The sequence below is a fragment of the Solanum lycopersicum genome, chromosome 4, assembly GCF_036512215.1.
Source record: "Solanum lycopersicum chromosome 4, SLM_r2.1".
In the NCBI taxonomy this organism is placed as follows: Eukaryota; Viridiplantae; Streptophyta; class Magnoliopsida; order Solanales; family Solanaceae; genus Solanum; species Solanum lycopersicum.
In genome coordinates this window covers 22734919-22807007 of record NC_090803.1, presented here as the reverse complement: position 1 = coordinate 22807007, position 72089 = coordinate 22734919, and the positions used below count along the sequence as shown (strand labels likewise).

Sequence of the window (72089 nt, the reverse complement as noted above, 5' to 3'; positions counted from 1 at the left end):
GTGAGACCAAATGACATAAACAGGAAATCATAATGACCATAATGAATACACAAGTCTGTCTTTGGGATATTTTCATCCCTAATTCTAAGTTGATGATACCCGAAATGAAGATCACTCTTCAAGAAGACACTGGACCCTTAGAGCTGATCGAATAAGTCATCTATTCTGGGAAGTGGATACTTGTTCTTTATAGTGACTTTGTTGTGCTGCAGATAATCGATACACATCCTAAGGGTTCCATCTTTCGTTTACACAAAGAGTACTGGAGCGTCCCAAGGGGATATGCTTGGCTGGATGAAACACTTATCAATGAGATCTTCTAACTGCCTCTTCAACTCTTTGAGTTTAGCTGGAACCATTCTGTAAGGAGGAATTGACAACACTTCGCTATCGGGATCTAGGTTGATACAAAAATCAATATCTCGAGGGGGAGGGTCTCAAGGCAAATCATGGGGGAAAACATCTTGAAACTCACTCACTATAGGCACAGAGTCTATGGAAGGAATGTCATGATCTAGATCATTGAAACTCATAAGATGGCATAACAATCCCTTGGGCATCATTATATTAGATTTTAGGTTCAAAATCAAGGGACTTGAACGACTTAAATTGTACTCCTACGAGACCAGCTCTACTTTATTAGGGAAACGGAATCTTACAACCCTACTACGACAATCCATGAAGGCATGAAATTTATAGAGCCAGTCCATACCAAGTACAACATCAAATTCATTCATGGGTAACTCAACAAGGTCTGCACACAGTCTTACCACATACTACTATTGGGTAGTCTTTATGAACCTTATCAACTCTTACATTTTCTCCTAACGGAGTACTAACTACCATAAAATTATTAAAAACTTCAAGTAGTGTTTCAAAAGTAAGAGCAATCAAAGGAGTCACAAAAGAAAGCGTACACCTAGATCAAGTAAAGCATAAACAGAGGTTGAGAAGATTTGCAGCATACCTGTGACCAAATAAGTAGACTTCTCCTGCTCCTCCCTTCCCTTCAAGGCATAGAATATGCTCCTTTTAGGAGGCTCGGCTGCAGTAGCATTCTGGGGATTAGGCCTAGGATGAGCATTACCTCTAGCCTGACCCCTAATCTGTGGACAGTCCCTGACCATGTGTCTTCTCTTTCCGCAACCGAAGCAGTTATTTGTGCCTATCTTGCACTCTCCATTGTGAATACGGCCACACTTGCCACATTTCTTTCTGGGACGCTGCTCATCACCTCCATTGCCCTTCTTGGTCTCGGGTTTGCCTCCTGTAGGTGTTGCACTCCTCTGATAGTTACAATTCCCTGAACTCTTATGCCCCTTCTTAAATCTGGACTAATCACAAACTCCGAAAGTTCTCCTACCACCAACACTACTAGGATCTGCCTCGTCAGTAGGTTTAGGACTCCTGACCTCATAGACTCTCCTCTTCTTCCTATTGTTCTCAAACTGCTGGACATGCACCATCAGCCTAGACAAGTCCATGTTGTCATGGAGAAACGCAGCCCGACACTCCTCCAAGTCCTCTGAGATTCCTGTATGGAACCTCCTCATCTCGTCCCTGCTGTTTGACACAAGGGAAGTGGCATACCTGGACAATTTTAAAAATTTCAGAGAATACTCCCTGACAATCATCGAGCTTTGCTTAAGGTTGATGAATTCATCAACCTTAACCTCTTTTATCTCCCTGGGGAAGAACCTCTACAAAAATGATGTTATAAACAGCTTCCAAGTGATCGGACCTCTCCCCAATGCCCCTACTATCCTACCACATCAAGCACCAAGTTTGTGCAACATCCTTCAGCTGGTATGAGGCCAACTAAGCTTTCTCAATCTCCGTGGCCCCAATCGCCACCAAAATCTTTTGGACCTTCTCCACGAACTCCTGAGGATCGTCTGTAGTCTTAGATCTTCTAAAGATTGGAGGATTCATTCTCGTAAAATCCCATAACTTGTTCGCTATGTTGTGATCTGGTGGGTTCTCCCACTGAACCTCCTGTCTGTTGGCCTGGGCCTTCATAGCCTGGGCCTGCACATTGATGGCTTGACCAATCTGTGCCAAAGTGGTCCTCACCTCTGCATCAGTCAACCAGTTGAGTTAACTAGCATTACACTCCTGCATCTTGAGCCTAGGGTGGAACTTTGTTGCCCGCAGCAATTGATTCTCCTCTTCCCCAACCAGCGTTCCTCGTGTTCATTTTCTAAAAAATAAGAATTGATGTTAGATACGCTCATAAAATAAAATAATCATACATTCGACAAGGCACAATAATATCAGAAGAAGGGAATTTTCCTACGCATCATGCAGTCTCTAATTCATGATAGTGGTGCACTTCACTACCATAACTTAGAAACTACTTTATGTGGTTGATGTGAACTTATTATCCTTGGAATTTAACCTATGGATCTGATACCACATTTGTCACACCACGGTCTAGACCCTAGCCGAAACCATCATTGTTGACCTCTCAGATGTCGCATACAAGCCTATAGACATCATCATTACATCGTATAGGTCAATTTTAGCGTAAAATTTAAAACTTTTGTTTGCTTTGAAGTACACATAAACTTGCATTATATAACATCAGTTCACAACAACCATCTAATAATAAGATATTCAAATGAAGTAAATAGTTCATAACTGCATTAATATAGAGTTGTCAAAATAGCACCAACACAACGTCTAAAAATAAGAAAGAAAGAAACACTAGTGGAACATCCTTCACTAGCTTATGCCTACGACTAAGCTAGAATATAGAAGATAAGAATCCTCGAAAACATGAGGGCGTACCAAGTCCGGATGAATTCTCCACGTCTGTGTAGCTTCAACGTACCACCTGCACCTGCACCTAAAAGTAAAGGATTGTATGGAATTAGTACACACTTGTACTAAGTATGGTTATATGCAAGTAGAAACAAAGAACATGCCTGATTAAGAAGATATCTCTCCTAACTTTATGAGTTATTGAAAGTCAAGTCAGATGGACTTGCCAAATCAGTGTAGGAAAATCATGCTGTGAGAGTAACATGCATCATCATTCTTTTAATATTGCACACAGTACATAACACATTTCTTTAGCACATACATATATCATATATCTTTCTTTCATATGTCGTGAAACCTTAGAATCACGAACATGACATTAGGAATCTCCAAATGATGGTTCAACATATGGGAACTCAACTAGGGAGCCTTTTTTAGAGAATACAAAGTCTGCTTCATTCATTCATACGTACTTCCTTTTCATCCATTTATATACCTAGGATATTGTTTAGGACTCTGATCAGTTTCAGTCTGCAATGACCAAGAATGACCTAGTGTCATTACTTGAGTATAGTTCACCTCTTGATTATCCTATCCAAACACCTTTGGTATCATTTATTTCATTGCGCACATTACATGAGGCTGGCCTCATTCTTTTTTTGTAAGCTTTAACTTTAACCAACATAGATCATGTGAGAATCATGAAATCCAGTGTCTACCCCACACCATAAAGAGGTGGAATCATTGGCAAAAGTGAAACAAAAACATTCTACCATATATAGGGAAATGAAACCTGCTAAAACCCTATGTTGGCAGCATAGGTACAAAGACTAGGAGATATAAGAAGACCCATACACGCCTGAACGGACAGTCATATCTCATGAGATTTACACCAACCTCTTCCTTCTCGTAATAAGGAATCGTGACTCATAGCTAGCCTATCGGTGCTCATTATAAAATTACATTACATTTATCGCACACATCATAGAAGTTGGCTTCTAGAATGAGAGCATCATTGCTCATTACATGATTTCTCATCTCATCATTAGTATTTAATGTGCATTAATGTCAATACTTTCAGTAGAGTGTTTCTTAGACATTGGTCTCTTTATTAGTTTTACACTCTCATAGTACGGTTTTTGGTGACACTTATTAGGCTCATTAAAGATTGGTCTAATCTTTCATATTAGCCTATTATCATGTTGTCATCACATTCATTAACTTTAGCATATTAGCTATTCACAATTACTCAACCATTACGTGAATGTTCATTTCGTCATATGCCAATGCACTTGGCATTTTAGTTTGTTTCACACTCTTACTTAACCCTCTTGGGTCACATCATTTCATCATATACATCTTAGGTTCACTTTTAAACGTACGCTGGATTTATGAACCCATACGTACAAGCCATGAGTCTTCGTTCATAAATCGTCTAAGTGACTTATACTTACCCAAGATTATATGGTACAAGACTTATGCATGTCGTAAGTATTCCAAGGTCTCGAGTTCGATTCCTATAGGCAACATTCATAAAATATTTGCTCACGTAAGACTTATGTATCATTACGAAATTGGGCAAGGGAACCAAATTTCGAACCCCTTGAGCAACATTTAGTCTTATATTAAATTTTGATTTAAAATTTCAGCTTTGGGACCCGAAATCGAATTCCAACACCTACATTTCTTTTCTTTATTTTCTCTCCTTGACTTTTCTATTTTTGATCGACAGGATGTGAGATCAATCCCGCACAACCTCATTTAGTTTTTATTTAATTAGTTATCCTAGTTTACTCACGTATCCGAGAGGTTGTGGGTTCGATTCCCACACAACCCATTTTAATTATTTTTATTCTCGCATGGATCAGTCTTAATTTCAGCCAAGGACACACGATTTCGAATCCCATGTACTCATTTCTTTTAATTATTTTCTAGGTTCTCTTACTCGGCTAAGACCCGAGTTTGATTCCCCCTAACGTCACATTTATTATTAAATTTTCAGTAGCTTGTATATTGTGAGGTCTCGTGTTCAATCCATGATGACCTCATATATTTTAAAATGATTTTTGAAACTCCAATTTTTCAAGTTGCATAGTCGGAGCCAAATTTCCAGAAATCAGGAAATGTGATCACGATTTCCAGTCCATTTTCTCAACATTTTATATGTTATATTTTAGGAAAATTCGTGAAACATTTCGTACATTATTAGGTGCATTTTTGTAGTTACATTTTGCCAAAGGTTTTCACTTAATTCAGCGAAATCACACCTCATATGAACATCATGATTTTCACAAATATTTGCACATAAAATACCAGGATTTAGCATGCCTTTTTCACACATCAATCTATGACCAAGAGTCACGGCATACACAATGCACAAACATACTTAACACATAGTTTCAGAAAGACATAATTATCAGTCACATAAATCTAAACATACACATGAACATAATCATCACGAAAATATGTTACATCCCTAATTTCTACAAGCAAACATACCCAACCTACAACAATCGATGGGAGCTAGTAATAGGGACATGCAACGGGGAAGCCTTCGTAGTTCTGGATTAAAATAGACTGAATCTTAGGGTTCTCTTGGGAAAGGGACCATGAGGAAGAAAACCCATACCTTTTCGTCGTTCAACACCTTCTTCAAACCATTCCAACACACAGCCTATTCCCACGAACCAAAGCTTTACCACCGAAACCTCAAACACAATCCCATCAAGAACTTTGCTTTTGATTTTCGTTTTTAGACTATTTTTTCTTTTGAGCTTTAGCGTTCAAGTTCTTCAAGTGTGATGAACTTTTGAAATTAGTTTTTTTTGTTTGCATTTACTGATAATATAATTGAAAGTGATAGTGGGGTTTTAGACGTGAGAGTAGCTTAGGAGTAGGAGTTTTAGGTGAACTTAGTCAAACTAGGACTCCTTGTTATTTAATTAAAAATATAATTTTTCTAAGTCTAAATGAAATGACTGTTATGCCCTTATTTAAATCAAAAAATTAAATATAATTTAATTCGATTTAATATTGCTTCCACCAAGGATTGAACCCAGGTGAAGATTTTCACGAATGGGTCAATCGGGGTCGACCCAACCCGAATCGTCCACTAAAATCCTTAGGGTAATTATGATACTACCCTTATCCTTGAAAAAATAATTTTACATGTAGACCCTAAAAACCTAAGATTACCCCTTTCAAGTTCGGTTAAGACTCATCCGGGTGAATCTTAATATTCGGGTGTCCAACATGGTTGGACCCAACCTTGACTAGCTCAACTAAATCACCAAGTTGGTTGGCTTGGCTGGTGCATAGGTTCTGAGGTCTTGTTCGACGCGCATCAATCCGTGTGAACCCAATTTAATCTAGGCACTCTAAGTACATTTAGGCATTTATTCGTATAATCATTTTCGAGTTGTTACAATCTTAATCTTATCATAGGTCATATGAGGTTAAATCCCTATATAAACATGATCATGAGCTCTTTTAGTATTAGATGAGAATGTATTTTCATCGCAACCCTTCACATGTGCGATTAGCATAACATAGTCATCTTGTGCAAAGCATACAAGAGAATATCATAGCTTGCATTTTCGAGTAGTATCATGATCTCACATTTAACATATTCATAGACCAACATATACACCTAAAAACATTATACATACTTTCATAACATAACATCATGATACATAGGCTAAAATAAGCATTGTAGAGTAATAACAACTTTAGAAGACATACCTCTTGCTTCCAAGAACCTTATTCGCCTTACATTATTCATAATCATACTTAGTGAAATACTCAATAACATAATCAATAACAACACATCAAATCATGTACAAGATCAATGCATAGCGTAGGAGAAGAAAAACGGGTCATAAAAGAGTTAATTCAATCCTTAAATTCCAACCCTAACGTTTACACATTCTCAAATACTATAAACATCCCATCTGAAACCATCACTTAGAGAAGGATCATGTATCACACAACATTAAAACATTATATATCAAATATACAAAAGTTTGTGTGAAATTAACCTTAGAAAACATTTACTATTCGTTAAAAATCCGTTTTGTAGAGTAAAAACCCTACTATTTGAAATTCTTCAAAATTTATCATGAAAGTACCTCTTGGGGAAAGGAATCCCAATAGCGAAAAACCCATAGCTTATAGATGAAGAATCAACAAAAAATCTGATTGGAGACTTCAAAACCTTCGTCTTCTTCTTTGAGGTTTTCTTCTTTTTCAATGGAGTTTGGAAAAGAGAGTGTTCTTGGGAGATTGAGAGAATTTTCATTTGATATGATTGGGGACGTATAAAAGTGTTCTAAAACTGACGTAATATACATATATAGTCGTCCCTTGAATTACCCAAAAGACCCTCCACTTAAATTACCAAAATGCCTATCCTAAATTGACTAAGAGCTCGTTTGGCTCAGCTTAAAAGCTGGTCAAACTGACTTAAAAGCTGGTTTTTTACTTATTTAACTGTTTTGCAATACTCAAAATAACTTATTTTAAGTTTAAAAAAAACTTATTTTAAGCCAAAAGTTAAAAGTTGGGGTAGGGGTGCTTTTTTTTTAGCTTATAAGCTGTTTTAAGTTGACCACATTTTTATCTTTTTTCCGTTAATATTTTAATACAATCTCCAAATTACCCATATAACCCTAACATCTCTTTCTTCCATTTTTCCCTTTTCACGTTTGGCATAACAACTTCAGCACTTTTATCCAAACGCATAACTGCTTATTTTAAAAATAAGTTTCAACACTTTCAAAAGTACTTTTTTAAAGCTGCTTTTATTAAGCTCATCCAAACGGGCCCTAAAATAGGAGAGCATTTGACTTAGCCAAATCTGAATTTTGTTAAGGGTTTTAGCATTGACTAGGATTGTTAATTAATTAATTAAGTTGATAGTTTAATTAATTAAGAGACCTAGGGTAATTACTAAAGTACCCCTAAGAAACTAGGACCATAACCAACCCCTTTAGACCATCCTAGGTTAGGTAATAGGATGTTTCTTTAGTTAGCTACCCGGCTAGTGTCACCCGGCTAAATTTTAGGATTTTGGGTACACTAGTTAGTTTATTTTAATTAATTCCTATGTTAGTTAGTTAGTTAGGTAAGTTAGTTAGAGCATAGGACTGGTTAGGAAGCTAGGTCCCATGTGGCTTTACCCGCATGCGCGCCTGCCGCCTAACCGCCCTAACCGAATTTGGTTGGGCCTTGGTCACTTGGTCTCTTGCACATGTGCTTGTACATATGTTGCTGCACATTTCTTGTTCAAGAACCCTCACTATGTCGTTAGGCACTGCTTAATCTTTCATGATCATTTTAAATTAACATGTACACTAGTTAGTCTGTTTTAGTTAATCCTAGGTTAGTAAGTTAGTTAAGTAAGTTAGTTAGAGCCTAGGTTGGTTAGGAAGCTAGGTCCCATGTGGCTTTACCGACATGCGTGCTTGTCCCCTAACTGCCCTAACTGAATTTGATTAAGGCTTTCTCTCTTGCACATGTGTTGCTACACATTTCTTGTCCAAGGACTCTCACTATATCCTTGAAGCTGTTTAATATACATGATCATTTTTTTCTATGGTACCTAGGCTTGACACTTGGATGTCTCGTACTTAATGTGTACAACTCAGAAATTAATATTTTAGCTAAGGGTCTTCATTTGTAGGTACAATTCCTAAACAAACTTGTATTGAAGTACTTGAACATCAAAGTATATCTTAATACATAGAAATTGGCTAAACATCAAAGTGTATTTTAAGTTACATCATAATACATAGAAATTGTCTAACAATCTTAAGTCAATATTCTCTAACATGCACAATATTACTCAATATTGGGCATTGGGATGTCTATGTGCCCCAATACATATTCTAAAAACCTAATAGACTCTTCACTAGACAAGTACATTTTCTGGAATGTTACATTATCCCCCCCCCTTAGGATCATTCATCCCCGAATGACACTAAAATCATTTGAAGGGTAGGAAATAAACTCAATACTAGCAGCACAACATGCACATAGTGTATCATTACAATTAGAACTCAATTCATGACGCACAACCATATAAGAGCTACATATTCATAACACATAGTGAGGAACTTCCTTCTCAACCTTATCATAAGCTCAAAATGCATCAAAGAGATATCATGCGATCGTTTTTCTCAAGACAACAACAAAATTTCAAGAAAACATATGCATATGTGCTTCATATAAGTGCAAGAATACAGTATGAAGGCATTTTCTTAAAACTCTAAAGGCACGACATAGGAGTATCAAGAAAAGAGAAGTATCCTAGTCATCACATAGCCTCTCATCCACCTATTATGGCGCACTTCACAACCATGAACAAGACACTAGGTAATATGGTTTAGTGAGACATTGACCCTAAGGACATTTAACCTTATGCTCAGATACCAAGATTTCCACACCCGGAGAGCACACCCTGGATGAGACCGGCGTCGTTAACCTCTCAGAGGTCGCAGACAAGCCTCTTCTTAGCCTTCATCACAATCATATAGCTAAATTTATCGCAAAAATTAATACTTTTAACATACTATTGAACTTAGACTTCATACTTAACATTCATAAGTCATACGATATTCTAAGGAATTGTCTCATATATATATATATATAAAACCAACTAAGATTTCAAATTTTGACTTAGCAAATAAATAGTCAACATGCCATATAGGCCTTAATACAAAAGAATCAAAAGAGAACATGATAGAAATAGATAATCCTAATATCTTCTAAAGTCTTCATAAGTTGGAAAATAAATAATAGCGTCCCGAACATGAGGACCTACCAAGACTTGGACAAAGAGTTTCGAGCTTCTTCAAATTGGCCTTCTTAAACATCAATTGCCCGAACCAACAGTTGTAGTAATATAATGTAATGGGGTTAATACGTCCTATGTACTAAGTATGGGTATATGCACATAACATATAAGGACATGAATGAAAAAGGACCATTTATCGTTTCATTAAAAAATATGCTAAGTCATGTGAAAGTATTCAATGCACATACCATAGAACGTGTACAAACTAAGGATACCATCAATTTACAACATGATCATAATCAAATACATATTCTCATAGAGTCATATTAACATATTTAATAAATCATATAAACATAACATACAAAACTTACCAATGATGTCATCCCCAACCTACAAGTGCAATGGTCATTTGAAGCCCCATAACCCCACACAACGAAGTAGATAAGATAAGAGACCATAAGTAAAGCTTCGCTTCGTGTAACTTGTAACATAAGTAGTCATCACTTCATATAACAGTATAACCCAATAATGTATTCATTATAATGAACAACATTCATCTAAGAGTAACATATGTATCATAAACATATATCTCTCATGTCATCATATTACATAAGAACTATCTCCAAGGACTTCCCTTAGAGTTAACTTGTGCAATGTCTAGGTAGAGTCTCATACCCCTACCTATACTAAGTAGACTCCTCAAGTCACCCTAATCAACGTTCATTTACTTGAGGTCTATTTTACATGAGGGAACATTCTCCTTAACCGACATAGACCGTGGGAGCTAAACATGGAATCCGGTGACTTCCCCACATCAAGAATAGGTGGTCTACCAGCCAAAGTAGAACCTACAAGACATAGCTTTCTAGGTGGATCCACTAGCTAGTATCTTATTGTGGAAACATAGTTCAAGAACTAGGAGATGTATTAGAGACCCATAGTTTCACATTACATGGCAGACTCAATCTTATGAGAATCATTGTGAACCTACATTCCACTAGGGAAGGGACACTTCTCATATCTAGTTCATCGGTGCTAGCTTAACTCCCTTTTCTTTGAATAACCTTTAAGTTCTCTTTCATCATAAACTTATAATAGGTCATAGAAGGTTAAATTCCTGTATAAACATGATCATGAGCTCTTTTAGGATTAGATGAGAATTTTCTTTTATCGCAACCCTTCATATGTGAGATTAACATAACATAGTCATCTTGTGTAAAGCATACAAGAGAATATCATAGCCTACGTTTTCGTAGTGTTATCATGATCTCACATTTAACATGTTCATAGCCAAGCAAATACACATACAAAAATCATACATAATTTCGTAACATAACATTGTGATTCATAGGCAAACATAAACATTGTAGAGTAATAACAACTTTAAAAGACATACCTCTCGCTTCCAAGAACCTTATTCATCTTACATTATTAATAATTATACTTAGTGAAATACTGAATAACATAATAAATAAAAACTAAATACTCAATAACATAATCAATTACAACTCATAAAATCATGTACAAGATCAATGCATAGCGTTGGGGAAGGGAAACAGATCGTAAAAGGGTTCATTCAAACCTTAAATTCCAACCTTAACGTTTACATGTTATCAAATACTATAAACATCCCATCTGAAACTCACTTAGAGAAGGATCATGTATCACACGACATTCTAATATTATCAATAAAGTACTCAATTCATGTGAAATTAACCTTAGAAAATGTTTACTTTTCTTTAAAAATCATAAATCTTAGGTTAGGAAGAAAATCTGTTTTGTAAAGTAAAAACCCTAGTATTTGAAGTTCTTGAAAACTTATCTTGAAAGGACCTCTTGGGGAAAGGAATCCCAATAGTGAAAAACCCATACCTTAAAGAAGAAGAATATGCAAAAATCTGATAGGAAACTTCGACACCTTCCTCTTCTTCCTTAAGCTTTTCTTAATGTTCAATGGAGTTTGTAAAAGAGAGCGCTCTTGAGAAATTGAGAGAATTTTCGTTTGATTTGATTTGAGACGTGTAGAAGTGTTCTAAAGCTGAACAAATATACATATATAGTCATCCCTTGAATTACCCAAAAGACCCTCCACTTAAATTACCAAAACGTCCCTACTAAATTGACTAAAATTAGGAGAGCATTTGACTTAGACAAATTGAAAATTTGTTAAGGGTTTTGACTTTGACTAGGATTTCTAATTAATTAATTAAGTTGCTAATTTAATTAATTAAGTAATCTAGGTTAATTACAAAATTATCCCTAAGTCACTAGGACCATAACCAACTTCTTTGGATCATCCTAGGTTAGGTACTAGGATGTTTCTTTAGTTAGTTACACGGCTAGTGTCACCCGGTTAGCTTTTTGGATTTCGGGTACACTAGTTAGTGTGTTTTAGTTAATCGTAGGTTAGTTAGTTAGTTAAGTAAGTTAGTTAGAGCCTCGGACAGGTTAGAAAGCTAGGTCCCATGTAGTTATACCCACATGTATGTCTGCCCCCTAACAGCCCTAACCGAATTCGATTAAGGCTTGGTCGCTTGGTCTTTTGCACATGTGTTGCTGCATATTTCTTATCGAAGGACCCTCATTGTGTCCTTGAAACTGCTTAATATACATGATCATTTTAAATGATCATGTTCTATGGTACCTAAGCTTGACACTTGGATGCCTCATACCAAATGTGTACAACTAAGAAATTAATATTTTAGCTTAGGGTCTTCATTGCATACAAAATTCCTAAACAAGCTTAGATTGGAGCATTTGAACATCAAAATATATCTTAATGCATAGAAATTGGCTAAACATCAAAGTGTATTTTAAGTTACTTGTTAATACATGGAAATTGATTAACACCCTTAAGCTAATATTCTCTAACATGCCCAATTTTACTCAATATTGGGCATTGGGATGTCTATGTCCCCAATACATATTCTTAAAACCCAGTAGGCTGTTCACTAGACAAGTACATTTTTTGGGATGTTACAAAAACACCTTTGCAATATAGCCTAATAGGATTAAGCTTGTTGCCATGAACTTGGATGATAGAAGCCTTAGCTTGGCATCAGTCCTATCAAGAATGCAGAAACCCTCTTGTACCAATTCATTAGGATGAATATCTACTAGCTATATAAGAAACATTTGGGGATGATTTCTCTAATACCATGTTGGAGTTGAAACAACTAAGACATATAGGCACAGCTAGAGACTTACAGTTCTTCTTTGATAAAGTTTTTGACTCAATGTAACCTAACTAGAGCTCTGTTGTTTCCTCTTTTTTGGGTGCACTGAAGAAGGAGTTATTGGGTACTGTTATAATGCATGAACCTCAAACTTTACATAGGGCTTGTACATTGGCTAGATTGGCTGAGACAACTTTATTTGCAAATGCTAGAGGATGTAGGACAAATAATCTAAGTAGTCCCTCTTGTGAGGAAAGAAGGACCTACTGCTAGATCTTCCAGCTACAGTTACCAACAAAATTCTATAGGGTTCATGGCCAACACCCCTAATGGTGGTAATCCTAGATCTAGAAGGACCATTTCACCTGTTGAGATGAAAGCAAAAAGGGATCAGGGACTATGTTACTTTTGTGATGAAAAGTATAGCCCTGGACACAAATGTAACCTTCATAAGCATATGTTCGTGATGGATCTAGAGGAATGTATGGCGGAGGAGTTAACACATGTGATAGCTTCTTCTATTATTGAACCAGCAGAGAACACTAACATGAAAACAGTTGAAGGTGAGACACCTATGATTTCATATTGTGCACTTGCAGGTATTAACAGAGCTCAAACTATTCAGATGATGTGATACAGTGGTAACAAGCCTCTATAAATTCTACTTGATGGTGGGAGTACTCTTAATTTCATTGATATGGAGATTGAAAAGAGGTTGGCCCCACAGTTGTTCCTGCTCCAGTAATCTATGTTAACCTTAGATTCCAAGGAAATTACATCAAGAGTAGTAAAAAATGGATGGATATTGCACGATACAACTTTTGAATTATGACCTAATAGTTTTCGCTATTGGTAGGTATGACATAATCTTGAGGGCTTTGTGGATGAATACCTTAGGTCTATCATCTCTAGACTTTCATTAATATAGTATGTCTTCCACTAACCAAGGCAAACAACTTGCACTTATGGGTGTGCATAAAGAGTTGGCCAGTGCTATATTTCTAGTGAGGAAGGTACTCCTGAGATTGCTCAAAACACAATAAAGGATAAGTTTTGTATCCTTATTATAGATGAGCTAGCAGGAGCAAAATTGTTCTCCCACATGGACTGGAGGTCTGGTTACACTAGATCAGAATGGTTATGGAAGACATTTCCAAAACAACTTTTGAAACTCATATGAGACATTATGAGTTTTTGGTAATACCTTTTGGATTGATGAATGCACCTCCCACTTTCAAATGTATGGTGAACCATCTTTTTCAAAGATATATGAGTTACTTTGTTAAGTCTTTTTTGTTATGACATTTTGATTATGAGTTTGTTTGTTTTGGTCTTTTCTGTTATGACATTCTTATCTATCATAAGTCCTTACAAGAACATCTTACTCATCTACAAATTGTTTTTGATATCACGGTGGCAACAACATTTATGGCAAAACAATCCAAATATGTTTTTGGGATTCCTAAGGTGGAGAATTGCGGTTATTTCATATCTTGTGATAGTGTTTCTACTGATCCTAGGAAAATTCAAGTTGTGCAACACTTGCCTACTCTTGGCAACCTTAAACAACATAGAGGTTTCTTAGTCCTAGCATGGTATTATTGGAAAATAATTAGAGGATATGTTGTACTTAGTAGTTCACTTACTGAATTTTTAAAAAGGGACAGCTTCATATGGTCTGACAATGCCACTCAAACTTTCAATAACTTGAAGGTAGCACTGACATCTGCTCTTTTACTGCATTACATGATTACTCTATTCCCTTTGTTGTTGAGGTTAGGGGTAGCAAATGGTTGGATTGGATCGATTTGAGTGGGTTGAATATCGATTGAGAAAAAATGGTTTAGATTACAATCCATCCAAATAGAATATGGGCAAATATGGGTTTGGTCAAATATTATTTGGGCAAAATTGTTTCAACCCTTTTTTAAAAAGATCAAAAAAAAAGTTACCCCTCCCCCGGGCACCCCCCACCCCCACCTTCCACCAACCTACCCCTAAAGCTTTTTAGTTTTTCAAAAAAAAAATAACCACGACCCCGGGGGCACCCCCGACCCTCACCTTTCACCAACCTACCCCTAAAATTTTTTGTTTTTTGGAAAAAAAAATAATCTTGCAAATATGAAAATTAAAAAAATAGCCCCTATCTCCCCCCCCCCCCCCACACACACATACCTTCCACCAACCCCTACCCCTTTATATATATATATATATACATATATATATATATATATATATATATATATATATATATATATATATATATATATATATATATATTTCAAAAACAAAAAAAGGCAAAGGGTCAAATATAGCCATGTTCTATAGAAAGTAGTTCATATATACCCTTCGTTATACTTTGTGGCCAAATATATCCCTCCTGTCATACTTTGGGCCAAATATATTACTGATTAAATCAAATAACCTACCTCCAATTTTAAATACCCAATTCCCTTTAGAAACCCACCCATTTAAATATCCACAATTTCAGCCAAACCCATTGCATAATTATCTTCTCTAGCTAAAGCTTCCATTAAAATCAATACTCAACTAAGAAAGGTCCAGCACATAGTTTTGTCACTTATATAATTCTTGCTCATTGTGGTCATAAAATCCATCCACAATCATGCCTTAATATTTGTTGTCCTAATTTTCTAATGCTACTAAATTGTTTGTCAATTGAATACCCATGAAATAAAAAAACAATTCTAATAAAACATCATAACACATTTATGTTCAGTTTCTCGTGTTGTCCAATATGTCAATCAGTATTGACCCATTGCTTGAATGATATTAAGTACATGCTAAATCAAACTTAAAATTTTGAATTCTAACTTGCAATAATTATAAACTATTTAATCTTTTAAGAGATGAAATAACTTGAAAGGAAGGAGGTTTTGCAAGAAATATTTTTGGTGAAAAAATGACCCCCTACATTGTGGTCTTGAATTTTCCGTAGTGATTAAGGGTTTTGATTTTAATGAATATTTCAAGTGGAGAAGATGATTATGAAAATGGGTTGTGAATAGGTTAAATGGGTAGGTTTCTAAAGGGAATTGAGTATTTGAAATCGGGGGTGAGTTATTTGATTCCTATGCAAGCGATTGTCCTTTCGGTAAAATCAGGGATCTATTTGGCCCAAAGTATAACGGGAGGGGTATATTTGGCCCAAAAATATAACGAAGGGAATATATAAACTATTTCTTATAATACAAGGGTATTTTTGACCCTTTACCGAACAAAAAATTATGTTTTTGCAAAAAAAAAAATACCCTTCCCCTTCCACCAATTGACCACTAATTATTTCTTTTTTGCTTTTGGAAACAAAAAAGATTAAAAAAAATTACCCCCTCCACCAGTCTATTCCTAAATTATTTTGTTTTCCAACAACAAAATGGGCTGAAATTGTCACCCCTAGTACCCCTAGTTGAGGTAGATGCAGTGGCTTTGGCATTGGTGTTGTATTGATGCAAAATGACCACCGCATTGCTTTTATAAGCAAGGGTCGTTCTAGTTGCCATGTTGGGTTATTCGTGCATGAAAAGGAATTGCTAGCTTTGGTTTTTGCTGTAACTAAGTGGTCTCACTATTTGCTTGGACAACATTTTATTGTAAAAACAGATCAAAAAGCTTTGAAGTATTTGTTGGAACAAAAACTTTGCAGACTCACAAATTAGATGGTTAGATATGTTGTTTCATTTGATTTTTTAGATCCAATATAATAAAGGTAAGGAAATTTAGTTGATGATGCATTATCTCGAATTCAAGGTGTTGAGATTATGTCCCTAATGGTGTCCAAAGTTTAGGTCGACTTACTGGATGAAATCAAAGATAGCTGGTTGGCTAATCCAAAATTTAATGCTCTGATTCATTTTTGTAGGTTCAACCTCAACAACATATTACCTGATTTTCTGATCAACTAAGAAAAAAGGGTAAATTGGTTATTGGAAGGGATGGTACTCTTATGACTAAGATCTTATCTTTATGGAATTCTACTCCTAGAGGTGGTTACTCAGAGGTATTGATGCTACTACTAGAAATTTTTTAACATACTTTTATTGGTATCTAGATACGACATAGGCTCCTTTATGAAGAAGTGTGTTATGTGCCAGAGGAACAAGTATGATACATCATCTTCACGTGGTTTGCTCCAAGCTTTACCCGTTCCATCCCTTCCTTGGACTAACATTTGTATGGATTTTATTGAAGGCCTTCCTAAGTCCAAAGGTAAATAGTAATTTGGGTAATAGTTGATATGTTAACCATGTAAGGACGTTTCATTGCATTATCTTAACTTTATAGTGTTCAATCACTTGTTCCAATTTTCTTGCATAACATCTTCAAATAACATGGTTTCCTTACTACCATGGGATCCAATTTTCATTAGCACTTTCTGGAAAGCTTTCTTAAAGGTCCAAGGGGTTTCCTTTGCAAACTTCTACATCTTATCATCCTTGAACTGATGGTCAATCCGAGGTTTTAAATAGATGTCTTGAGACATATCTCAGATGTTTTTGCACTGATACTCAATCTAATTGGGTCTCCTACTTGTCCTTAGTTGAATGGCAGTTAAATTCCAAACCCCATTCTTCTATTGAAATCTCACCCTTTGAGACTCTCTACTTCTCATGTTATTGAGGATCTGAAGTTTCTCAAAGACTTCAAGCGTTCAAGCTTCATTTGACTAAATTCCACTTGCATAGGGCTCAAACAACATTACATACATATCCCACCCTTGTATTACAAAGCCTTCATTAAGTTCGAACAAGATGCAAAATGACTTTCAAGACAATGTTCATAACCACATTGACTTGGAAAAGAAACTAGATAAAAACCTGCCTGCATCCAGTATCAACCCGCAAGAACTCTTCCATTGCCTTAGGACTATAAAAAGAGGATTCAAAGACAAGAGAAACAACGAGTGCACAAAGTTTATCTGAACATCAAAGGAAAAGATCTAAGGCCAATTTAATCAATTAAAAGTGTACTCGTACTTTGTTAGCTATGTTGTTAGACAACCAATCAAGACCCTCATAAAGTCCCTCTCCTGATGTTGCGCAGGTGCTCTGAATGTACCTGAAAGTAGTCGTGACCAAATTTAGTGCATCCAGCAGGGAAGCTTTCACAACTGCTAGCCAGTGTGCCTACCAGTGACGCTGCCTAAGAGAGTGCAGTCCAAGCTTATCAGTTATTTCGGCAGCATTCATTGCATTGGGAAGATCTTGTTTGTTAGCAAAAACAAGAAGCACAACATCCCGAAGCTCGTCCTAGAACAGAGAGTAAAGACTATTAAACTCCACAGGTCAGTCGGCAAAGTTTAAGTCAAACTTAAGAACAAAATCCTTTCACTTTGTCATTTAACAATTAATGTAACTATGAGCATATTAAGCATGAGCTATGAGCAGAAAAAGCATTTGGGTACTGTGGTTCAGTGTAGAAGCTCCCTGCTCCTACTCACCGTTCACTATTTTTATGTGTTCTTTTCCTAAGAAACAATATATGGACACGTTGACCTGTGCAAACATAAAGTGAAGTATTGCCAGTTCTCTCTACTATTTTAATTAAATGACAAGCAGATGGTAAAATCTCCTCTTTGAGCTATTCTCCCTGAACTCCTACAGGTACTTCACCTACTAACGGTTAAACCATAAATAACCAACTGTCCCATTCAACAATGGATCAAAGTTGATGAATAGTTCCAATTATGACATTCATCTTACTAACAATAACATCCTAAATAGCATTTCAAAGACGGAGGGACAAAATGATTGGACGATATGACACACTCCATAAGTTCAAGGAAAAATGTTTGACAATTTTGAATCACTGAAACATCATCTTTGGCTCCACTTAAAGCTCCAAAAAATTGAATAAAATTAGTGCAGTCAGTACAGTCAAGAGTTATACAAGAGTTATACAGTTTTCTTTTACTTTGCAAGCACAGTTCTTTTATCTTTATTCAAGCTGCGATACCATTGACATTGTTGTTGACTGTAAATCTTCGCTATAGAAATTGATAACATAACATAGATTATTCGTGTATGGTATCAGACATTTGGCATACTCCTTAATGAGGATTACAGTAAGGTTTAAATCTAACTCATTAACTCCTCCTAATGGAAACTACTTTAGCTTATGGCTATGGCAAATGAGATAAGAAAATTACCAAACTAAGATTTTGAATTAGGGCTACTCAAAATAAAGGAAGTTAAAAATTAGCACACATTAGCCAAAATTCATTTCAAATAAGAATTTGCCAATATGCTCAAGGCTCCATTTAGGAACTCTGAATTACATAAAATTAAGTTATATCCAATTTGTTTTTATCTGAAAATGAAGTTATATCCAAGATTATTGGGAGGGATAAAAGTATTTTGTTTTTCTCATCCATGGTTTTGATTTATTATTAGTCCATGTTCAGGGATTTTCAGCAAATTAAGAGTCATCGCTTTGTAGTTTAAAAAAGAACAAAACAAAAATGGAAAAATAATTCATATTTTAGTTTTAATAATTTCTTCCAAGCATTATGTGACAAGATGGAGGGAAAAAAGTACTTCCTACATTTAAAATTATATGGATGGTTTAACTTAGTATGAGGAGTTTAAGAAAGAGAGACTTTTGGTAGACAGATATACAGTGTCATAACCACAAGTTGTAATCACTCTAGATGAAAACGACTATTGCAAATGCTTGTGATTAGTTCAATGGCTCGGGTATCAGCTTGAAGAGCTAATTAGTATACAATGCAGATTTCAGTACTGTTCACTTAAAATAGTCACAGACTTTTTTTTTGCCATGCAGCTTAAAGCTTTAAAAGTTGAATCTCATTTCGTGAAAACTAAAAACAATATAAAAAAGGTGTGAAAATTATTACCTCATTTAACATCCTATGCAACTCATCTCTTGCCTCCACAACGCGATCTCTGTCATTGCTATCAACCACGAAAATGAGACCCTGAGTGTTCTGGAAATAGTGCCTCCATAATGGACGAATCTGGAAAAAAATAAATGGTGGTTGTGCTTTAAACAGTTAAATCAAAGGCCTAATTCTATGAAGCACATAAGTCGAGGAAAGGGGAAAGTTAAGGTCAGCAAACATAGATAAAGACTTGCTCCCGGTTTATCATAAACAAATAACAAACTCAAAATTAACTTATATTCCTTACACTAAAAAAAATTATACCTTGTCCTGACCCCCGACATCCCAAACAGTGAAGCTGATGTTCTTGTACTCAACAGTCTCCACATTGAAACCTACAAATTATCAATTATTATTGACAGCATCCAAGCAGTAATATTATAAGTATACAATTACAGAGATTAGAGTAAGCTTCAGACAGAGCTGATTATCTATTCATCGCAACAGTTCCAACAAGGTTGTGAAAAAAAGCGCATAGAAAAAACATAACATACTTCCTTTCTTTAGTTCACTTTAAAGGCTCTCTTTTGGTGCATTCATAGAAATGTTTTCTTAAGAATTATGAAAAACTTACTCATCTTAAAACCAAAATATTGGTTTAGAAAAGCATAAACAATTTCCTACTGCCATGTAATCCCAAAAGAAAACGAAAAAATCAACCTAATTCTATTATAAAATGTTGATCGAGCAGAGAATAGAGATTAATTAGCATAATGTAATTTAATCTTTCATATCAAAGCCCCTTTCTTAGTTTTTAATATAGAAAGTCAAGCCGTAGAATAGCCCCCTATAGAATTTTAGATGATAAAAGGATTATATACATACCCCTACTCTATTGCATCAGACGTCCATGAATATCCTTTTTATGATATACAGCAACATATTATGATAAAAGATAATAGTATAATTTTAATTCAAAAGTAACTTCTGTAATGTCCTTTGTAACCAGTCAAACAATAAAAAAATGAATGCTAACATTCAATTAAGCTTCAAATCGATACATTATTTTATCTAAAATTCTAGCATTTTAGCAGACTCATAATTCACCCATAATGAATTCTCTTATGAGGAAGAAAATCCAACCATAGCTTACATTTATGGATTTCTAATGTTATCTTCCAATACTATATTCATCACAGGTACATTAGATGCATTTTTTGAAAGTTATAAACTATAGTTTGAACAGTTAATTTGTAAGTACAGATATGCATATAAGTGAAGTACGTACCAATGGTAGGAATAGTAGTAACGATCTCGCCCAGCTTGAGCTTGTACAATATGGTGGTCTTACCAGCTGCATCAAGTCCAACCATGAGAATTCGCATTTCTTTCTTGGCGAAAAGCCGACTGAAAAGCTTGGTGAATGACATCCCCATTTCTCCTTCTTGTTGGTGATCCCTATGTTAAAAGAGCACTAAATGATATAATAAAATATATTAACGAATCTATATATGAGTCAAAAAACAAGTAATGAAATAGTATGTACTCTCGACTCCACAATTTATATCACAACTGTCTATTTTCGAATGTTTAATATTCTCAGAACTAGTATGTGTTGCATAAAGGAAAACACTTTCATGACATTCATTATCTGATTTTTTGTGTTACAGAAAGTAGAAAGCTAACTTCAATTACACCGAAAATATTTTCCTTCACAAGTGTCTCAATCCTTACTCTATATTACTTATTTCAACAACAATTAGACATGATTGTCAATCTTAACACTGAAACAAAATCATCAAACTGTCAATGCAGAACACATTCAAATCCATTAAGCTATTGAAACTTTCAATCCTTATATGATGTTCTTCAATGAAACTAAATCTTCGACTATCACTATAATATTTCTCTTCCATTATATATAACTCAATTTAACATCTTTAACTCAATTCCCTTGGAAATATCCTCATATAAAACGGAATGGAAGTATTGATTTATTTCAAAATCCATCGTATCATGAAATGGATCTGAATGAGAAAGCAATTTGCCAGAAATCAAATTCAAAGATTCAAATTCAAAATTCGAAGTTAATACGATTTGATCTTTAGATCATAACAAAACAACAGAAATTCAGATCATAAATAAAACAAAAAATGCGATTGAATAACCTCAAAATCAAATGCAAATAGCAGAAAACGATAAATGTAGCCCAAAAAATTCAACCAAAACAAAAGAAAATTTTTTATTTTAACAATACAATTTCTATATATAAGAATAATAAAAAAGCTATCTCAAATTTAGAGAAAACTACTGATTATTTTTTTTAAAAAAAAACACAAAGTGTTATTACATAAGTTTTTATACAATTAATGAAATATAAATTTGAATTTTTGAATGATAAAACATAGCGATGTTTGTTACCTGAAAGAAGATTATGGAAGAGGGATCTAAAAAAGGAGAGTGTGAAGCCTGAGATTAACGCCAAATTCTGAGAGAGTAATAATAAGAAAAAGATGACAGGAAATAAATAAAGGGAATGTGATGCACTAAATTGCCATTTCATTTTGTTACAATAAAGGGAATGCCCTTACATTCGCCTTTAAGTTTTATTTACGTACTAGACTAAGGGGTCGTTTGGTAAAGGGTATTAGGAAAAATGATACATGCATTAGGTGTGTGTATTAGTAATACATTGTTTGTTACGTTTTTTTGGTCATGTATAACTAATGCAAGCATTAGTTATACACAATATTGTGTATTAAGTTGTGTATTACTAATACCAAGAAATTTTAGGTATTACTAATACATAGCATTTTTACACTTGCATTAGATTATGCAATTACAAAAATACCCTCAAAGCTCTTTAAAAAAAAATTCCATAGTACTTGTTTCATCTTCTCTTTACTTTGTCAATGAAAATTCAAGAGTAGATTTTTCTTACTTTTGCTCAATCAAACATTGTTTGCTCATCTTCATAAGGTTAGTACTCTTATCTTTCATTAAAATCTGTATTTTTCAACATCTCTTTCTTCATTTTTTTTCTCTCTCTTTGCTCATAGTTTTGAGCATTAGTAGGGGCGATCCAAACTTAAACATTCCAGAATAATCTGAATTATCATTTTTTTTTAAATCTATATCAGTTTTTTTGTTGATTTAATCATTTTTGTTGTTGGATTTTGAATAATTTAATTTAATTTTTGTTGATAAAGGTCAGCTGATGTTGGTGAATTTGTGTTGTTTTTCTGCGATCTCGATTGGTGAAGTTGAGAAAATTTGGAACATTGGTGAATGGGTGGGGAATTTGTGTGAAGTTTTGTAGAGGTTTTTGGGTGTGTGAAAAGTGAAAAATCTTTGAATTTTTAGTTTTTTTTTTGTTGGATTGGAGTATTTATTTGAATTATTTCTGGTTGGAGTAGAGATGGAAGGAAGGGGATAGGTTTAGGGTTTGATGGTGGAATAGAAATGATGGAGGAAACTGATCTTGAATAAGGAGAGGCTTACAGTTATGATAATTATAAGAAGAATGATTCAACCATTGACCTTGATGTTTCTCTATCTTACCTTGTGAGTTTTCTTATTTATTTATTTTTTGTTTAGTTGTGTTGATTATCACTGTTATGGATTTACAATTGAGATTGAACCACTTTTCTTTTAAGTTCAATTGCAATTGGTTCATTTTGTGTATTTTTTGATTTTCTAGTTTGCTAGCATGTAGCATATGTTGTTTGATCAATCTATGTACTGTTTGTTGTGTATGTCTCCGTTTGCTTGATATAATTGACTGTATAAAATCAAATCTTAATAAGAGGCCTTATCATGTCGAGAGAAACTTGATAACGAGAAACCCTGCGTTTTCTCATTCTATAAAACCAAATTTTAATAAGAGGCCTTATCAAGTATACTGTGATGTTAGAGAAACCCTGTGTTTTCTCATTCTATTTTTTGCTTATAACTTCTCTATCTAGAGTTTGTTTAGGGGCTAGTTAGTGAGTCCGTGTAAGTATTCTGGCAGGTGTTGTGTATTAGTGATAACAGCATTACGACCTCTGATAGCAACTCTCTTCCAGTTTCTCATATATCTATCTCTTACTCTGTCAAAGATGAGAAACTTTACAATGTTTTGGGACATTTTCAAAGCGATTTTAACAGTGACAAGGCTTATCCCATGAGTTGATGATTGTTGACTTTGCATATATTTACAGGGTCGTGATTTGGCGGGTATGGTTCGTTTTTACCTACTTATCAGATTTCTCCTTCTTGGTCTCATCTGAGGACTCCACAAGAGGCCAACAAAAATAGCAGACAAGTATCACCAAACAATCTGCTCCCTGAGGTACGCAAACTTTGAATGACTCCTTATGATTTCTTTTATGATAGTTTACTGCAACAAAGAAGTAATATGATTTTACATTGATATTCTACTTTTACCTAGAAATATGCATCTTCCAATTATACAGGGTGGTCGACAAACCACGTTAGGATCTTCAAGCACTTCTCTGTCAGGAAGGTTTGCAACATCTTCTGCCCGCTCAGCAGCAGTATCTGCACTTATCCCCCCCCCTCTCAGACGAGTTGATTAGATCGTATGTGTGTCTTAAGATTAGGTGTTCTGCGAAAATACAGCTTCTTGGATGAAAACTAAGGATCCCTACCTTTGCATATGAATAAGTTGAACTTTTGGACTTATGGTGGCAAAATTGTGAAGATGTTTGACATCTTCTTCTTCTTTTTCTTTTTTAATCTTATTTCAATGTAGTAACAACTTTTTAATTTTATATTTGAAAAAGAAGAAGAATAGGAAGGAATAATATTTTAGCAAAGAAATCTTTTTTTTAAGTTTTAACAAAGAACCTTGTTGCAAAGAAAGTATATAAAGAAATAAAGAGTAAAGGGTATTTTTGTAAACATACACTTTTTAAATAGAAATTATGCAAGATTTGTTTTTTCTAATTCATCAAACCAAACAGTATATAAGAAATAATGCAGACATAACTAATGCAAGTATTATTAATGCAAGCACTAGTAATGCAAGTATTACTAATACACCCTATTTTGCATTGTTCTTATACACTCTACCAAACGACCCCTAATTTTTTAAATTTAATTTGTAAATGTAAAAATTATTTGAAAGGGTCTAAGCTGGTTATATTTTATATTATCGACTAGACAAGTTATTATTTCTGTTATAAAAGAACTTACTAAAATTAATATACTAAAAGAAGGAAAATTGAGGAAGTAATATATTTCATAAAATGTATATATGTATCAATATGTACAATGGCTATTTATAGCCATGAGTTTATTACACATATATATGCCTTTGGCCATTATTGGCCAAGTGATAAGTTGCACAAGTGATGCAACTCATTCACTTTTTGGGGCCCACGTGGCATATTTTACAACACTCCCCCTTGTATGTCTACGTAAGTATATAGACATACATAATACGCATTACTTGCTGCCTCATTAAAAACCTTTCTAGGAAAATTCAGTGGGATAAAACCTAGACTAAGGAAAAAAGAGTACCATGCGTATTTTACTCCCCCTGATAAAAACTACGATTCAGATGGTTAAGTTTTCGCATTCCCATTTTGTGAATCATCTTCTCAAGAGTTGAGGCTGGTAAAGATTTGGTAAATAAATCTGCTGGATTATCACTTGAACGAATTTGTCGCACATCAATATCACCATTCTTTTGGAGATCATGTGTAAAGAACAATTTTGGTGAAATGTGTTTCACTCTATCTCCTTTTATAAAGCCTCATCTTAATTGAGCTATGCATTCAACATTGTCTTCAAAGAGCACTGTGGGTATCTTGACGTCACACTTCAAACCACATCTTTCTTTGATAAAATGTATTACTGATCTTAACCATACACATTCTCTACTTGCTTCATGAATGGCTATGTTCTCAACATGATTTGAAGAAGTAGCGACAATAGACTGCTTCGTAGATCGCCATGATATAGCAGTACCTCCGTATGTGAACAGATAGCCTGTTTGTGATCGAGCTTTATGTGGGTTAGATAAATAACCTGCATATGCATGACCAACAAGATCTGCACTATCTTTGTTAGAATAAAACAGACCCATATCGCTAGTTTCCTTAGATATCGCAATATATGTTTAACTCCATTCCAATATCTTCGTGTAGGGGAAGAACTATATCTTGCTAATAAATTAACAGAAAATGCTATGTCGGGTCTCGTAGCATTAGCAAGATACATAAGTGCCCCAATTGCACTGAGATAAGGTACTTCTGGACCAAGAAGTTCCTCATTCTCTTCTTGAGGTCGGAATGGATCCTTACTCAATTCAAGTGATCGAACAACCATTAGAGTACTTAATGGATGTGCTTTGTCCATGTAAAATCGTTTCAAGATTTTCTCAGTATAGGCAGATTGATGGATGAAGACCCCCGTCTACTAAATATTCTATTTGTAGTCCAAGACAAATTTTTATCTTTTCAAGGTCTTTCATCTCAAATTCTTTCTTTAGGTATTCAATTGCCTTTTGAACCTCTTCTGGAGTTCCAATGAGATTAATGTCATCAACATAAATAGCAAGAATAACAAACTCCAATGTTGTTTTCTTAATAAATATACAAGGACAAATGGCATCGTTTATACAACCTTGTTTTATCAAGTACTCACTGAGGCGATTATACCACATGCACCCTGATTGTTTTAAGCCATATAATAACTTTTGTAATCTGATTGAATACATTTTCCGAGATTTTGAACTATATGTTTCAGGCATTTTAAGTCCTTCCGAAACTTTCATATAAATTTCAATATCAAGTGAACCATAAAGGTAAGTTGTAACCACATCCATTAGATGAATTTCAAGATTTTCATGTACATCTAAACCAATGAGATATCGAAAAGTTATTGCCTCCATAACAAGTGAATATGTTTCTTCATAGTCGACACTGGGTCGTTGAGAGAATCCTTGTGCAACAAGGTGTGCCTTGTATCTTACAAGCTCATTTCTCTCATTTCTTTTTCGTACAAAGACCTATTTATAGCCAATTAATTTAACATCACTAAGCATTTGGACTACTTGTCCAAAAACCTCACGCTTAGCAAGTGAATTTAATTCTGATTGAATCGCTTATTGCCATTTTGGCCAATCACATCTTTGTCGACATTCTTCGACAGATAGAGGTTCAAGATCCTCATTTCCTTTCATAACGTTAAGTGCAACATCATATGCAAAAACATTATCCACTATGATTTTTGATCGATCTAAACTTATCTCATCACCTGTAGAACTGATTGATAGTTTTTCATTTACTTGAGTCTCGGGTTCACTGATCTCTTCAGGAATATTAGGATTAATTAGACCTTGAATTTCTTCATGAGATTCTTTTGTAGTGTCATTTTTTGTACTTCTTTTTCTAGGATTTTTATCTTTTGAACCCAATGGTCTACCAAGCTTCAGGCGTATTTGTGATTTAGAAGCTACGACACTTGTAGATGGTCCTTTTGGGATGTCGATTCGGTTAGGCACATTAACTGCAGGAATATGCAACTTTGTTATCCTTTTTGAATCAATAAATGCATCTGGCATTTGATTTGCTATGTTTTGAAAATGGATGATCTTCTGGACCTCTTGTTCACACACAGGGGAGCGTGGATCAAAATGAGATAATGATGAAACTTTCCATGCATTTTCACTTTTAACTTTATTTTTCTCTCCCCCTAATTGTGGAAAATTTGTTTCATCAAATCGACAATCTGCAAATCTTGCAGTGAATAAATTTCCCATCAATGGCTAAAGGTAGAGAATTATGGAGGGTGAATCAAACCCAACATATATGCCTATCCTTCTTTAAGGGCCTATCTTGGTGCGCTGAGGTAGTGCTACAGGCACATATACAGCACATCCAAAAATTCGAAGATGAGCAATATTTGGTTCATGGCCAAACACCAATTGTGATGGGGAGTATTTATTATACTGAGTCGATCTGAGACGAACAAGTAATGCTGCATGTAAGATAGAATGACCCCAAATAGTAGTAGGCAACTCACTTTTCATAAATAGAGGTCTTGCTATGAATTGTAAGTGATTAATAAATGACTCAGCAAGGCCATTTTGAGTATGAACATGAGCTACAAGATGTTGAACTTTTATCCCTACTGATACGCAATAAGTATCAAAAGCTTGGGATGTGAATTTGCCAGAATTATCGAGGCGAATTGTCTTAATGGGATAATCTGGAAATTGCGCTCTTAATCATATTATTTGTGCCAATAATTTTGCAAATGCCAGGTTGCGAGGTTGCGAGATGATAAGAGGCACACATGAGACCATCTTGAAGATGCGTCTATTAGGACCATAAAATATCTGAACGACCCACTAGATGGGTTAATAGGTCCACAAACATCCCCATGTATTCGTTCTAAAAATTGAGGGGATTCAATGTTAACCTTCAATGATAATAGCCTAGTAATCAATTTGCCTTGGCAACAAGCAGCACATGAAAACTCATCATTTGTAAGAATCTTCAGGTTCTTTAATGGATGTCAATTTGAGTTTTCAATGATTCGTCTCATCATTATTGATCCAGGATGGCCTATTCGGTAAAGCACAAAAGTCTTTAAGTCAGTAAACTTCTGGTTTGCGATAGAGTGTGCTTCAATCGTACTTATTTTTGCATAATATAGGCCAGAAGATAAAGTAGATAATTTCTCCAACACCTATTTCTGGTCTGAGACAATCTTGGTAATACCAAGGTATTCAACATTCATTTCATTTATTGTCTCAACATGATATCCATTTCGGCGAATATCTTTAAAACTTAACAGGTTTCTTGGGGATTTAGAAGAGAATAAAGCATCTTCTATGACGAGTTTTGTCCCCTTAGGTAGAAATATAGTAGCTCTTCCGGCTTTCAATTAAGTTTGAATTACTAGAAATTGTAGTAACATTTACTTTTCTTCTAAGCAATTAGGAGAAGTATTTCTCATCTTTGAATATGGCGTGCGTTGTTCCACTATCAATTACACAAATATCTTCATGATTGATCATTGAGGTATCCATATACTCTTAAGTATAAAAGATATAAACGAAATAAACATTATAATATTATTACTAAACAAAAACATTACACAACCTTTTAGTTATTTACAAGTCTAGGAAAACATATTCATACTAGTTCATACAAACGACGAAAATGAAATATATTTACATTATCACAGATCTATCACCTATCAGGTGATCTATCTTTCCTTCGGGATTCTCAAAGAAATCCGCTACATCTAGATCCATGGGTTCAACAGTATCTTTCGAGATAAAGTTTGATTCAACGTTATTTTCCACCTCCTTCAGGAAAGCTTGATATAGCTCAACCAGGTGTCTTGGCATACGACAGTTACGTGACCAATGTCCTTTTCCTCCACATCGATAACATTTGTTGTCTGAATTTTTCTTCTGCACTACATCATGTTTTCCATTCTACTTTTTACACTGCTGGTGTTGAAGGTTATTATTTAGTGCAAGACTATCACCATGGTTGAAATTTCTTCCTCGACCACGACTATGGCCACGATTGGGGCCACGACCTTTTTCACGCCTAGATTGGTAATAATTTATCGTATTTACTTCAGAAAATGGCATAGAACCAGTAGGTTGACTTTCATGGTTTTTCATCCGTAAGTCATTATGTTGTTCAGCAACAAGGAGATGTGAAATTAATTCGAAATATTTTTTAAATCCCATTTCTCGGTATTGATGCTGCAGAAGCATACTCGAGGCATGAAAAGTGAAAAACCTTTTCTCCAGCATATCATGGTCAGTGATATTTTCTCCACATAATTTTAATTGTGAGATAATTTTAAACATGGAAGAGTTATACTCACTGATAGATTTAAAATCTTGAAGTCTCAAGTGGATCCAGTCATAACGTGCCTGTGGAAGGACGACCAACTTCAGGTGGTCATATCTATCTTTTAAATTGTTCCACAACACCAAAGGATCCTTAATAGTGAGATATTCCATTTTCAAACCTTCATCAAGGTGATGACAGAGATATATTATCGCCTTAGCACGGTTTTGATTCGATGCTTGATTATTTTCTTGGATGGTGTTTGCTAGACCCATCGCATCAAGATGAATTTCTGCATCGAGTACCCATGATAGATAGCTTTTTCCCGATATGTCTAGAGCAAGAAATTCAAGTTTAGAGAGATTAGACATTATTAAGAAAAGGAAATTTATACCTCCGAAGCTTTTAAAGTCTTTACTTGAACTGGCAGAGATTCGTGCTGATAACGTGTTATAAAAGAACTTACTAAAATTAATATACTAAAAGAAGGAAAATTGAGGAAGTAATATATTTCATAAAATGTATATATGTATCAATATGTACAATAACTATTTATAGCCATGAGTTTATTACATTTATGTATCACTTTGGCCATTATTGGCCAAGTGATGTATACCTTTGGCCTATTATTGGCCAAGTAATGCAACTCATTCACTGTTTGGGGCCAACCTGACATATTTTACAACAATTTCAAAATTTTTCTTCTTAGCTTATTTTCTTTCACCTTTAGTTGTGCTAACTTTTTTTCTTCTTCATTGAATATTAACATATTTTTGTTGCTTTGATTCTTTTTCAATGATTTTTAGGATTTCTTTTGTTCTGTTATGCATTTGTAGCTTAGCTATAATTGTGTTCTTTCCTATGATTTTTAGTGTGCATATTCATTAAATATTAACATTTTTTACTGTGCATATTCATTATAATGGGTTTTTTTTTAATGCAATATGATGTTTTCATCTTCTTCAGTAAATTTTAGGAATTTCATATTGTGCTTTTTTTTTTCCTTTAAAAATGTTATAAATCGATTGTATTTTTTATTCTAAAAGTGACTTTTAGGAGATCTATTGTATACTTTTATCCCTCTATTTTGTTCATTATAGTGGGTTTTTTTAAAAAATATCTATGTTTTTTTTGTTTCTCTTTTGATGAATATATAATTTGTATACGCTTCTATAATATTTTAGCACTATGTGTGTACATTATAATGTACTGATTTTTTTAAAGTTAATGTATCTCAAAATGGTATAAAAGAAACAAGACGGGCATAGTATCTATGATGTTAAATATTGTCATATTTGAAATAGAATGGTCAATTGATTATGTCAACTGATATCTATTCTACTAAATTTTACTAGTTTACTTTTACATAAGATCCATTCATCGCGCTCATATTTTTTTACAACAAACAAGAAAAAGACAGTAACTTTGAAGTAAATACTTGAGGAAAAATCACCCAACATATATATTTAAAGGTCAATATTATGGATTTTAAATCTACTTTTAAAATATTATACCTTATAACAATTTAATTACAAATTATAAAACATCACTTTTATTTATAAATTAATTTATTTTTACTTTATTAAATAATTAATCTTTTATAATATTATTTCTATTATTAAATGATATGAATAAAGAATCTAATATAATTATCTCTTGCACGTTTTTAGGGATTCTAACTTGATACTTGTTCTTTTGTGACTGTCACATTTATTGACAGATTAGTTTTAATTTATAAATTTATAAATTGTATTTCATTAATTAATATATGCTTTCTCCGTCATTTTTATGTATTATATTGCCCTTTTCAAAAATTAATTTAATTATTTTTTAAAGTTAAATTTGACAATGTTAATTTGATATTATTATTTTAAAAATTAGATATTTAAATATTATGCGAAAAGTACTATAAATTGCAATATTTTACATATCAATATGATAAAAATATATATCGTCAAATGTTATTCAAAACTCTTATATTTTGACTATAAAAAAGTAATTCAAGAAAAAGAATTATACACGGAAGAAGGAATATAATGTTTGGTGAGAGAAAGAGAAAATTATGAGAGAAAATAAGTTCATTAAGTATCAATTACGCCTTTCAAAGAATTTTTTAACTTATCACATGTCACACCACACCCCACATTCATATACTTACGTTATCTTTCAATCCACGTCGATTTTTCTTTCTATTTTGACTTCTCTGTTGTTCTTCTTCTCTTTTCAAACAAAAATGACTGCCCAACTTAGATTCTTTCAATGTTAAATTTCTTAATGAAGTACATTAATAAGATCCTATATAGATTTCTAAATTATTATAATTTTTTTATAATAATTAATTCACTTTTTTTTTCAAATAATATTTTTTAAAAAATTTCAGTGATTGTGACATGTACACATATTTATTTGTTGAATATATTAGAAATAAAGTCTTTAATAAGAGTCACATTGATCTAAAATATCGTCAAAGGTACGCCACAATTCCATGACAGTATGTGTTAGGACCGAAAATAAGTAGGTGCAAACGCGGAAGCTACCAAAGCAAACTTCGAAAGACTACGAGTAAGAAGACAACGAGATATATACCAAAAGAAACAGAGATTTAACGTGGTTCGGTCAATCGACCTACGTCCACAAAGGAGATGAGCAATCCACTATAAAATAGTACAAAATACAGAGAGAAACAACCTCAACCAATTCACTCGGAATACATGGGAGGTTCACACAAGTGATAATATATCAAGCTTGTGACCCACAAATTCTCCCTCTAACCAAAACTCTCAAAGCCCTTAAGACTACATTGTGAATGCTGATTAAGTTAGAAAGAACATGTCTCTATTTATAGAGTCCTAAACCTTTTCTTACCAGAAAAATGATTAGTCAATCCAAAACCTTTTCCTAAAAGAAAAACCTATTTATGGTAAGAAATTTAGGGCAAATAAAACCCAACAAATCTCCCCCTTGGCCTGAATTTCTAACAAAATAAATTTGTCTACCTTCTTCACTTAATCTTCAACAACTTGTTTCTCCTCTCCATAATCTCCTTTGCAAAATTTGTGTCTCAACACAGAAAACCTCTCTGAAACAATTTCTACAACAAAATCTTCATTATTGTCAAAAAGGTTGCAACTACAGCTACACCCGTCAAGATGAACACCTCTTTCTAACCTGGTTCAATCATCGATTATCGAACCACTGAACCAGACTCCATAATTGAATCTGGCTCTGATACCACTTGTTAGGACCGAAAATAAGCAGGTGTAAACGCGGAAGCTAGCAAAGCAAACCTCGAAAGACCACGAGTAAGAAGACAACGAGAAATATACCAAAAGACACAAAGATTTAACGTGGTTCGGTCAATCGACCTACGTCCACAAAGGAGATGAGCAATCCACTATAAATATGAGAGTACAAAATACAGAGGGAAACAACCTCAACCAATTTACTCGGAATACATGGGAGGTTCACACAAGTGATAACCTATCAAGCTTGTGACCCACAAATTCTCCCTCTAACCAAAACTGTCAAAGCCCTTAAGATTACATTGTGAATGCTGATTAAGTTAGAAGGAACATGCCTCTATTTATAGAGTCCTAAACCTTTTCCTACCAGAAAAAGGATTAGTCAATCCAAAACCTTTTCCTAAAAGGAAAACCATTTATGGTAAGAAATTTAGGACAAATAAAACCCAACAATATGAAAGAAGTGAGAACGCTGATGATACAATTAGTGAGAGTGAGCAACTATTGTTGCTAGCAAAATTGATGGAGAGAGCATAGCAGAATAACATGATCTCAATACCACCAATTATCCTACACCAAGATCAAAGAGTAAGATAGATTATTGACTTTGACTTTCATGATTTTAAGATGTTTATTTTTTACTTCAATTTTTGCCAATAATATGTACTATGCTTTGCTGTTACTATATGCAGTATTAAACAAATTTTAATGATTTTCGTTCATAATTTTTAAAATGAAGAATATGTTTTATGTTGAGTATATAAATATATATTTGTTAGGCTTAATTAAAGTCAAATGGATAAAAGTTGGCCACCAGTTGGATAACAATTTCATGCAGTATTAGTCATAATTTTTAACCTGGACACAAATTGGATATCAACAATAACCAGTTCTAGATTGATAAATTAGTTGGAAAAAAATTGCAAATAAAAAGTAATAAGAATTAAATATCTTCAAATTCTATTTAGATACCAATTGAATACATTGTTACAATTAGGTTTTCGAAATGGATAACAATTGTATATAATGTTAGTATGTTTAGATTGACTTATTTAGTTGAATCTTAATTATATGTTGTTTTTTTAGTCGAATACCAATTAGGTGCCAATTTGATATAAATAGACTTAGTTTTTCAAGTTGGATATTAATTTGATACCCAATTGGACACAAATTTGATAATAATTAAATACCAATTAAATACAAATAGACTTAAGTTTTCCAGTTGGATACCAGTTTCATTCCAATTGAAAATATCAATTACATTTTATTTTATTTTTTTCATTTTTTATTGGATATCAGATGGATACAAATTGGATGTAACATTAACTTGTTTTAGGCTGATTGATTTGGTTGAATCTTTATTATATGTTGATTTTTCATTTTTTTCAATAGGTGATCAGTTATATACCGAATGTATATCAATTGGATACAACATTAACTTGTTTTAGGCTAACCAATTCAATTGAAATCTCAATTAAATGTTGTTTTTCCAAAATTTCCATTGGGATATCAGTTCAATACTAAATGTATGTTAGTTGGGTAAAAAATTAACTACTTTTAGACTGATAAGTTTAGTTGAAATCTCAATTACGTATTTTTTCAATTTTTCAAATTAGATATCAGTTAGATACCAAATGTATGCCAATTGAGTACAACATTAACTAGTTTTAGGTTGACTAATTCATTTGAAATCGCAATTTCATATTTTTTTTAAAAAAAATTTCTAATGAAATATGAGTTTAATACCAAATGTATACAAATTGGATACAACATTAACTAGTGTTAGGTTGGTTAGAACAAATAGTAAATGTTATGAAATTATAATTCATTAATGTAAAAGACAAAAAAAATCAACAAACATGAGTTTTCCATGATGAAAAAATCAAATCAAAAGAAAAATGAATTGTGTCTTTTTTATTCAGGAGGGTAAAAAGAACATGTCTTCATGTTATGTTCCTCTCGATGACACATATTGCACGTAACCTTTAACATCCTGAACTTCACATTAGCAAACTCTTTTCAATGTTCAAGTTGCGGTCTTCCTACAGTCCTCTGTTTAACCTGGAAACAATAATTTATACTGTGACACTTTTTGAATTAAATATTTTTCTGTTCCATCATAAAATATTGTGCCGGTATTACAGGATACAAAAGTACAAATAGCTTTTATACATATGTTTTATCACTATAAGAATTTCATACCGTTTTTATGCATATATTTTATACCTATTTCATGCCGAAAGTTAACACTTATTTATACCAGATTCTTACAAAAAGCATAAGAAATCATAAAATTTCTAACTATCAGTTATCTTTTATTAAATAAACAATATACCAATTTCATCCCACTATTATGCACAATTCCAACCAATAATGCCAAAAATAGAAATTGAATCATACCAGATTTGCGCCATAAAAATTAAGTTGAACCTATCAGCGACCCCTTAAATTTTGTACCAATTTTCACTTAGACCACCTCAAGTAAGGATCCGCTGTATCATTTTGACACCCCTTTGCCAATCAGCTAAAATTGCAAAGTGTGTGCAACACTTGTGGATGACATGTCAGGATGACTAATTAAAAGTTGACATGTGATAGTTGACTGTAAAAATAATAATTTTAAAAATAAATTAATAAAAAATAACTAATTTGTAAAAAATATGAATAAATAAAATTATCTATTTTCTACCATCACACTCCACCTTATATCACCCCACCCCATCTACCTTATGTCCCTTTTCCTCCCCAACTCTACAACCATTTTCTTGATTCTTCTTTCAATTTTTTTTTTTAAAAAATAATTACATTTTTGGTTTTTTAAAAAAATTGATTTCAAAAATTATATATGACATTCTTCTAACTTTTTTGAAAAAAAAATAAAAATCTTTTCAAAATTTGTGTGATGTTTTTTAAAAATTTTGTTCTTATAAACTTTTTTTTAAAATTGGTATAATAATTTTTTTATTTTATTTTTTCATGACGTGTTAGGTTTTCTATCATGAATTTTCATGGCGGGTGGGGTGGAATAAGTGGTAGGGCTAAAAAATGAAGAAGGAAAAAAATGCAAAAAAATTCAAAAAAAAAGAAAAAAGAAACTCATGCGCTCAAAATGGGCGCAACACACAGAATATGTCAAATCAGCAAAAAATATCAAAATAACACAACGGGACACAACATGAGATGTCTAAAATGAAGAAAGTCTAGTTGATGTATTTATGTGAAAATTAATGCCAACCTTAGGGGGTTACCGACAGGTTCAACCTGACAATTATAAATTATCATACAAATATGATCATACTGGAATATCAAATTCATACATAATTTACGTCAATTTTTATACCAAAATAATACATAAAAATAATAATACTTCTAATAATTATAATTGTCATTTATTAGATAAATAGTATATGAAATTCATTTCAATATAATGCTGAAATTGTACCAACATGATATAATTAGTAAACCAATTTCAAAAAAATATATATGTAATTTTTAACCAAAAGCATTACAAAAATGAAAGATCATACAAAAACCTACAAAAAATTTTAAGGGAATTTTATTTAATGTTCATACGTCATAATTAAAAGTATTATACACAAACAAAATCTGAATAACCTTTTCATTTAACCAGTGTACACAATTTATTCAAATATAAGTTAAAAATTGTACAAAAAGGTGGTATGTCCAATATACAAGTTAGAAATAAATTCTATGTAATTTATGTTTAACGAGAAACCATAAATTATAAAAAATTTGTACCAAAATATTTTGGATTTTCAAACAAATGTTATGTAATCTCAATAAAAGAAAAAGTTCATACCAAAAACTTCACAATTAAATTATATTATAAACAACATAATTATGAAGACTACCTTTTCCGTATCATTGCTCTTAATTTTTTAAAGCTTGAGTTGTATAACAATACAAATTAAAAATCGCGAAGACCACCAACCTAAAGGATCACATCTACCACCAGGTTTTATTAGTATTGATAGAATATGAGCCTTAACTTAACAAGTAATGGACCAGGTCCCTTACTACACTCCAGAAAATTACCAGAAAGTTAAATGCAGTAAAATCAACACAATGATTTTACGTGAAAACCTACTTGCTTAGGGGAGTAAAACCACGACCTGTTCCACAAGATTTTCAATCGTTTTCACTAATCTTCAAAAGCAAAAGTAAAACACGATTACAACAAACGTAAGAAAGAGTTATCATTCTTACAGTTAAGCAACAGTTCCTATTGCTTAACAAGTCTAAGTAGAAAACTATATACCCACTAAGCTATCCCACCTGGACAACCTAGACTTTCAAACACTACACATTGATTCCTTTATAGATTCAGGAATAGTTTACAAGTTAAGAACAAGAGAATATATTCCTAAACAGCTGCACTAAAAGCTCCAGAGATTTGTACTGTTCGTGGAATGATTCTGCCTTTGCTTTGTAGTAGCCTTTGCAAGAGTTCTTGAAAAGTTTTTATCAAGTTGCAAAAACTCTCAAAATGTTTAGGAAAGTATCTTTTATATGGACAAGTCACTTTCCTAAACTCCTTTGCCATTGGTAGGAAAAGTCACACTTTCTGACGCCATCGGGAAGTGCACCTACTTTCTGTACCATCTCCAACTGGCAATCGACTGGCTCGTAATTATGAGAGACTGGTACCTCTACTAGGTCCCTGAGTTTGTTTCATCTGCAATACTTCAAATAAGAAACCTGCAATACTTAAGTAGAAAACCCGGTACCTTTATGAGGTCCCTAAGTTTGTCAAATCATCAAAACTACAAATAACATTTTTCTCCTTTTTGATGATGACAAACAATGATCTGAGATATACTCCAGAATTGTTCCCCCTGACTGTATATTCCCCCTTATTGTATTCCCCCTTACTGCATTCCCCCTTACCGTATATTCCCCCTCTACTTATTTATTATTTAGCTACTCACATTTTACTTCCCCCTTTTGACATCATAAAAAAGATATGCAGTAAACCATTGATGTCAACATAAACACTGAACAAGATCAAAGCTAAAAAGCAATCAAACAGTAGAGGAAAAACTTTTGCAAAAGAACATAGGAAGAACAGCTAAGGAATAAAGTAACCAACATGCCATCGTAACATAAATACATTAAAAACAAACTAAAAATCCATCAAAACAGTGATAAGCCACATAAAGAAAATGACACAGGGGAGGATTGTTGAACAGGCTAGGAAGAGGGGGGAGTTTGAGACAGGTACTGAATAACAAGAGTGAGTCGTGCATTGGCAGCATCATTATCCTTGATGGCCTTTTCTTGCAGGGCAGTTATCTTCGCCTTCAACTCAGCATTCTCTTTCTCCCGAGTTTGAACCACTGAAGAACCAGGTCCCGCACTCTGTGCAGTAAGCAGTTCTGCTTTGAGTATAGCAATTTCTGCCTCTTTACCACTCACCCGCACAGTGAGCTCTTTAATCTCGTGTTTAAGCTGATCCTGGTCCTCAATAAGTTGAGCCATCTTGCTTTTTGGATAGCCTCTTCCTTCAATACATTCACACTCAAACAAGGTATTCTCAGAGATAGTCTGTTTAACTGTCCCAACCTTTCCAACACTGAGTGGAATTCGAAAGTGCTTGAATACTTCCGTGAGAAAGTATCCGTAACCCATTCCATGAACACCTTTCCTCTCAATGACAGTTTTGTGAATGTGCTCAATCATTAGACTAGGAAGGCTCAGAGCTTCAAAGCTGCACAACATCTCCATCACATACAAGTCAGCAGCAGTAGCAAGTGTCCGCTTTTCTGTGCGAGGAAAGAGCACCTTGTTGATGAACTCAAAGACCAGCTGATACTCACTCTTCATGATTTTCTTATAAATCCCAGCAACCTTAGTTGTGGGTGTCTTAGAAATCATAGAGGCAAACTTAGAAGAGCAAGTTTTGCCCAGCACAGACCGGGTCCCCACTGTAGGCACCCTGAGGATTTTGCTCAACACCTCCTCATGCAAAGATATGGCAATATCGTTTACCCGTGTAAGGAGACTCCCATCTTCCATGAATTGAACATTGTAGTAAAATTCACGAACCTCTTCTTCATGGAGGATGGGGGATTTCTTGTCGAACATGTGCAGCCAAGATTGAATCTCCACCATGTCATGCAGAGAATCCATGCCAGGAAGAGTTATAATGCCTATATAAAAAACTCTTCCTGCTAGGACTGCTTGTTTCCTCAGGCTGTCAACTACTTCCTGCATGTTGACATTCTCAACTTTCCTGGCTTGAGAACTAGGTCCCTGTGACTGCTTTCTCTTTTTATCAGATCTCTTCCCTTTTGACTGTGATTGTTCAACCTTCCTTGTATCCCTTTCCCTTTTCTTTTCTGACTTCTTTTTCTTATTTTTCTTCTCCGCTTCTTCTCCCAAAAGCTCAACCAATTTTTCTTCAGGTATTCAAAAGTTTGATACCTTGAAGGTTCTTGCACTTCTAACTGCAGCAGTAGAATGTGCACTTGCCTTCAAGGCATCAAACATCAACTTTTGTGCAGCACACCTTGTAGTAGGTCGTCTCCTAGGGGCCTCCTCAACAACCTTTTCCTTCCCTTTTCTAGATCCCACTCCTTCTCTTCTCTCAACCTTCCATTTTAATTGTTCTTCCTCACTTGGAGATTAAGAGGAAGAGGAAGAAGAGTAACTTTCTAAATCAGGGGTTTTTATCAAAGATGGGTTGAGAAGGTCTTACCTCTTCCCTTTCCAGGACGTCAGTATGCTCTGCCTTGCTTCTTCTCGCATCATGGCCAGGCTTTCAATCACGAGTTCCTCACTCGCTGCCAGTCTGTTAGACTTGGAAGCCCTATGTTTTGGTAGATATCCTTCAAACATGTTGTCAGGAAACATGTCTTGAAATGGACCAGGTCCAGTAGGCACTGCAGAAGTGTTTAGATCTATGGCGAAAAAAGGGTTATCAGGAGTGTCTTGTGGAGGACTGGGTGGGGGAGGAAGTCTGGCTTGAGCAGTTGTGAATGCAAGGGGCTATATTTCACTAAGAGCATCCAATATTTGTTTAGAAGATGATGAAGAAGAAGACATGGTTGTGATACTGGAAGGTTTCTTTGAAAAGCAAAGAGAAGAAGAAGAAGACAGATTTTGCCCTTGAATTTGATAAGCCTTTCGCGAAAAGAGAGATGAAGTTAAGAGACGGATGAGAGTTTCAAAAAGAAGAAAGGCTTTTTAAAAGAAGTGAAAGGGTGCCAGGTCCTGTGATTGTATGCGTCATTTGAGGGAGAAACTATGGGACTGATCGGTCAGAGTAACCGATGACTGACACGTGGCATTTTCAACGGTTAAATTTTTCAGTTTAAATTTAATGTATAAATGCTAACCTTGAAAGGTACCAGGTACCATGGTAGAGTTTAACTTCATTTCTTAATTGTTCTAGTTTCTTCTTTTGCTGAGTGGGTCCCTACTGAGAGTATACCTACAAAAGATACAAAAAGGGATCTTTGTTCAGATATTTAAAATTCACACAAAGGATACCTGCACTGCAATTTTAGCCATCAAGGGAGTTCCACTGTTGGAAGCTAAAAGCATCACTTGGAGATCAACATCCCCAACTTTAACCGATTCCTCTCAAATTGATCCTTGCTGAGAGCCTTGGTGAAGATGTCTGCAATTTGTTCCTCCGTTGGACAATATGTGAGCACAATATTTCCCTTCTCAACACTATCTCTCAAAAAATGATGTCTAACGTCAATATGCTTTGTTCTCCTATGGTGGACTGGGTTCTTTCCCATACTAACAGCACCTAGTATTGTCACACATAAGAGGAATTGCTTTGATGTGAATTCCAAAATCTTCCATGTGTTGCCTGATCCACAGCAATTGAGAACAACAGGTTGCATCAGCTACATATTCAGCTTCAGCAGTTGAAAGAGCCACAGAGTTCTGCTTCTTGGTACCCCAAGAGATAAGTGATGATCCAAGGAAATGAGCCATTCCAGAGGTGCTCTTTCTGTCAAGTTGATAACCTGCAAAATCAGCATCTACAAAACCAACTAGATCAAAAGTATCACCTGCAGGATAAAAGAGAACCAGGTCCCCTGTTTTCTTCAAGTATCTAAGGATACGTTTTGCAGCCTTCAAGTGTGAATCACGATGACATGCTTGAAACCTGGCACACATTCCAACACTGTACACAATATCAGGCCTGCTAGGAGTCAGATATAACAAGGATCCAATGATTCCCCTGTACATTATTTGATTCACAAGAGGATCAGATTCCTCTACTATCATCTTGGAATTTGTTCCCATAGGAGTATTAATAGGTTTAGAATCAAACATGTTGAATTTCTTCAGCAGCTCCTTAATGTACTTCTCCTGACATATTGAAATCCCATTTGATGATTGCTTGATTTGCAGACCAAGGAAGAATGTCAATTCACCCATCATACTCATTTTAAACTCCCTTCCTATTAGTGATGAGAATTCTTCACAGAGATGTTCTGAAGTAGCCCCAAAAATTATGTCATCCACATAGACTTGAATGATAAGCAATTATTATTCTCTTTTTAATAAGAACAAAGTATTGTCTATCTTGCCTTTTTTGAACCTATTCTTCAGCAGAAACTTTGACAACCTTTCATACCATGCTCTTGGAGCTTGCTTCAGACCATATAGTTCCTTATTCAATCTGAATACATGATTTGGTAGCTCTGCATCTTCAAAACCACGAGGTTGCTTGACAAACACCTCCTCTTTGAGATCTCCATTCATAAATGCACTGTTCACATCCATTTGATACAGCTTGAACCCCATAAAAGCAGCAAAAGCTATTAAGATTCTTATAGCTTCCATTTTGGCAACAGGTGCAAAAGTCTCATCATAGTCAATTCCTTCTTATTGATTGTATCCTTGCACCACCAGCCTGAATTTATTTCTAGTAATCACTCCATTTTCATCAAGTTTGTTTCTGAATACCCACCTAGTTCCTATTATTGTTCTGCCTTCAGGTCGAGGAACCAGGTACCATACCTTACTTCTTTCAAACTGATGGAGTTCTTCTTGCATAGAATTGATCCAGTCTGCATCACCTAATGCTTCTTTAACATTCTTGGGCACAACAGATGATATGAATGCTTAGAATGCAACTAGATATCTTGTTTTTGATCTAGTTTGAATTCCAGAATTCAAGGGAGAAATGAGATTATCAAGAGGATGTGATGAACTATGCTTCCATCCTGACTTTGCAGCAGACTGATTTGGCAGATCAGCAAGTTCTTCTTCATCAAGAGTGACATCATCTTCTGGGGAGTCTGATGTACTCTGGCTGGAGTTTTGACTAGTACCAGGTACCATATCATCCTGTTCAACTTCAGCATCCTCTTCAGGCAGACTATGATTCTGATCATCACAGTCATTTTTCATTTGTTGATCTGCATCAGCTTCTGCTCCTTCAATCTTCTTTGATTTGAGCATTTTCAGCACATCATCATCATCATTTGATCAATCATTCTTCAAGCTTCCATCTTCATCAAAGACAACATGAATATTTTCTTCAATGCATTGTGTTCGTTTGTTGAATATTCTGTAGGCTTTGCTGGATGAAGAATATCCAACAAATACTCCTTACTAACTTCTGGGATCAAATTTTCCCAGATCATCCTTCCCATTATTCAGCACAAAACATCTGCATCCAAATGCTCTAAGATAGCTCAACATTGGCTTTCTGTTGTTGAGCAGTTCGTATGGAGTCTTATTCAACACAACTCTTATTAAACACCTGTTGGTAACATGACATGCTGTGTTAACAGCTTCAGCCCAGAAACTTTGAGGAAGATTTGATTCAATAATCATAGTTCTGGCAATGTTCACTAAGGTTCTGTTCTTTTTTTCCACTACTCCATTTTGTTGAGGAGTTCTTGGAGAAGAGAAATTGTGGCTTGTACCATTTTCCATACAGAATCTATCCAGTGTTGAGTTTTCAAACTCTGTGCCATGATCAGATCGAATGCTGCAAACAACTTGATTCAATTTAGTTTGAATCATTTTAAAGAATACCACCAACTCTTCAGCTGTGTCTGCCTTTGATCTAAAAAATCTAGTCCAGTGTATCTTGAGTAATCATCAACAATTACCAAGATATACTTCTTGCCATTTCTGCTTTGAACCTTCAAGGGTCCACACAAGTCCATATGAAGTAGCTTTAGAGTTCTTGATGATGTCACTTGATTTTTGGGCTTAAAAGATGATCTGATCTGTTTTCCTTTAACATAAGCTTCACAGATTTTATTTTCAGCAAACTTCAGTTTGGGCAGACCTCGAACAAGGTCCTTAGAAATTAGTTTGTTCAATAAAGATGAGCTTACATTCCCCAGCCTACGATGCTAAAGATCAGCATTCTCATTCTGAGCACTAAGACATGTTAGGTCATCGCCATGAGACGTTTCTACGTTTACCACATACATATTTTTACTTCTGTGTGCAGTGAGAATTACCTTGTTTGTAGTTATACTCACCACAGTGCATTTTTCAGAAGTGAATTTGACCTCATTTCCTTTGTCACAGATTTGTGACACACTCAGCAAGCTGTATTTCAACCCATCCACATGGTAAACATTGTCAATTGAATCTTCAAGAGATCTTCCTACTTTGCCAACTCCCAAAATGTACCCATTCTTGCCATCACCAAATGAGACACCTCCTCCTTGGAGGGTCTTGAGTGAGAGGAAGTTCTTTACATCACCAATCATATGCTTAGAGCATCCACTATCCATATACCAATATTGACTGCTGCTCCTCTCACTCACCTGCACCAAAAATCACTTGTTAAGCTTGGGAACCCATTTCAGCTTGAGTTTCCAGTAGGCAGAAAAGGGAGTGATTAGATTGTATTAAGTCCAATATAGTAGGTTTTGAAGCTTTCTAACAAAGGACACAGGAGTAGGTACAAATTTTTTCTTTAAAAATCTGTGAGTTGAAACATGCTTTGGAGGACCAGGTCTCTCTATTGGTACATTATGCCTTTCAACATAGTTAGAGAACCTTTCACAGGAGTTTCTCCACCTAGCACAGTCATTCTTCAAATGCCCATTCTTACCACAACGGAGACACAACAGGTTGTCAGACACAAACACATACTTACTGTGAGGATTATAAGGAGGACTTATGTTCATACTTCCTAGTCCTTTCTTATTGAAGTTACTCTGATTTGTTGCATTCGAGAGTAACTTTGAGGATTTGGTCCACTTAAGGTATTTTTCAAGTTCTTCCTTAAGTTTCACAATATCCTGTTCTAATTTGTTACTCTTTTCAAGTGACAGACCAAGGTTTTTCTCAAAGTTTTTCAATTTTTCTTGAATTTCAGCTTGCAAACTATTTGACATTCCATTCAGCTTTTCAGCTTCTTCAGTAATCTGATTCAACTAGTTCTTAAGTTCAGAGTTATTTGACTCTAGAGACACCAAAGTTCTCAATTTTTAAGAGAATATTTATCTAAGAAATTTTTCATATCTAGAAGGGTTACCTGATTGTCCTCTTCTTCAATTTCTGTGTGAGCCATGAGAGCAAACATTTCATTGAAGACAATTTCCTCCTCATGCACAGCAACCATGGACACATCTTTTGGCTCATCAGGGTCTTCTGAATCACTTGAAGAATCTCCCCATGCAGCAAGAGCCTTTTTGACAACCATATCAGCAGCAATTTTTCGATCTCTGTTGCCAAGTACCAGGTCCCTTCTATTCTCTTTGTCACTCTTGTGTTTTTGATGTTCCTTGTTTTCATTCTTGAGCAAAGGACACTCTCTGATTAAGTGCCCAGACTTTCCACACTTGTAACAAGTATCACCTTGGACAACATTTCGAGTACCATTTGTTCCTCTTTTATAAACTTTATTTTTGTTACGAATTTTTGAAATCTACTAATGAGATATGCCATATCATCATCACTAGAATCTTCATCTAATTTATACTTCAGCATCAATGACTTTCCTTCTTAGCTTCCTTCTTTGACAAATCATAGTTTCGATTAATCTCATGTGTCTTTAGATTACCAATCAAAGCATCCATAGTCAGCACCTCCAAATCCTTTGCTTCTGTAATGGCATCAACCTTGCTCTCCCAAGACTTTGGAAGGATTCGAAGCACATTTCTGACTTGCTTGGTCATGCTTATAGGTTCACCCAGACTTCGCAGCTCATTAGTAATGGAAGACAGCTTGGTAAACATGTCATGTATTGTTTCTCCTTCCTTTATTTTGATGTTCTCATAACGTGAGGTAAGCATGTCAATCTTAGATTCTTTGATTTGTTCAGTTCCTTCATGTGCTGTCTTTAAGCAGTCCCAGATCTCCTTAGCAGACTCACAGGCTGACACTCTATTGTACTCATAATGTCCTATCCCACAGATAAGAAGAGTTTTAGCTTTGAAACCCTTTTCAATCTTTTTCCTGTCAGCTTCATCATATTTCTGCCTAGGCTTTGGAACAGTAATGGTCTTCTCTCCATCCTTTTCTTCCATAGTTGGAACAAATAGTCAATCCATTACAATATCCCACAACTCGTTATCTTCAGCCATGAGGTAATCATGCATTCTAACTTTCCACCAACTGTAGAAATGTTCATTGAAACGAGGAGGTCTGTGTGACGACTGACCTTCTTCCAGGTTTAGTGGAGCTGCCATTCAAGAGCAAATGTCACTTCCTTGGTGTTAACCAAATAGATAGTGCCTGCTCTGATACCACTTGATAGAATATGAGCCTTAACTTAACAAGTAATGGACCAAGTTCCTTACTACACTCCAGAATATTACCAAAAAGTTAAATGCAGTAAAATCAACACAATGATTTTACATGGAAACCTCCTTGCTTAGGGGAGTAAAACCACGACCTGTTCCACAGGATTTTTAATCGTTTTCAATAATCTTCAAAAGCAAAAGTAAAACACGATTACAAAAAAACGTAAGAAGGAGTTATCAATCTTACAGCTAAGCAACAGTCCCTATCGCTTAACAAGTCTAAGTAGAAAACTATATACCCACTAAGCTATCCCACCTGGACAACCTAGACTTTCAAACACTACACACTGATTCCTTTGTAGATTCAAGAATTGTTTACAAGTTAAGAACAAGAGAATATAATCCTAAACAGCTGCACTAAAAGCTCCAGAGATTTGTACTGTTCGTGGAATGATTCTGCCTTTGCTTTGTAGTAGCCTTTGCAAGAGTTCTTGAAAAGTTTTTATCAAGTTGCAAAAACTCTCAAAATGTTTAGGAAAGTATCTTTTATATGGACAAGTCACTTTTCTAAACTTCTTTGCCATTGGTAGGAAAAGTCACACTTTCTGACGCTATCGAGAAGTGTGCACCTACTTTCTGTACCATCTCCAACTGGCAATCGACTGGCTCGTCATCATGAGAGCCTGGTACCTCTACTAGGTCCCTGGGTTTGTTTCATCTGCAATACTACAAATAAGAAACCTGCAATACTTAAGTAGAAAACCCGGTACCTTTATGAGGTCTCCAAGTTTGTCAAATCATCAAAACTACAAATAACAAGTATTGACAAGAAGTCGTTCATTACAACATAAATAAAGATTATTGGATATATATCAACTGAAACAAGTTGCGACTGACGACAAATAAGAGAAAAAATTGAGAGGAGAGATCAACGTTTGAAAAAAAATCTGTTTTTTAAAATTAAATTTAACTAATTTGAATAAAAATAGGTTAACAAATATTTCTTTTTTATGAATTTCCTAATTTTATGACACATATTAAGTATCACTAATGAAATCAAAATTAATTATAATTACTTGTAACACCTCACAACTATAAAGAACTAGAAAAGAGTTTTAAAATATGAAAATACTTATTTTAGGAAAGAACAAGAAAATTTGAATAATTTGACTAAGTTAAGAAAGTAAGTTTGGTAATTTTCAAATGACCGCAAATCCTATCTCAAGATGAGTTAGGAGTAGTTCCAGAAATGATTGGAAAGCTCTTAGAATAATCTTTCCAAGGTCGTTGAGTTTGCACGTTTTCGATATTGTATGAGTGAGTTGTGCCTTTCAAAAGTTGGGCTGTTGAATTAAGGAAAGACCAAATTCTTGATTTGGGAAGGAAAAGTAGTCTATTCCTAAACTAATTTTGTTAATTCATTTTATGAATAAAATTAGGTTAAAAAAATACTTTATTCAGTTTAGGAAATAGAGAATTCACGATAGGGTTTGGAGAAAGGAGAAGATAAGAAGAAAGAGGGCAATATTCGCCAAGAGCGTCAAATTAACTTGAGGACTTTGTCGGGTGTGATATCTAAAAAGGTATGTGAGTCTATATTAACATTGACTTTGTTCACCCACGTGACAAATATGTTTGATTCAATGTGTTTACATTCCAAAAAGATTTGACTTTGAATGTTCTTGAATATGGTTTCTTGAATTGCTTTCGTTCTTGAAAATGAGTTGAGATTTAGGAGTTCTTTGATGATATAAGTATTTTTATTGAATTAATTGGGTTAGATCCTTATATATATGATGTGGGTAAATAGATCTAAGGTGTATTTCAGAAAATAAATGGAATTAGAATGATTTAAGTTCAAAAAAATGAAATGAAAATTCGTCAAGAGTAACCTGGGAAGAGTCCGGCAAAGCCTCCCATCTTCGCTAGAGGTAGTGGGGCAGTGCGCCTGAATAAGGTCTCTGAACTTTAGGCCTAGCGCGGTGTGCCTATAAAGCGCCAACATCAACATTTTTCACCCAGTTTTCGTAATTCAACCCAATTAAGCCTTTTTAAAGTGTTTTAACAGATCCTAATGATTATAACTACTCTAAATGACTTCTAATCATATAGAAATCATCCAGAAACATGAATTACAACATTGAATCTATAACTTCAAATTCAAGGAAAGTTTAGAGCCAAGTCTATAAAGTGCATAGAGTCCTTTCAAGAAGTGTTTTACAAATACTTTAAACTTGTTTTATTTTCAGGTTAAGTAAAGATAAGAATAAGAAGTTCATTTCAAGTTTCATAAGTCTTTCAAAAATGTTTTAGATCTCGTTTTATAAGTTTGAGTGCAATTTAGAGTAAAGTGAAGTATTTATTTAAAGCAGTATATGGGGACTAAGTATTCCCAAAGGAGTATAAAATTTCTTCACATTTAAAAGGAAGGGAAATTGAGATTTCCAAAGAGCCATGGGCTAGGCTAGCTTTCAGAGAGAGTAATAGCTTTCTAAATGAAGCCAACAAGCAACTGAGATTTCCAAGATACCCCTTGAGCTAAGTTTTTTAGCACTAATCTCAAATCACAAAATAAGTATGTTTTTAAAACATACGAAATATTATATTCAAGGAGTAGTAATGAGCACCGATTTGGGAAAGAGTTCAGAAAACTTACAACCCCCATAAACCATGTAGCCAAATGGGTAGAAAAGGGTCATAAATTTTGGATAAACTTTTTTTACAGTAGACTAGTGGATCCATTAGGCAGTTCAGGTCTTATACATTTGGTTGGGTATCGGATGCGCTGACAGCGTGAGGTAGATCATTTTATCATCACTATAGCTCTTAAGTGATGGTTGCGATTAGAGAAACTCCCCCAGAAGTTAAATGCGTGTGTGTGTATATATATATGTATATGTATATATATAAATTATCATACAAATATGATCATACTGTAATATCAAATTCATATAAATCATCATACAATATTGGACATTGGGATGTCTATATACCCCAGTACCTACTCTTAGAATCTATTAGGCTCTTCAATAGAAAAGTACATTTTTTGGAATGTTACATTATCCCCCCTCCCCTTTGGGGACATTCCTCCCCGAATGAGACTTGCCGCACTATAAACATTTTTAAGGACTAAGACTTATATACTAACAAGAAGATAGAACTACTTCTACAACTTATCATGCAATAAAACTAACATTTTCAACTAATATAGGAGGAACTTCCTTCTCCACATAATATCATGCTCATTTACATAAGTTATATGCACATCATAACCATTTTTTAAAAGAACAATTTAGCAAAATTTTCAAAATATTTAAAGTAAACACCAATATTTTTATAGTGCAACATGCTCAATTTTCCAACTCTGCAACTCTTAAGCAATTTATGATGGAAACATAACAATATGAGATATAAAACCATATAAACTCCCTTTAAAAGATAATCATAACTTCATGAAATTCACAATTCAAGGAATCTATGAATTTCAATTTAAACTAGACTCTAAATACAATGCAACATGCTATTATGACATTCTATCTCAAGCTTTTATTGAACAGAAGATAGAGATAACAATCTACAAAACAACTACTCACCATACTCCTCCACTTAGATGGATCTCATATAACTAAGGAGAGAAAACTATAACTTACCGGCATCATCATCATCATCCGATTTTGTTCCTTTGGCTCGTAGAGCATAGAAGCTATTCCTCTTTGGAGAACCACTATGCGGAATGTTAGAAGAAAATTGCATGGATTCTCTACCTCTTGCTGCAATAGTAGGACAATCTCTCACTTGGTGAAAATCCTTCACATAGCCAACACACCCACTAGTACCGGTTAGACACTTACAAAAGTGATTCTTTCCACAAGTCGCACAAGTAGGCCTAACCATTTGAGAACCACCACCTTCCTCATGGTTCACCTTAGGAGCACTAGAACTATCTTGATTTGGAGCCCTCTTCTTAAACTTATGTTGAACTTTCTCATCGGGTCTTCCCCTCTTAGCATCTTTACTTATCCTCCCAAGTTTAGACTCTTCAATGGATTGAGAGTACACCATAAGCCTAGATAAAGTTATGTCATCATGGAGCATGGCCATACGACATTCTTATTTCACCATATCCTAAACACCAATCAGAAACCTACTTATCTCATATTTAAGATTAGACACCAGGGATGGAGCATACTAAGACAATCAGGCAAACTTCAAACAATATTCATAAACACTCATGCTACCTTGCCTAAGGTTTATACATTCCTTAATCTTAACCTCCATCTTCTCACGGGGAAAGTACCTATCTAAGAATGCTTCCTTAAACTCTTCCCACTTTCAACCGTTTGACTATACTTCGATTGAGTAAACCATACTTGACCAATATCTTTCATTTGATACGAAGCTAACTCAGTTTTCTCCCTAGAAGTCATTCCTATTGCATGTACTATCTTATACACCTCATCTAAGAAATCTTGGGGATCTTCTCCAACGTTATAACCAAAGAAGTTAGGAGTATTCATCCTCACAAAGTCCCCCAATCTAGCGTCATAGTAATCTCCATAGAATTCACCCTAGGCCCAATATCTCTATTCACTTGAGTTGTCATAGAACGGCCAGGATAAGGAGAGCCTCTCTTATCTCCGCATTAGCCATTTTCGGGGGAACCACCGGAACCTCATTACCTCCTTCCACATTAGGTACTTGATCATATTGAACACCTTGAGGAACATGTTCAACTTGTGGAACATGTCCACCTCAAAAACGAAGCTCCTCATTCACATCATTCTCTTCAACCCTCCTAGTTAGATTCCTCCTCGTATTCATCTTCCTAGAAACACAAGGATAACCATAAGAAAAGAGCGCTTATAGCTTTTTACTCTAAGGCACGACATAGGAGTAGAAAAGAATGGAAACTCTATCGTCCTATAGACTCTCGCCCATAGATGCATCGCGATTCACATCGATGGTTAAGACTGTATTAGATGTGGCTTTTTGAGACTTTTGGATTCCTAAGACTACTTCATAACCTTATACTCTGATACCAAGTTTGTCACATCTTGAAACCACACCCTAGATGTTAGGGTGCAATCTCGGATTGTGACACGACGTCATTGACCTATCAGAGGTCTAAGATAAGTACTTTTGTACCATATATTGCATACATGTATGAAAAGTAGTGTGCAATCAAAACTTTTCATACTAAATAATATTACTTCAAAATATGTTTTTGATTGAAAAACATAATGAAAGACTAAGTCTCAAACTCGCCATCTTAGACATACGAGTATAGAAAATAACCAAGTCTATTACAATACTTCAATAAGGAAAACTATACATCAATATGTACTCTGATCTAGTGAGGACATAACAAACTCTTTGCTTGAATGAACACTAATCCAAGCTTCAACTTTAAGACTCCTTTCAACCTCCACCAACACCTTTAAAGATAAACAAAATGTATGGATTAGTACAAACAGTTGTACTAAGTATGGCGTATTCATAAAATCATGAAAAACAAACATTCTTATAAAACAGGCTCTTTTTTATTAAGACTTTATAGTATAAGTGTAAGAAAAAAATTTAACACCTTAGAAACACACAAGATATCACATAAGTATTTTATCAATATTGAAAGACATTACCGTGAATTAAGTTTAACCTTACCGTAACCTCTTTTAACTTGCATTCTTCTCACAGAAGGTTATCCTAAGATAAAATCATTCTCCTAGTCATTTCATTAACTCCCCACCTAAGGTAACTCTAAGGTTCACATATGTAGAACAATAAGGGACCGCCCATACACCCTCTTCAAGCTTACCTCAGCAACCCTCAAAGCTCCCTAGATAGAAAACGTTCTATTAATAATATGTTAGCTAAAGGCGTGATCATTCATTAAGTCAATTAGATGACATATAATTCATTATAGACTTCACATAATGGAACTCGAAAGACCTAGGGTCTCACACACTAATATCTTTAAAGTCTAGTCGTTCAATGTCTAGATAGCGTCCCATTCAACTACCTAAACTTCCTAGAACTTATCCGACACTAGCATGTACCCCATATTAAAAGAATAGGCAATAACGATAGAGACCATACTAGCTAGGCATGGAATCCGGAGTTCCAACCTACTCTGATGAGGGTGTTCTACTTTTTAAGGGTAGAAGACACATACAATGTAGACATATGGTTAAGAAATATGATGGTCCTTTATGTACTCTAGTCTCATTATCAAGTAGAGATACATTGCACTCTAGTCTCATTCTCAAGTAGAGCTGCAAAACATAACATATTCGCTCGGTGCTAGCCTTTGTTCTCATAGAGAAAGTTCAATCTAACGGACATATGAAAAGGTACAATTTCTTAGACGTTACCTATTCATAATGTACCTACCAAAGATGGGTCCACTAGGGCTGACATTTGATGGTTTCTAAGGATAGCTCATTCTTAACCTTCTTTTTATAGAAGATTTCTCGTATTAGTCATTCTTTGAAGGGAACCATCTTAGGACTACTGATCTTAGACTTTCATTAAACATTCTTCCATACACATACAAGACAAAGGTGCATAAGCCTACAAAGTCAAGATATTTATATTCATCACATACAAGTATCAAGTAAGGGACACTAGTCTACCAAAACAATACACAAAATACTTTACTTTATTTCACATACATATCATTCTTTGAAGCACTTAGGAACCCTTATCGTCATTATCTCTCCATATATTAATATAAGATTATCATATAATCATCATAGACTCATATAGTCAAGTAGAAATAATAATGTATCAATTTTAAGGCTACACAGATAAACACATAGTCATAGTCCAACCTGATCAGCTTAAATCCATAGGAGAGAACATACTTTCACGTAACTAGCATGTAGATAGATATGATCATATTTCACATAATCAATTAGACAAATCGTCATAATACTTTTAATAATGCTAACAAGGCGATGATCATCAATTCAAAGTATAAGTCATAATACTAGATGTAACTAGGTAAATTTAAATTAGACTTAACTATCTAAAACCAATTAGACATCAATGGCATAAAATTTTTACATCATTAGAAAGCCCATAAGAAACTACTCATTAATTCATAGAAATAGACACATCATTACTTAACACTTAAAATAGTCAAAATTGGAATTTGCATGGCTTGCATGGGTTCATAAGAATTATAGATTTAAAAGATATCATTAAAATCAATTTTTACTTTTAAAACATTAATTTAAAAACCTTTTATGCAAGACAAACATTTTATGCAAGAACCCATGGCTAGAATCATAAAATTGGTCAAATCATATTTTTGATCATCTTTGAAAATTATTGGAATTGACTCCTTGAAGAAATAGATTTCAAGGATGAATAACCATACCTTATAGATGTAGAATCCACGAAATATTGGTTGGAAACTTCAAAACCTTACTCTTCTTCCTTAATCTTTATCTAGTTCTTTAATGGAGTTTGGAAAAGAGTGTGTTCTTGAGAAATTAAGAGAATTTCGTGTAGTTCTTCTTTGGGACGTGTAATTCTGGTCAAACACTGACTTAATATCTATATATAGACGTCCTACACATTACCCTAATGACCTCCCACTTAAATTATCTAAAAATCCCCTTCTAATTCGGCAACAAATAGGAGAACATTTGACCTAGCCTTATTCGGGTTTCACAATTATTTTTAATTAATTAAGTTTTCAATTTAATTAATTAAGTGAAATAGGTTAGGTACTAGATTGTCTCTTACTTGACTTAATCGAAATCTGGAACATGCTTGGTGGTTTTTGTATTTGCCCATTTAAATTATTAAATTGAGTTGCTAATTTAATTAAATAAGTAATCTGGGGTAATTAGTGAAGTACCCCTAAGTGGTTAAGACCATAACCAACCCTTTTGGACAATTGTAGCTACGGGTACTAGGATGTTTCTTTAGTTAATTATTCATTTAGGTCACCCAGTTATGTCTTAGAATTTAGGGGACCCTAGTTAGTTAATTTTAGTTGGTCCTAGGTTAGTTATGACCTAGAATTAGTTAGGGAGCTTGGCCTCACGTGATCCTACATTCCTGCCCCCTAACCACCCTAACTGATTCGGTTGGGGCTTGTCTCTTGGCCTTTGGTAGCACACGTGCTTTCACATGTGTTGCCGTGTACTTTCCCCAACCTTGCACTCTGGAAAGTTCACTACTTTTCCAAGAATTCGCACTATGTCCTTGGTCACTGCTCATCAACATGGTCATTTTTAATGATTATATGCTATGGTACCTAGGCTAGACACTTGGATGTCTCGTACCGAATGTGTGTGAGCTATAAAGGAAAAAGTTATCTTAGGTCTTCAGTGCATGTACAACAAGTTTGTATTGCGGCATTTTAACATCAAGGTGTATTCTAAATTTTGTTAATTCATAGAAATTGGCTAACATCCTTAAGCCAATATTCTCCAATATGCCCAATATTTCTCAATATTGGGCATTGGGATTCCTATGTACCCCCAATGCTTATTCTTAAAATCTATTGTGCTCTTCAATAGACAAGTACATTTTATGGAATGTTACATTCACTATCCGAGAAGTCAACTTGTGGAAATATGGCAAGAAGCATTATGGTAATTTCCTTATGGGGATGGATAATTGCTTTGGTTGTGGTAAAAGTGGGCATAAGGTTAGGGATTGCCTAAATTTGAGGGGTCATGACAAGTGTAGTGGTCAAGCCCAACCAAGTGGTTCTAGTTATGCTCTAAAGAAGAATCGCTTCTATGATGTATGCTCTAGGGGCGAGCAACAGACTTCTCCCGAGGTTGTGAATGGTATGTTGAAATTCTTCTCTGTTGATGTATATGTCTTACTTCATCTCGGCACTATTTTATCCTTTGTTGCTCCTCTAGTAGCAAAAATGTTTTATATTTTGTCCGATATCTTGCTTGAACCTTTTATATTGTCTATTTTGGTGGGTGAGTTAGTTGTTGCAAAAAGGGTGTACAAAAATTGTCCAATAACGTTTACTAATAGAGTTTCTTATGTTTACCTAGTAGAACTTGATATGTTTGATTTTCATATTATATTGGGTATAGATTGGTTGCATGCTTGCTTTTCTTCAATTGATTGTAGGACAAGTGTGGTAAAGTTTAACTATCCAAATGAACTCGTTGTTGAGTGGAAAGGGGGAAATTCTATTCCTAGAGGTTGTACTATGCCTTGTCTAAAAGCATGCAAAATGATCTCAAAGGGTTGTCTATACCACATAGTAAATGTCCAAGATTTAGACTCCCAAATTCCTCCCACTGAGTCGATCATAGTAGTGGTGAGTTGTTGGAAATCTTTCCTAATGACCTTTTGGGAATTCCACCCAAATGGAAAATTTAATTGACTTTGGCATTGATTTATTACCGGAAACAAATCCCACTTCAATTCCTCCTTATCGGATGGCTCCGGCTGAATTGAAGGAGTTAAAGGCTGAACTCAAGGGTTTTATAAGGCCTAGTATTTTTCGTGGGGTGCTCTGGTTTTATTTGTGATGAAGAAGGAAGGATCCTTGAGAATGTGTATTTATTATCGCCAACTCAATAAGGTCACCATTAAGAATAAGTACCCTCTCCCTCGGATTGCCGACTTGTTTGATCAACTCCAAGGGGCGAGCTACTTTTCAAAAATTAACTTGAGATCGGGGTATCACCAACTTAGGGTGAGAGGTGAGGATATACCAAAGATGGACTTTCAGACTAGGTATGGACACTATGAGTTCTTAGTAATGTTTTTTGGTCTCAGTATTGCTCTGCAACACTTATGGATCAAATGAAAAAATTACCTAGATTTATTTGTCATTATCTTTATTGAAGATTTCTTGGTATACTTAAAGAATAAGGGTGATTATATGGGTCATTTGAGGGTAGTATTTCAAACACTTAAGGATTATCAATTGTTTGTCAAATATAGCAAGTGTCAGTTTTGGTTGAGGTCGGTGACATTTCTTGGTCATATCATCTCTAATAAAGGAGTTGAAGTTGATCCATGGAAACAGAGGTGGTAAAGAATTGGCCTAGACAATTGACTCCAAACAACATTAGGAGTTTCTTGGATCTATTGGGTTATTTCGGAGGTTCATGGATGGTTTTGCTTCCATTGCATCTCCCTTGATTACTTTGACCCAAAAGGATAAGAAATTTGAGTGGTCGGAGGCTTTGAGAAAATTTTCTAATTGTTGAATGATAGGCTTAATTCTACCCCGATGTTGACCTTATCGGAGGTTAAAAAGGGTTTTGTTCTGTATTGTGACGCATCCTGAGTGGCTTTGGAGTGTGTGCTTATGCAACACGGGAAGGTGATACCCTATGCTTTTAGGCAACTTAAGGTACATAATAGAAACTATCCCACTCTTGAGTTAGAGGTCGTGGTGTTTGCTTTTAAAATATGGGAGGATTACTTGTATGGGGTTCACGTTGATGTCATTACAGACCATAAGATTCTCCAATATGTGTGTACCCAAAAAGAGTTGAACCTCCGGCAAAGGAGGTGGTTAGAGTTTTTGAAAGATTGTGATATGAGTGTGCTCTATCACCCCGGCAAGGATAATGTGGTGGCAGATGCCCTAAGTTGTATGACTATGGGTAGTGTGTCCCACGTCGATGAAGCCAAGAAAGACCTAGTGAAGGAAGTACATAGATTGGCTAGGTTGGGGGTGAAGTTGGAAGATTCTTTGGATGGTGGTTTCATGGTTGGTAATAACTCCGAGTCATCACTAGTAGTTGAGTTGAAATCGAAACAACACCTCGACAAATCATTGATGGAGTTAAAAGAATCGGTCCCTGGCAAACTTAATGAGACATTCTCCCTTGGAGGGTATGGTATTTTAAGGTGCCATGGGATCTCAATGTGGATGGGTTAAGGGACCGGATCCTTGATTAAGCGTCGACAAAAATGTACCATGACCTAAGGGAAATATATCAGTGGGAAGGTTTGAAGAGAGACATAGCGGAGTTTGTCTCTAAGTGTACAAAGTGCCAAAAAGTAAAGGTCGATCACCAAAAGTCTGGTGGCTTACTACAAGAGATCCAAATTACTACTTGGAAGTGGGAAGACATCAATATGGACTTTGTAGTGGGTTTGCCTTGGACTCAAAGGTCATATGATTCTATATGGGTCATTGTGGATAGGTTGACTAAGTCCGCTCATTTTATTCTAGTCAAGTTACTTATTTGGCAGAAGATTATGCTAGGATATCCATAGATGATATTGTGTGTCACCATGGTATTCTGTTATCCATCATATCGGATTGGGGTGCACAATTCACATCTAGGTTTTGGAGGTCTTTCCAAAAAGGGATTGGTACTAAGGTGAAGTTCAGTACCGCTTTTCATCCCCAAATGGATGTTCAAGCGGAACGCAGTATTCAAACCAATAAGGGTATTCTTAGGGATTGCATTATTGATTTTAAAGGTAATTGGGATAAACATTTGCATTTGGTCTAGTTTTCTTATAATAATAGCTTTCGTTCATCCATTTCCATGGCTCCCTATGAAGCCTTGTATGGTAGGACATGTAGGTCTCCTATAGGGTGGTTTGAAGTGGGTGAGCCTTCGCTTCTTGGACCCTTTTTATTTAGAAGACCTTAGAGAAGCTTCATATCATAAGGAACCGGTTGCAAACAACCTATTGTCGGCAAAAGTCTTATGTCGATCATAGGAGAAGGGATTTGGAATTTGAAAAGGGTGATAAGGTGTATTTCAAAATTTCACAAATGAAAGTGGTGGTTAGATTTGTCAAGAACGGGAAATTGAGTTCTCATTATGTGGGTCCCTAAGAAAGTTTGCAAAGATTGATAAGGTGGCATGTGAATTGGAACTCCCTAATGAATTGGCTTCGGTTCATCCAGTTTTCCATGTTTCTATCTTGAAGAAGTGTATCGGTAATCCCGAGTCCATTATTCCTATTGAGGGTCGTGGTGTAAAGGAGAACCTCTCTTATGAAGAAGTTCCAGTTCAAATTCTTGATAGGCAAGTTAAGAAGTTAAGTAATAAAGAGGGTGCAACATGGGAGGACGAGGCCATCATGAAGTCCCGTTACCCTGATTTTTTTGATAATTTAGGTTAGTCATACTTTTTAATAATATAAATATTACTAAGAATTGAAGTTTTTTTATTTTGGGGGAAGTTTTGCAAAATATGCATTTTTGAATACTTCAAAGTGAAGTTATAGTGAATAATGCCTTTGGACTTGAAATTTTGAATTTTCTTGTTTTGAGTTATGTTGTGCATTTTGATACGCTGAGTCTTTCTGAAATTATATGTATCATGTTGTTACGTTGGACTTGTGCTAATTGACTTATGTAATGTATGTTGAGTTCGTGTGTGTTGTGAGAAGGAAATACCTCATGATGAAGTGTTTTGAGCCTTATGTGTGGAAATTGGACTTTTACAATTTTCATGTGGAAATGATATTATTTATGTGATTTGATATTGTTGATTGGTTGGGATGCTAGTCCTGAGTCTATTCCTCCCTTCAAAAGAATTTTAGTGTCATTCGGGGATGAATGTTCCCAAGAATAGGGGCATAATGTAATAGTTTAAAAATTCAAGACGTGTTGTAAAGCATAACATAGTTGTCATAAGGTCAAACTATTATTTTTAAGTCCATTTTGTTGTATGTAGGTCATTTAGGAAGTTTAAGAACCTAAACATCCAAGAACATCCATGACATTCGAAAGTTGGTTCAGAGGGGTTAGTGTGCCTTAGACTATTTGGGTAGCTTTTAGGAGTCAGAAATTTATGAGAAGTGGTAAAAGTATATATAATAGGTGCTTGAGGTAATTCATGGTCAAAACTTCTGGGTACAGCTCCCCAAGGACCAATCAATGGCCCTTAAGGAGGACCCCTACAGGTTGAGCCAACACTGTCTAGGTAGTGTTCATCGATGGGACAAGGGACGAATGATAGTGCTGTTGATGCTGAGGACACTACTAAGGGTGTCCAGAATACAGAGGTAGTGGATTACGGGGAACCGGACCCACCAGCTTGCTGATCCTCAGTGCTTTGCGCCCCAGGTTTGCTTCACCTACCACTCTTGTATTTCAATTTTTTATGCATTGGGGACAATTGCATGTCTTTTTTTTAGGTGGGGTAAATCGAAAGTGAGTTCTACGGTGAAGACAGAGTAGCCCTATTCACTATTCTCTTTTGGGGTTTTCTTGCCTGTGTTCTTTTACCCCAAGAGACTGATTACTTTTTTTGTTGAACTGGCATATCTATATCTTGTGTACATAGTTTAATTCTGAAGCATAATGGCTAAAATGATATCTTGATAAAATGGAAAATGATGCATAACTAGGCATTGTAATTGATAAATGTGTGACTCTAAGCATGACATAGAGGTACACCACTGCATGACCCTAAATCTAAAATTCAAAATAGGTGTCTGATAATCTGGTAGAGTAATGAGATGTCAAGTGAGTTAGAGGAAGATTTGGATAGTCCACTATTTGTACTAAGCTAGAACTTGCCTGGTTAGTCCTGCTAAAAGTAAGTTTTAATAGAAAATTATGAAAGGATCATAGGCCCTTATTCAATATAGCCCATTTTTAGCCTAAATAAAAGAAAACCAAATGAAATTTATCCTTCTTTGATCCAAATGATTTGAGCTTAATCTAGACCTTTTTTTTCACCCTAACTGATCTTTTCTGAGAATAATGTGATGGCCCAGGTCCGTCCTTGGACATGTGCACCTCAGCTTATGCCAAAAGCATAAGTTGAGGGTGACTAATGCAATAAACAACTCTTTTTATGGATCTGACCCAACTTTGGGTATTGTGTACTTTGACTAATGGCAAAGCCATGAGTTGAAGGTGGCTATTATGAGGAATGCTCTTGAAAGTGGGGTTGAACAAAAAAAGAGAGAGAAAGAACAAAAGTAAAGTGACTCAAGAATTAGTTGAAAGAAAAGTAAAGAAAAAAAATATACAAGAAATACAAGAATGAAAATAAGAGAGTCACTTAGACAAATAAAGAAAAAAGGGAAAATAGCAAGGTGAAAAAATATGAGAAACAGGGCAAAATAAAATGATAGAAAATGGTATGTTTAGCCGATGTGTCTAGGAGGGCAAAAAGTCACTTAAGTATACCTAAATATACCCTACCTGACCCTGAGCCTATCTTACAAGCTAAGAAGGTCCTATCCTGATCCTAAAAGTTGTATAGCGAACTTAAAGCAGTGAAAATAAGGGCAAGCTTATGGCAATATGTATGAATGAGTGTGAATTTTTTCTGAGAGTGAGTGCTGAAAAGTAATTCGTATACTCAAACTGAAATAATTGTGTGAAAAATGAGGATTTTATTTTGAAGTGAGGACACTAATTGCAGTACCAGAAATATTAGCACCTTGGTGAGAAATTGAAGAGGATAGGTGTTAGTGCATGGTGAGTCTGTATCATGGTCTGCTTTCACCTAATTCAAGCCTAATAGTGATAGCATGCATAAATATGATGTATTGATCGGGATTGATAGCCAAATGATTGCGAAGGATAAAACATGGATACTATTGTACAAAGATTTTGCATTGAGTCATAGTGCGTCGCTTGAGGACAAACAAAGAATTTTACCGTGGTTTCACGGTATTGTTAATATTTTTTCCTTAAGTTTAGTGTGTCCAAAAGCCTTTTTGTGCTAATTTTTATGTAAGTTTCTCTTTATTTGCAGGAAATCTGTCTAAAAGAGGATTGCGGAGGTTTTTGACCAAAAAATACAGAAAAGTACCACCTATGGAGCTTGTGACGGTTCGTCATGCTCGTGAAGGTCCGTAGGTCGCATCGTAGTGTTTCTGCTGGAGGAAGATGGGGAAGTCTGACCAAGTAAGGGGTTACGGAAAGCGTGACCTACCATCATAGCCACGACGGTCCGTCCTGCTGGTTCATCATGAAGATCAGAGAAGTAGTTCCAATACCCGAATTCCAAAAGTTCAAGTATTTTGGAACGGAGACCCTCGATGAACGTTGTACCTGTGACGATCCGTCATATCTTTTGTTGAGGGTAATGAAGAGAGCAACAGAAGAAATTGCACAAGTATGGGACGACAGAGTCCATGACGGTCCGTCATGACCACGATGAGCCGTCGCGAAGTCCGTCGATCCAGCCGCATTTTGACAGATTTCTAGCAAATAGAGTCCTTATTTAATTCGGTTTTATTTTTTTATAAATAGTTCGAAAAACCTCATTTTTGAGGTTAGACTCTCGATTATTTTTGGACTCTTTGTTAGACTCTTTGTTCTTCAATTAATTGCAGGAATTGATTGTTGGTGATTTTTGTTGATTAATCAAGCGAACATTCAGATTTTACTCTTTCTCATTGAAGTAAGTGCATGAATTCTTATATCATATATTGGAATATTGTGATTACGACTGTGGGTAACTAAACTCTATAACTAGGGTTGTGGGAACCATAGGCGAATAATGAGATACAACTTAACAAAAATAACAATTCTAAATTAGTGTCTTGCATGTATTGGTAATTCTTTCGCTTAGAAGTCTTTTTAACGGACGGCCAACGTTAGAACTTGCCTTAATGCTACTTGCCGGACCAAGGAGGTAGATAATAGGAAAAGAATTATCAACATATATTTAGCGTATACTATCTAATAGGTTAGTATTGATTGGTACGAGGTAATAATTTAGTCAAATATCGAATATAATGCTTAATATAAGGTAAACATAAGGGTTAGTATAGCAGCACACGTAGCCGGACGAAGGTGCGGAAAGAAGTTTTCTAGATGCCAGACCAAGGATTTAGAAATACGTAACTTATCAGTTTGCATGCAAGATACTAGGAAAGAATTGTTATAGTTAGAATTATCAAGTTATGAACCTGGTGGGAACACGTAAACCCTAGTTACTTAGATTAATTAATTAAACTCCAACATTTGAAGTTGTTAGTTGTCTAATTCAATTTCGCTAGTTATTTTCATTTATTTATAAATAGAAAACCCCCTTTTATAATTTTTGCTTTCCAAGGAAGTAATTGACTGAACAGTTGTAATAATAGATTGAAGTTACGTCTAAACTATTTTCCTCGTGGGAACGATCCCAACCTTACTAGTTGGGTTATTTACTTGACACGACCGCTTTACTTCTTATTTGAGAACTAAGGTTGAGCGTATCAAATTTTGGCGCCGCTGCCTGCGAAAGTAGCTTTTAGATTAACTTAAACTTGTTACTATAGTTTAGTTGATATGTTCTTGATTTTACTTTGTTTTATTGTTTTTTATTCTTGCAGAACCATCTTCCGTGTATGCCAAATATACAGAGAGAAAGATAACCCTTGTTTACATATGATCACGAATTAGAGCATACACTATGCAACATGAATAAAAACTTGGGAATTAATGATGATGATCCAAACTAGAACATCCCAGCTCCAGTTGATGTTCATGGTCAGTTGTTACCCGATGCTCTGGGTGAACACCAACAGAGGGGACAAAATCCCGTTCCACGACCCCAAGAATACTACAGAGGCTATGACAACATAGCAGACCCTGATGGACGACTTGTCTTGCCCCCTCTACCACCAGGCAACACCTTTGTGGTAACTAGTAGCCTGATGCAAATGTTCACTGCCACAGGTTTGTTTTCAGAGCTACCTTCTGAGGATACACATGCCCACATAGCTAAGGTTAGGGTAGTGTGTAAAAGTTGTGTAGGGAGGCCTGACTTGGACTTGGATGTAATAGGGCTAAGAGTATTTCCTCTCTCACTTACGGGAGAGGCTGGTATATGCTTCACTGAGCTCCCGTATAACTCAATTTTCACATCAAACCAACTAAGGGATGTTTTTTAGCACGCTACTACCCGGTCTCCAAGAAACTAAACCACAAAGACAGAGTGAACAACTTTGTGGCACTACCAGGAGAGTCAATTAGTAGTTCTTGAGATAGATTCACCTTGTTCTTGAGAAGCGTCCCAAATCACCATATAGATGATTAGTCATTGAAGGAATACTTCTATCGGGTACAGGATGATAATAATAAAACGGTGTTGGATATTATAGCACGTGGATCTTATGGGGAGTGTCCTTATGTTGAGATTGCTTAAAAATTAGAGAAAATCTTCCGAAATAATAAAGCTTGGAGTACTAGGAAGTTAGATATCGGGAGAAATACCTTCACAAGTGCAGTTCACTCACAACCCAGCCACAGATGAGACTCGTGAAGAAATGGCTCAGATGAGAACTGAGCTTGGGTTGTTACTAAAACATGTCACTGTGGGTGCAGAAAAGATAAATGCAGTCAACTACTTGTTGAAACCACCGCCACAAAATTATGAGTGTTGTTATGAGGAGGATTCCTATGCAGTAAATGAGCAGACGGGGGGTTTCCGACCAAGTGCCCAAGGCTCTAATCAGGATAATTGAGGCCAAAGTCAGAAATATGGTAACTATAACCGTGAGGGTTATTATGTCCGAGATGGAAACTACAACTGCGACAACAACTTCAACATGGGTAACTATGATAATAGAAATGATAGGAATGGGCCCTATGTTCCCCCTCAAAATCCTGAAGTTACTCCTAGGGATAGTGGAGGTAGTATGGAGCGAGATGAAGATATGTTGCATAAAATGATGAGGAGGTTCGATGCTAGTGATAAGCACAATGTATTGGTCAAAAAGTTGATACACATGCAATATCGATAAGCAACTTGAGTTACAATTGGCCCAATTATCTGCGACTGTGAACACACGGCAACTGGGCACTCTTCCTAGCAACACTGTCCAAAATCCAAAAAATGATGGACATTGTATGGCAATCACTACTCGCGGTGGGAAGCAAACCATTGACCCACCTATGCCATCTAATGAGAAAAAGATGACAAAAGATATTGATAAAGTCGTAGATGTTAATAGTGAAGTAGAGTATAACACTGTAAGATGATGAAGTGCCTAAAAAGGTAACTCTCATGCCTACGCCACCACCCCCATTTCCTCAATGATTATTGAAAAAGACCGAGGATGGTAAATATCGACGTTTTATAACAATGTTGAAGCACCTTTCTATCAATGTCCCTTAGGTAGAAGACTTAGAACAAATGCCCGGTTACGCCAAGTTTATGAAAGATCTAGTTACAAAGAAAAGATCGGTCACTTTTGAGGATGATGATAGAATGCAGCATTGTAGTGCTATTGTTACAAGATCTCTGGTACAAAAGAAAGAAGATCCGGGTGCGTTCACTATTCCTTGTACAATCGGGCTATTACATTTTGCGAAAGCATTATGTGATCTGGGGGCAAGCATAAATCTCATGCCCCTCTTGATTTACAAGAAGTTGGGTTTGGGTGATCCAAAGCCCACTGCGATGCGGATACTGATGGCTGATCGAACAGTAAAAAGGCCTATAAGGATACTTTACGTTGTGCTAGTAAAAGTGTAGTCGTTCATATTTCCAACATATTTTGTTATTCTTGATTGTGAAGTTGATTTTAACGTGTCCATTATTCTTGGGAGGCCATTCCTTGCTATGGGAAGAACCTTAGTAGATATGGAAAAGGGGCAGATGAAATTTTGGTTGAACAATGAGAAAATGACCTTTAACATTTTTAGGTCCATGAGGCGGAGTGGTGAGCTCCAATCGGTATCTGCTATGTCCTACAACATTGGTGACACATCTGAGATAATAATAGAGGAACGTCTAGGTGTAGAAGCATTAGCGACAGTGATAATGAATTTTGATAGCGATTGCATTGAAGAGTATGAGTCATTAGTCACGGCTCTTGATCGAGGTGATGTTTGGTTTAAACCGAAGAAATATGAGTTAGATATGAAGAATCGCGAGTCCCCACCCGCGAAACCATCTATAGAGGAGGCTGCAAAGTTAGAACTAAAAGCTCTACCACCTCATATCAGGTATGATTTGTTAGGAAGTGGTGACACTTTGCGGGTAATCATTGCATCAGACCTGAATGAACAACAAGTTGAGAGTTTGGTGAAAGTGCTAAAAAGGTTCAAAAAAGCTATTGGGTGGACTATTGCGGACATTAGTGGGATCCCTCCTGGTAATTTCTCTCATAAAATCCAACTCATTCCTGATCATAAGCCAAGTATTGAGCACCAGAGACGCTTAAATCCACCTATGCAAGAGGTCGTGAAGAAGGAAATCATTATGTGGTTGGATGCCGGAGTAATCTATCCGATCGCGATAGTAGTTGGGTATGCCCTCTTTAGTGTGTATCTAAGAAAGGGGGGATGAATGTGGTCCCCAATGAAAAAAATGAACTTGTTCCAATGAGACCGTTACTGGATGGAGGGTGTGTATGGATTACCGCAAATTAAATGCATGGACTGAAAAAGACCACTTTCCTATATCCTTCATGGATCAGATGTTGGATAGACTTGCTGGAAAAGGGTGGTACTATTTTCTTGATGGATATTCGGGGTATAATAAGATTCCTATTGCACAAGAAGATCAAGAGAAAACCACTTTTACTTGTCCATATGGGACCTTTGCATTCAAAATAATGTCGTTTGGGTTGTGTAATGCACCCGCCACATTTCAGATATGTATGATGTTGATATTTTCCGACATGGTGGAAGATACTATAGAAGTTTTTATTCATGTTTTTCTGTGCTTGGTGATTCATTCAAGCGTTGTTTGAACAATTTATCTGAGGTTCTTAAGAGATGTGAAGACTGCAATTTAGTACTAAATTGAGAAAAATGTCATTTCATGGTGAAAGAAGGTATTGTATCGGGTCATCGCATTTCAGAAAAGGGCATAGAGGTCGATCAAGCTAAGGTCTAGGTAATAGAGCGACTTCCCCCATCGATCTTTGTGAAAGGTGTGAGAAGCTTTCACGGGCATGCAGTTTTTTACAAGATATTCATCAAAGACTTTTCAAAGATTGCACATCCATTGTGCAAATTGCTGGAGAAAGATTGTAAATTTTGTTTTGATGAATCCTGTCTTAAAGCATTCGGCGAGCTAAAACAAAAAATTGTGTCTGCACCTATCATTATTTCTCCGGATTGGAACAGTCAATTTGAGATGATGTCCGATGCTAGTGGAGTTGCTCTTGGTGTAGTATTGGGACAAACAAAGAACAAAATCCTTCACCCCATTTTCTATGCTAGTAAAGCCCTAAATGAAGCTCAGAAGAACTACACAGTGACTGAGCAAGAACTCCTTGCAGTAGTCTTAGCTTTTGAAAAAATTTGCTCCTATTTGCTAGGTACTAGAGTTATAGTGCATGTTGACCACTCAACATTGAGATATTTGATGGCAAAGAAGGATATCAAACCTAGGTTGATTCGTTGGGTATTACTGCTACAAGAATTTTACTTTGAAGTGATAGACAGAAAAGGAGCTGAAAATCATGTTGCTGATCATTTGTCCCGTCTATAGGATGAAGCTATGAGAGAGTTAGGGGATAAGACTGACATTGATGATACTTTCCCCGATGAGCATGTATTGGCTGCTTCACAACACTTGATTACATGGTTCGCAGATTTTGCGAACTATCTGACTAGTGATATTGTTCCATCTGACAAGTCCTTTCATCAAAGAAAAAAGTTCATGTACGATGTGAAGAAGTTCTTTTAGGATGAACCATACTTATATAGAAGTTTTTCCAACGGGCTTATTCGGCGTTGTGTTCCAAAATGTGAGATGTTGAATGTGTTAGAAACATGACATTCCTCACCCGTTGGTAGACATCAGAGCGGTATTCGAACCGCTCATAAGATATTACAATGTGGTTACTATTGCCCAACTCTTCATCAAGATGCTCATGAGTTTGCTAAAGCGTGTGATCGATGTCAACGAGATGGCGGCAATTCAAGAAAGCAAGAGCTCCCTCTAAACCCCATTCTTGTGATTGAGCTATTTGATGTTTGGGGTATTGACTTTATGGCCCTTTTGTGAGTTCTCATGTAATGAAGTAAATTCTAGTAGCGATTGATTATGTATCTAAATGGTTCGAAGCCATCGCCCTCGCAAACAATGAAGGGAAAAGTGCCACTGAATTCTTAAAAAAGAATAAATTCTCTCGTTTTGGCACCCCAAGGGCAATTATTAGTGATGGGGGCTCCCACTTCTGCAAGAGATTGTTCAAGGGTTTATTGGAGAAATATGAGGTTCGCCATAATGTGGCCACTCCTTACCACCCTCAAACTAGTAGGCAAGTTGAAGTGTCTAATCAGGAGATCAAACAGATATTGTCAAAAACAGTGAACGCTAGTAGAACGGATTGGTCAAGGAGGCTTGATGATGCTATTTGGGCCTACCGAACAGCGTATAAGACTCCCATAGGTATGTCCCCATACCAACTTGTATATGGGAAAGCTTTTCATCTTCATGTTGAGTTAGAACATAAAGCCATGTGGGCTATGAAGAAGTTGAATATGGATTGGAGCGAAGCTGTAGAACAACGGTTAACTGGGTTGAATGAACTCGATGAATTTTTCCTGAAAGCTTTTGAAAGCTCAGCCCTCTACAAAGAAAATATGAATAAATACCACGACCAAAAAATTGAAAACGAGATTTTATGGTCGGGGTTTTGGCGCTTTTATTCAATTCTAGGTTGCGTTTGTTTCCAGGAAAGCTCAAGTCCAAATAGACTGGTCCTTTCTTGGTTACCCAACTATTCCCTCATGTTGGAAACTAAGGAGGGTGTGCGGTTCAAGGTGTATGGACAACGCATAAAAATCTATTGCGGGTATGATGAATCGGCGAATGAAGTGATCGAGGCATATGATCGTGATGGATTCTGAGTAATCAAGTGTCCTTAGTCGTGCCACGACGTTAGATCAGGCGCTTGTTGGGAGGCAACCCAATGCTTATAGTTTTTCTTTCTAGTAATGGTAGCATTTTCTACTAATGGGTTTTAAATTTGCAGGCACATCACTAGGAAATTATGCAGAAAATCACTCTGCAGCAATCACTGACGGATACAGCGACAGACCGTTGTGCCTGTGACGGACCGTCGCATGAATCCGTCTTGCTAGGTACGTCTTTCTGTCATTTCCAAAATAGGGCACAAGCAATAGAACCAATGACGGACCATCACAACCGATATGGACCGTCGTCGGGGACTCCTCACATCATTAATGAAGCGTACCTGACCCGACCCGGCAGGGGTCTTTTAAAAAATTCAACATTTAAAACCCCCACCCCTTCATTTCACCCCATTCCTTCACTCTTTCTCCCATTCCCCTCCCTTTTCAACTTCCAAAGATTCCTTTACTCTTTCTCCCATTTCCCTCCCTTTTCAACTTCCAAAGATCATAACCACTCTCTCTTACAACCGATCATTTTCCCCAAATTCTCCGAATCCCTAAAATTCATTATCTACTAGTCGGAGCTGCCGTTGTGGGTCTCTACTTGATCACCAAGTACCTTTCTCTCTTGTTTTTCTCAAATTCTCAGGTATCTGTCTCTAATTTCTACTCATTTATATTGCATTTTTGTTTATCAATTAGTATTAGCCTAGTTCTTTTTGATAGGTCGACTCTTTAATAAAATTCTGTCTGACCTAGGTTGAAAATCCTTGAAATTGCCGTGTTAAAACTCTTGAAATAGGTGCTTTAGAATTGCTAGTTTACTAGGTATTTGGGTTAGACAAATGTAGGTTAAAACACTACCAATTATATTTGGGTCATAGGGGATGAATGGGGAATCCCCAGTTCTGTCACTGAGTTACAGAACGTGACCCTGATGACGGACCGTCGTACCCGCGACGGACCATCATTGGATCCGTTCCAACAACCTTAACACCCCACTGTCCAATTTTCTCCAACTGTCCACCAACGGCCACATGCGACGGGCCGTCGTTCCCACAATGGTCTGTCCTGCACAACCGTTCTGGTTGTCAGAGACCCTATTCCTATGGGTCTCTCACTTATTCTAAGTGTCCTCCAATGGACACAAGCGATGGACCGTCATTCCCACCACGGTCCGTCCTGCACAACCGTTCTGGTTGTCAGAGACCCTATTCCTAAGGGTCTCTCACTTTTTCTAAGTGTCCTCCAAAGGACACATGCGATGGACCGTCATTCCCACGACGGTCCATCCTGCACAACCTTTCTGGTTGTTAGAAACCCTGTTCCTAAGGGTCTCTCACTTTTTCTAAGTGTCCTCCAACGGACACATGCGACGGGCCGTCATTACCACTACGGTCCATTCTGCACAACCGTTCTGGTTGTCAGAGACCCTGTTCCTAAGGGTTTCTCTATTTTTCTAAGTGTCCTCCAACGACAACTATGACGTACTGTCATACCCACGACGGTCCGTCCTACATAAACGGTATGACGGTCAGAGACCCTCTCTTAAGGGTCTCCATACTTTTTCCAACTGTCCTCTTACGGATAACTACGACGGACTGTCATACCCTCGATGGTCCGTCCTACATAATCGTTATGATGGTTAGACACCCCTCTCCTAAGGGTCTCCATTTTTTTCAAGTGTCTTCTGACGGACACCTACGACAGACTGTCGTACCTGTTACGGTCCATCCTGCATATACCGTCATACTTGTCAGAGACTCTCCTTCAGGGTTCTCAATATAAAAATAGTCTAAGTAAGACACGATGGACCCCATGACGATCCGTTGTAGTCACGACGAGCTGTCACCTTGTCCGTTGTGTTTCACTGTTACTACGGAAATGTCATTACATTTTAAGTCTTTTATTTATTTTGTGTAGTTTTGCTAGTCTTGTCTACTCCTTTTAGTACTAATATTGATTCTTTACAGGTACTATCTATTATGGCACAAAAATAAGATCGAATCTACGCACGCGGGCGATCAAAGTCTATCGCCCCGTCTGCCCGCCTGGTCATTGACTCTAATGTTGAGTGTGCCCCCGAGTACGTGCCCCCAGGCACTTCCACCCTATCCCGAGCTGCACGTGCTGCTAGATCCACACCCAAAAAGGTGGCATCCGGAGTAGTAACTGCCTCCCAGTCTGATGAGGAGACCACACTGACCGGCACACCTTCTGGGTCAGCTACTAATGAAGAAGGAGCGTCTGGCTCCTTAGGATTTTTGTGGTCAGAGGAAGCCTCTGGATCTTCTAAGGTTCCCGCACCCGCCACCGCTGCAGCGTCTGCCTCATCTTATGAGGCTGACAGTTCAGAATCAACTCCCGGTTCACCAACTCGTGCTCTCACCCTGGTTACCGACCATCCCAACCGGTGTTGTGTCGATAGGCAGTATCAAGTCTTTTCCGATGCAAAGTTCTTGAATGACAAAGGAGCCATGACTCGGACACTAACATTGAGCGGTGGATCCTTACGGGAAGTCTCCAGACGATACCAGAGATCCACAATCTCTTCACCAGACATCGACTAGAGTGGATAGTGCATCAGTTGGGACGTTATAGTGAAGAGTTTGTCTGAGAATTCTATGCTTCTTACGTAGCGACTCTCAAATCACAGATTGATAGGCGGTCTGCCCCCGCCAAATAGGCCCCATTGGAGCAAGTAATTCCGGTTGATATCTCCCTGCCTGCCATCCGCCGGTATCTATATGGCAAGAATGATGATGCCAATCGGACCGCTCTCACCGGCGAGTTTGACTACCGATGGCAGATATTCAAAGATGGCCAATTCCTGCGTGAGCCATCATTGAGAGAGACCAACAAGAGGTGGATGGCCCTGCATTTGTCCATTGATGGAGAGGGTGCTGACTGAGTGACCGAGCCGAAGGGAGCCATCTAGAAGGCCAACCTTACCTTCACGGCGATATTTTTGTGGTTGATTGTCTGCCACTTTCTTTCACCCACGGCCGCTGATAATATAGTCATATGGGATCGAGCAATACTAATGGCGGCGATGATAGCCGGGTTTGAGGTGTATTTTGCTTGGCGTCTACAGGCAGTCATGTACGAGAGGGCTTTTAAGGTCACAACTACCTACCCTTTCCAGTGCATGATATTTTCTCTATGCACGTCCCAGGTGTGCCTATATGGCACGTTGATCAGCTAAAGACCCCGCTGGGCACTGTTGATATCGGACTCATCAAGGATGAGGCCAATGAGTTGCTCTATGCAGAGGGCCCCGTCAAGAGTTGCCTCCACTTAGTGACAATCTGGTTGATATGGTAGCACAGGCCCGCACGGCTACTCAGGCGGCTTCCACTGACACTACCCCGGTCTAGTCTATCTCGGTTAGTAGCACTGCCCCGAGCTTCTCTCGCTCAACCCTTTTCCCCGCTCTGGTTCCGCTTGCTAGTGTCAAGAAATTAGAGGCATAGATGGCTACACTTCTGCATCACATCCAGCTTTGGATGCAGAGGTCTATCGCTGAGGCAGAAGAGCACTTGGAGCAGAGAATGGTCCAGCACACAGAGCGGAAGATCTCTGAGGTTCATCAGCGCTTGGACGCTTTTGAGTTGCGGGTGTTAGCCTGACCAGCCCCTTAGGTGGATGTGTCGATCCTTCAAGCGGCGGTTGATAGTCTTCGCACAGATATCGACATTATCTTAGAGCTAGGGTGCCTGAGTCTATGTTTAAGAAGTGTATCGGTGATCCCCGAGTCCATTCTTTCTATTGAGGGTCGTGTTGTAAAGGAGAACCTCTTTTATGAGGAAGTTCCGGTTCAAATTTTTGATAGGCAATTTAAGAATTGAAGAAATAAAGAGGTGGCTTTCGCAAAGGTGTTATGGAAGAATCACATAGTAGAGGGTGCAACATGGGAGGACGAGGCTGACATAAAGTCTCGTTACCCTAATATTTTTTATAGTTTAGGTTAGTCATTATTTTTAATAATATAAATATTATTAAGAATTGATTTTTTTTATTTTTGGGGGAAGTTTTGCAAAAAATGCATTTTTAATACTTCATAGTGAAGTTACAGTGAATAATGTCATTGGACATGAAATTTTGATTTTTCTTGTTTTGAGTTATGTTGTGCATTTTGATACGGTGAGTCTTTCTGAAATTATATGTATCATTTCTTTAAGTTGAACTTATGCTAATTGACTCATGTAATGTATGTTGAGGTCGTGTGTGTTGTGAGAAGGAAATACCTCATGATGAAGTGTTTTATGCCTTATGTGTGGAAATTGGAGTTTTACAATTGCCATGTGGAAATGATATTTTTTATGTGATTTGATATTGTTTATTGGTTGGGATGCTAGTGTTGAGTCTATTCCTCCCTTCAAAATAATTTTAGTGTCATTCGGGGACGAATGTTCCCAAGGGAAGGGGGCATAATGTAATAGTTTAAAAATTCAAGACATGTTGTAAAGCATAATAGAGGTGTCATAAGGTCTAGCTATTATTTTTAAGTCCATTTTGTTGAATGTAGGTCATTTAGGAAGTTTCAGAACCTAAACGTCCAAGAACGTCCAAGACGTCCGGAAGTTGGTTCAAAGGGGTTAGTGTGCCTTAGCCTATTTGACTAGCTTTTAGGAGTCACAAGTTTATGAAAAATCGTAAAGGTATATATAATAGGTGCATGAGGTAATTCATGGTCAAAATGTCCGGGTACGACTCCCCAAGGACCAACCAATGGCCTTTGAGGAGGACCCCTACAGGTTGAGGCAACACTATCTAGGCAGTGTTCATCGATGGGACAAGGGACGACTGATAGTGTTGTTTATGCTAAGGACACTACTGAGGGTGTCGATATTACAGAGGTAGTGGGTTCCAGGGAACTGGACCCACTAGCTTGCTGATCGTCGGCGCTTTGCGCCCCAGGTTTGCTTCACCTACCACTCTTGTATTTCAATTTTTTTATGCATTTGGGACAAT

General features: G+C 36.1%; 2 protein-coding genes and 1 long non-coding RNA gene across 6 annotated transcripts; 1 reads left to right on the top strand and 2 right to left on the bottom strand.

Moving 5' to 3' along the window:
* Nucleotides 1-17486: 17486 nt before the first annotated feature.
* LOC101260126 (ADP-ribosylation factor 1) lies at nucleotides 17487-22147 on the bottom strand. Of its 4 annotated transcripts, none has more exons than XM_069296528.1 (7): nucleotides 22013-22147; nucleotides 20880-21049; nucleotides 19916-19986; nucleotides 19607-19726; nucleotides 17881-17999; nucleotides 17727-17808; nucleotides 17487-17616 (listed from the first exon to the last, which is right to left on the bottom strand). In XM_069296528.1, exons 2-7 carry the CDS (start codon nucleotides 21025-21027, stop codon nucleotides 17611-17613), a joined length of 546 nt encoding a protein of 181 aa, XP_069152629.1. In that variant the 5' UTR covers nucleotides 21028-21049; nucleotides 22013-22147; the 3' UTR covers nucleotides 17487-17610. The 4 variants fall into 4 exon arrangements, with proteins under 4 accessions (XP_069152629.1, XP_019069060.1, XP_025886249.1 ...); XM_019213515.3 differs by having other exon boundaries at nucleotides 20880-21065; nucleotides 22013-22142; XM_026030464.2 differs by having other exon boundaries at nucleotides 17487-17808.
* A 261-nt stretch (nucleotides 22148-22408) lies between these two features.
* LOC112941267 (uncharacterized) lies at nucleotides 22409-24273 on the top strand. Its single transcript, XR_003246353.2, has 3 exons — nucleotides 22409-22570; nucleotides 22801-23924; nucleotides 24049-24273. It is a non-coding gene; the product is annotated as an uncharacterized lncRNA (long non-coding RNA).
* A 1079-nt stretch (nucleotides 24274-25352) lies between these two features.
* LOC138348016 (secreted RxLR effector protein 161-like) lies at nucleotides 25353-25957 on the bottom strand. The gene is made up of 2 exons (XM_069296619.1): nucleotides 25778-25957; nucleotides 25353-25697 (listed from the first exon to the last, which is right to left on the bottom strand). Exons 1-2 carry the CDS (start codon nucleotides 25955-25957, stop codon nucleotides 25353-25355), a joined length of 525 nt encoding a protein of 174 aa, XP_069152720.1.
* Between the last annotated feature and the right edge of the window lie 46132 nt (nucleotides 25958-72089).

Coding starts and splice junctions, on each gene's coding strand:
- LOC101260126 (XM_026030464.2), bottom strand. CDS start 21,027: ATGGGGATGTCATTCACCAAGCTTTTCAGTCGGCTTTTCGCCAAGAAA. Junction 19,987..20,879: donor TACTACTATTCCTACCATTG/GTACGTACTTCA, acceptor GATAATTTGTAG/GTTTCAATGTGGAGACTGTT. Junction 18,000..19,606: donor TGCATAGGATGTTAAATGAG/GTAATAATTTTC, acceptor TCTCTGTTCTAG/GACGAGCTTCGGGATGTTGT.
- LOC138348016 (XM_069296619.1), bottom strand. CDS start 25,957: ATGGACAAAGCACATCCATTAAGTACTCTAATGGTTGTTCGATCACTT. Junction 25,698..25,777: donor GACCCGACATAGCATTTTCT/GTTAATTTATTA, acceptor GCGATATCTAAG/GAAACTAGCGATATGGGTCT.